At 38.1% G+C, this 72089-nt stretch overlaps 1 protein-coding gene across 1 annotated transcript; it reads left to right on the forward strand.

Annotated features, from left to right (window-relative positions):
* Positions 1–2286: 2286 nt before the first annotated feature.
* Positions 2287–38834, forward strand: GAS2L3 (growth arrest specific 2 like 3). Its single transcript, XM_032416793.1, has 9 exons — positions 2287–2375; positions 16226–16273; positions 21271–21439; positions 22525–22640; positions 24686–24827; positions 30301–30364; positions 31030–31168; positions 35832–35939; positions 37500–38834. The coding sequence occupies exons 2-9, from the start codon at positions 16250–16252 to the stop codon at positions 38799–38801; spliced, it is 2064 nt and encodes a 687-aa protein (XP_032272684.1). The 5' UTR covers positions 2287–2375; positions 16226–16249; the 3' UTR covers positions 38802–38834.
* Positions 38835–72089: the final 33255 nt, after the last annotated feature.

A 72089-nucleotide genomic window follows, 5' to 3' on the forward strand; every position in this document is an offset into this window, starting at 1 on the left:
TTCTGTAGAGAAGTGTACAGATTTTGATATTAGTACTCAATAAGTCCAATTTAAAGCTACTACTCCACTTGGAAATTTGGCTACATGAAGTAATATGACAAATTGTCCTTAGTTTTAAACAGAAACACTATAAAACATACATTTATTTGAACAATAGGTGACAATTGATCTATTGTAGTCAGGGACACCAAAGGGTTCTGGGATCAATTCAGTAAAAAGAAGGCCCACTATAGGGCATCAGGTTGAATTACCACTTACATGTCAAGTTTTGGATGACGATCTTACCCGCCCCACCCCAGAATGTAAGCTCTGTGAGAACAGGACCCTTTGTGCTAGGATAGAGTCTGGTGTGGGGCAAGTACTTGTTGAATTAACTTCTCAAATATCTATCTCCTGCACCAACCAATCAAATCCCTTCTGAGCACCTCTACCTGCATGTTCCTCTCACACTTCAACCTGAACACACACCAAACCAAAGTGCAGTTTTCTTTCCCCATGGTTGTTTTCCCTGTGTTTCTTAGATTGGCACCATTATGACATGATTACTAAGTCCAGATAAGTCAGCTTCTTAGGTATCTCCAGAGGCCTCTTCCTCTCCATCCCTTTTGAATTAGTTTAGGTAATTGTTAACTTTTAGTTTTCAGAATTGTCGCCAGTCTCACTCTGTTTTTCAAAAATCCTTGGAAATTGTTTTGTTTTTTTTTTCTAAAACATACCATCATATCATTCCCTTTTTATAACCAATCATTCCCTTTTATAAACCAAATGACTGCAAGGAAAATTTTAAACTCCTCAGCACCTACCAGACCTTTCATCTGTGCCTACTCTTCCAGTTTGATCTATCTCCCAATCCCTAATCTTTAGTCATTCAAAACTACTATTCCCAGAACATTCCAGGTGCTCTCACATGTCTGGAACCATGTGTTCTCTTTGCCTGGAAAGCACTCCTTATCCCCCATTATCCTTGCTCTTGTTAGATTCCTAATCATCCTTCAAAACTCAGCTCCTTTCAAACCTCTGACCATCACCTTCCAAGACTGTTAGGTGTTCTCTCCTTTTCGGACCTCCACTGAGCCTTTACCACGCTGAGCACTTTGAAGGCAGGGACTGTCTTCTTCATTTTAGTCCCTCAGCAAAGCAGCAGCAGGACCTCCTCATTGTTTTTGTTTTCTTTTTTTTTAAAGATTTTATTTATTTGACAGAGAGAGCAAGAACAAGCAGGGGGAGCAGCAGAGGGAGAGGGAGAAGGAGGTTCCCTGCTGAACAGGGGGTCCCACGCAGGGCTCCATCCCAGGACCCTAGGATCATGACCTGAGCTGAAGGCAGACACTTAAGGACTGAGCCACCCAGTTGCCCCGTTCCTGATTGTTTTTGATGAGTGAATGAAGGAATAAATTCTAGAGAGAGAACATCATTCCAGATCAACGCGCTCATTTTACAGATGGGAAACTGAGGACCAGAGAGGTGATATGATCTGATAAAATCGAACTGAGAGGAAAGGATCTGGACCTCCAGGCTTTTGGCCACTGATTCCCCACCCCCCCACTATTAACAAGTCACATTGCAGTTACAGTTATAAGAGACCTATTTATTGCTACCTTGAAGTCCAGTCTCTGCTCTATTTCAACCCTCCGAGCGAGTAAGCGTCCCTCATTGTGATGAGGTTAATTTTTTACCACCCCCCGCCCCCTTCTCGTGTGTTTCCTGAAGTAACAGTCAACATCCTCTGTTTGCTTCCAGTTGTGGTCCGCAGCTACAGGATACTCTCCATCTTTCAACACCAACCCTCACAGGAAGAGGGACCTCTGTCGGGAAGGTTTCTCCGTAGGACTCCTATTCCTACTAGGTGACAGTTTGTCTCCGGAAACCGTGGCGCCCTCACTACAGCCAGATCTCCAGTGGTTTACGGTTGGGAGGGGCTCTTAACAGATCTGGGTAAGACTCAGGGCAACACCCTTGAACTCTACCCTGCAACTCTCCAGGATGCTCACAGACGACGTTGATTCACCTCTTCTGCCTATCGGGACAAATATCGGGGCTGTTGAGGTCGCCGAGGGGCCAGATGGGGGGGACGTGCCCCGTGACCAAGCCACTTCGCTTTTCCGTGGAAAGCGGGGCTTGGGCACCAGACTTGGGAGACTCCAAGCGGTGGAAGGCGGGGCGCACCCGGCTGACTGAGACGCGCGCGCGGGTCGCGTGCTCCCGGCCACGCCCCCTCCGCCTTCTGATTGGTCCTTTCGAAACAGGCGGCGAACCGCGGCGAGCCCTGAGACCAGGCGGAGGCAGCGGCAGTTGGTCAGGGGCGTGCCAGCTTCGCACAGATTGAACCGAGATGTCACCCTGCAGGGAGAAGTGACCATCCCGCGCCAGGGCGGGTGAGTACTTCTCTGTTTGTCTTCTCTTTTCCTCGCGAGCCTTTCCTCGCCTTCTCGGGGCTGCCGCGCCTCAGTCTGCGGGCTCGAGGACCTCCGGCGCTCCGCCGAGTCGAAGCGCTGGTTTGGTCGGGTCTCGGAGCTGCGGGATCCAAGACACTGCGATTGGCCCGCCGCGAGAGCCGTGTCCTCTGATTGGTCCCTGGGGCTGTCAAGGTGAGGTTTTGCCTGCCCTCTCCAGCCCACCTTGGAGCGGTGCGAGGGGCAACAGGTGTGCAGGGGCGGGGGACGGCAGGTGCGGACCTAGTAGGTTGGGGAAGAGGTATCGAGCCGTTACTGGTCTGCTTTAGAAACGAGAGGGAGATCAGAGCCTGAAGCTAGTTGAAGGTCTCCAGGGGTACCCTTATCCCCAGGCGCCGAGCACATATAGGGTCACTTGATTACTCAACACCATCCTTTGGAAGAATTAATGAAGTCACTGACCTTGGAAAGAGAACGACACAGACGGTCATTTTGCACTCTAGCAAAGTTTACAGACTCTTCCCTGTTTGTTCTCTCCAGTCCAGGCAGGGCTCTGCTTTCCCAGCTACACCCCTTAGTTTGGAGGGCTGCCTTGGGGGGTGTATTGAAAAAGAAAAGGAAGGCTTGTAGATTGCCCTGGAAATCTGGGGAAACTTTTGGAAGGTGTCCTTCCTCACGCAGTCACTCCTGGTTCCTAACTAATCTTTTCAAGTTGAATTTTATGGATTTAAGAGTGCTTTGTGGTATGCATGGCGGAGTTGCTGATCCAGTTCTCAAGTGAAGAGATGTATTTTTGCAGGCCCAGTCCAAGTCACACTTTGGGTTTTGTTTTGCTCGTGTGAAGAGCGCTAATAACTACTTTATCAGAAGATAAGCAGTTGGTGAACTGCTATAAGATCACCTTTCTTGGCACTTAAATTATTAGGAATTGGAATTCTAGCCACCTCAGATTTTCTTTGGGAAGAGATTGGGTTGGATTTGAATGAAAAAGTGGAAACTGGTGAGAATCTTCTAGCATAGATTCTGATACAAGTTGTCTGATTCATGTGTTTCAAAAATTCTTTAACAGCTTTGGATAGTAGGTGACTGCTATTTTGACATTATTGAATTAAAAGTAATATTTCTTTTTAGCATAGCAAAATTGCTAAGTATGCAGGCTCTGAAATCAGGCTTTACCGTGGGTATGACCTTAGGCAAGTTATTTAATCTTTGTAAGCCTAAATTTTCTAATCTGTAAAAGAAGGTTAATAATAGTTCCTACCTTACCAATGGGAGGATTGCCGTGAGGATTAAATGAAATAATCCATGTAAATAGTTTAGTACAGTGCCTGACATATAGCTATTATTATTTCTATGCTGTTTAATTTGGATAAAAAGTTTCAAGCTACACTCAAGGGCCTGAGAGGCACAGGAGGTAAAGGTAGTGCCAGAGGCAGTGATGAGTTCTTATTCATTGATTAATTTAATATCTGTAAGCATAGTAACTGTTGCTATTTATCAAACACATTATTACCTAGACAGTGCAGGTACGTGTTTTAGGTGCTTTAGTTACATTAATGTTAAACCTTTTAGTAATCCTGTAATGTAGTTGGTGTTAATCTGAATGTTACAGGTGAGGAAACTGAAGCTCAGAGAAAGCAAATAACCTACTAAGTCCACTCGGAATTCAGTCCACCCCCTTTTTTGTGTGTCACACTGCCCTTCATTTATATTCCTGGCATTACGTAACTTCTCTGCGCAGAGTTGTTTGTATGGCCCAGATTCATTTCTGCCATGGATATAGTTTTATTTTTGAATACTTCATTAATAAAAAAAACAGTAAGAAATAATTTGTGATGGTAGATCAAAGTGTGTGATAAGAGAAGAATGTCAGCAACATACATGCTATTACTAAAAACTAAATGAGTCCAATGGTGTTTGGAGCATTGGCCAGTTCAGAAGTAATGTTTCCTAATTTGTATTTTCCCATTTAGCTTTGGTGTATTCACTATATTTTTACTATGCAGCACTCTTCTATTATTTTTTTCCCCCTGTATATCTCAAGTTTAGAGTTAAGAAAGTTCAGTTATTTCAATAATTTTTCTCAAGCCAACTGTTGAGGAGGAAAGTCAGGGGTTAAGGTTAATATGTATTGTTATAGTTTACTTTCAGTAACATGTCTGTGTATGTCTGTGTTCATGTGTTTTACTTTCTTCTTATTACCTATTGCTTTCTATACTTTGATATCAGATACACCTTTACATACCTAATGAACCATGTGATGTACATAGAATTTGAGAGAATAGGAAACTTGAGTCTGTCAGTAAGTTTATCTCAATTCCAGTTTCACAATTTTTAATTGAAATTTAAATGCCATAAAGAAATGCCTCAGGAGGCATGTTTACAAGATAAGGCAGTCATTGCATTTGTATTTCTTTAGTGTTTCTCCTTCTAAAAACACAAAACATTTTCTCATGTTATTACATTTTTACATAGTAGGTTGTTTTAACAGAAAGTTGCCATTTATTTTATCAATAAATTACTAATTTCCAAAGAACTAGGATGTAATAAAATGTAACATATGCACTAAACATTAATTTTGTCTTTGATGTTGAAAGCATCTTAGGAATTTATAGTACTATGACCATCAGTCATATGATAGATATTGCTGAAGTGCTGACTGATAGAGATTTCTGCATATTATCACACAACATATACTTTTCTGTAACAGTGTACAATTAACTATGTTTGAAGAGCTCACTCTATATAGTTTCAAACATAATGACTTTTCTTTTGATAGATGACTTGTTACTATTTTGGATTCTAAAAATAAAATTGGCTGTTGAAAAACTTGTTTGTGTTCAGAAGTTTTTTTTTTATACCCTCCCTCCCCCAGTTTAGAAAACATTGTGATTCCAGTAACATAATTATACATACTGTTCTGCAGATTGCTTTTGGTCACATAACATCTTTTCATATCAGTAGATATAGCTCTTATTTTTTCAAGTGGCTGAATGAATCCACTGAATGTATGACAACTTATTTGAGCAGTTTCCTGTTAATAGATGCTTTATGTTGTTTTTACATTTCTTTTTATTAGTGTTTGTGTATGGGTATGTTTTCCATAGAGTCTTTTAGTTTATCATATATAAAGGTAAACTGATTTTAAGTTCTTTAAAAATTTTATGATAAACGAATAGTTCTATTGAACATGAAATTAAGTTATTCAGGTTGAATCTCTACAAAACATTGCAAGAGGAAAATTTCAAATAGAAAAGCAAAGACTCCCAACAAATGAATAGTCTTTATAATTTTGCAAGTAACATGTGATGTTTTTATGAAGCTGTAAGAATCTTCTTTCTCTTGAAAATCTTTATCTGCTTTGGAAGCTGCTTTTTCCTTAAATGAGTATACCACAGATTTACTTCATTATTGTTTCATATTCCCTTTAGTGATAAATGCAACATTTATTGTATTTAGGAGTAATTCTGGTACTAATTTTAGCACTAATTTCTACCCAGTAGAAGAAATGGAGAATGTTACCTCCAGAAGGTTCTTATTTTAGAAAGTATAGAATAAAATAAAAGCATATATTGCTATGTAACCTGAATTAGGGAGGGAGTTTGGGAAGTGTTTTTTTAGAGGAATTGAATCTGAAGATAGGTAGGAATGAGTCTGGAAGAAAGGAGGAAGAAGATTGTTGCATGTAGATAGATCATCAGGTGCAAAGTCCCAGAGATGAGAGAGCATGCTCGAAGGGTCTAAAAGAAGTTCAGTATGGCTGGAGTGTGAGGGTCAAGAGAAGAGGCTAGAGGGGATCTATCAGGCTTTGCTAGCTTTGTTGAGGAGTTGGGGCTTTATCCTGAAGGAATTGGAGAGTCATTAAGGGTTTTAAGTAGGGAAGGAGAAAGGCGTCCTCAGATGAGGGTTTGTGAAGGCTCAATCTGGCTGCAGCACATGAAGAGCAGGTTGGAGGCTTGCAAAGCTGGAGAAAGGGTGACTGGTTGGAAGCTGTTTCAGTAAACCTAGAGAGAGGGGTGATGGTGGCTTGAACTAGAGGGGTGGCCATAGATATTGAAGAGAAAATTTAGAGTTAGAAGCAACAAGATGTGGTCACTGTTTTGACTGAGGGATGCAAGGAGGTGGTGGAGGCGTGGGAGAGGAGGGAATCAAGGATGACCTATTTAACTTGGTGAATGTTGGTGCTATTCCCTGAAATAGTAAACACAGGAAGCCTTTGTAAATATTTAAATGAGTGAGTAAATGAATAAATGATCTCAGTTATATAAAGGCAGGGCCATTTGATGATGGAGAACACATAGCACAATGGGTTTTACCTATAAATTTTGCATTTTTTGTTTGTTTGGTTTTATTTATGTTTTAGCATACTATATAAACTGGTGCCATTTTTCTCATTGCTTCAATCTGTTGGACTCACTATATCTTCCAATCATGTTCTGGATGCATATCGCTTTCTTGGGGCCAAATGTCTTGACCCTCTGGGCACAGCTTCCTGTGTATTACTTTCTTATTACTGCTGGAACAAATTGCCACAAACTTAGTGGTTGAAAACAACACAGATTTATTATCTTATGGTTTGGGAGGTCACAAATCTAAAATGAGCTAAAAAAAAAGATGGGGTTCCTTCTTTCTGGAGGCTCCAGAGGAAGTCCCTTTCTTTCCCTTTTCCAGCTTTGAAGGACCTGTGTTCCTTTGGGCTCCTTCCTCCATCTTCAAGGCTGGCAGTGAGGCAACTCAGATCTGTTTCTCTGCTTCTCACATTATTCTCTGACTTTTCTGCATCCCTCTTTTTAAAAAATGTATTTGTTTTTATTGAGATACAATTAACATATCACATTATATTAGTTTCAGATGTACAACATACATGATTTGATATTTGTATGTATTGTAAAATGATCACCATAATAAATCTAGCTAGCATCCATCCCCATACAGAGTTACAATTTTTTTCTTGTGATGAGGACCTTAAAGATCTACTCTCTTAGCAGCTTTCAAATATGCAATACAGTATTATTAACTATAGTCACCATACTATACATGACATCCCCATGACTTATAAACTATAGGTTTGTACCCTTTGAACCCCTTCACCCATTTTACCCACCCCCTAGTTCCCACCTCTGGCAGCTGCCAATCTGTTCTCTTTATCTATCAGCTTGGTTGGTTGGTTTGTTTAGATTCCACATAATTGAGATCATACAGTATTTGCCTTTCCTTATCTGACTTATTTCACTTAGCATAATGCCCTTAAGGTCTGTCTATGTTGTCACAAATGGCAAGATTTCATTCTTTTTTATGGCTGAGTAATATTCTGTTGTACTCATCTCTACCCATTCATCCATCAGTGGACACTTAGGTTGTTTCTGTATCTGGGCTATTATAAACAATGCTGTAGTGAACATGGGGATGCATATAGCTTTTCAAATTAGTGTTTCCATTTTTTTTGAATAAATACCCAGAAGTAGAATTGCTGGATCATATGGTAGTTCTGTTTTTCATTTTTTGAGGAACCTCCATACTGTTTTTTCATAGTGGCTGCACCAGTTTACATTCCCATCAATAGTGCATGAGGTTTCCCTTTTCTCTACATCCTCACCAACACTTGTTATTTCTTGTCTTTTTATCTGTTAAAGATTTTATTTATTTATTTGACAGAAAGAGACATAGCGAGAGAGGGAACACAAGCAGGGGGAGTGGGAGAGGGAGAAGCAGGCTTCCTTCCCAGCAGGGAGCCCGATGCGGGGCTTGATTCCAGGACCCTGGGATCATGACCTGAGCCTAAGGCAGACGCTTAACGACTGAGCCACCCAGGTGCCCCTATTTCTTGTCTTTTTGATAATAGTCATTCTGACTGGTGTAAGGTGATATCTCATTGTGGTTTTGATTTGCATTTCCTTGATGATTAGTGATTTTGAGTGTCTTTTCATGTGTCTGTTGGCCATCCGTATGCTTCTTTGGACAAATACCTATTCAGGTCCCCTATCCATTTTTTAATCAGATTGTTTGTTTGTTTTGCTATTGAGTTGAGTTGGATATTAACTCCTTATCAGGTATATGATATGCAAATATTTCCTCCCATTCTGTAGGTTGCCTTTTCATTTTGTTGATGGTTTACTTCGCTGTGCATCAGCTTTTTAGTTTGTGTAGTCCCACTTATTTATTTTGGCTTTTGTTGCCTTTGCCTTGGGAGTCAGATCCAAAAGTCATCTCCAAGACTGATGTTAAGGAGCTTACCTTTATGTTTTCTTCTAGGAGTTTTATGGTTTCAGGTCTTACATTCAAATTCAAGTCTTTAATCCATTTTGAGTTAATTTTTGTGTATGGTATAAGATAGTGGTCCAGTTTCATTCTTTTGCATGTGGTTGTCCAGTTTTCCCAACACCATTTATTGAAGAGACTGTCCATTCACTCTAACATATTTTAGGCTCCTTTGTTATAAATTGACCATAAATGTGTGGGTTTATTTCTGGGTTCTCTAATTTGTTCCATTGATTTATATATCTGTTTTCATGCCAGTACCATACTGTGTGTTTTTAAAGATTTTATTTATTTATTTTTTGAGAGAGAGAGAGAGAGTGAGAGAGCACCAGTGAGGGGGTGGGGCAGAGGGAGAGGGAGAAGCAGACTCCTTTCTGAGCAGGGAGCCTGACATGGGGCTCAATCCCAGGATCCTAGGATCATGACCTGAGCCGAAGGCAGATGCTTAACAGACTGAGCCACCCAGGCACCCCTGTTTGGTTTTTTTTTCTTTTAATGGAAGTATATGTAATACACAATGTTACTTTAGTTTCAAGTGTACGACATGGTGATTCCACAAATCTATACATTATGCTATCTTCACCACAAGTGTAGCTACCCCATACTGTTTTGATTATTCCAGTTTTGTAATACAGTTTGAAAACAGGGAGAGTGATGCCTCTAGATTTGTTCTTCTTCCTTAATTAAGATTGCTTTGGTTATTTGGGGTTTTATGGTTACATATAAATTTTAGGATTGTTCTGTTCTGTTTCTGTGAAAAATGCCATTGGACTCTTGAGAGGGATGGCATTGAATCTGTAGATGGCTTTGAGTAATATGGATATTTTAACAATATTGATTCTTCCAGTTTAAGAGCATGGAATATCTTTTCATATATTTGCATCTTCTTCAATTTCTTTCATCAATGTCTTATAATTTTCAGTTAGTATAGGTCTTTTACCTCCTTGGTTAAATTTATTCCCAGGTATTTTATTCTTTTTGATGCAACTCTAAATGGGATTATTTTCTTAATTTCTCTTTTTTTAGTGTCTAGAAACAGCAGATTTCTATGTATTGATTTTTAAATCCTGCAACTTTACTGAATTCATTTATTAGTTCTAAGAGTTTTTTGGTGGTCTTTAGGGTGTTTTATATATAATATCATGTAATATGCAAATAGTGTCAGTTTTACTTCTTCCTTTCCAATTTGGATACTTTTCTTTTTCTTGTCTAATTGTTTTGGCTATGGCTGCCCAATACTATGTTGCATAAAAGTGAGAGTAGGCATCCATGTCTTGTTCTTGATCTTAGAGGAAAGATATTCAGCTTTTGACCATATGATGTTAGCTGTGGGCTTGTCATATATGGCCTTTATTATGTTGAGTTATGTTCCCTCTATACCCACTCTGTTGAGAATTTGTCTCATATATTGATGTTGAATTTTGTTAAATGCTATTTCTATATCTATTGAGATGATCATATGATTTTTATTTTGTTAACATGGTATATCATGTTGATTGATTTGTGGGTGTTGAACCATCCTTGCATTTCTGAAGTAAATCCCACTTGATCATGGTATATGATCCCTTTAATGTATTGTTGAATTCAGTTTGCTAATATTTTGTTGACGATTTTTGCATCTATGTTCATCAGGGATTTTGGCTTCTGCATCCCTCTTATAGAGACTCTTGTGAATTCATTTGCCCTACCAAGATAATCTGTCATCCCAAAGTCTTTAATTTACTCAATCTGAAATGCCCATTTTGCCCACAAAGGTAGCATATTCACAGGTTCTGGGGATTAGGATGTAAACATTTTGGGGAACCATTATTCTGTCTACCACAAATAGAGTTTATTTAAGATGTGATAAAAACGTACTTGTCCACTGAGGCACACAAATTCCTGAGTAACACATTGCATCCAGAATCCATGCCCCTTGGCAAAGCTATTCTATCCTTTTCACTTGGACCCTCCGCCTATACACCATTCTTAGTCATTTTTTTTCTTTGTGATTCCTTTGGTTATCAGGCATCTCACTTGACCTGCTGGTAAAGGTACCACACAGTTCAGTAACCACTGTACATATTCCACCTTGGACATGCTGGGTGAGAGGCAAAATCATTTATCAATTCATGTCAATAATGAATAAAAATAATAAAGAATAGAAAAAAAAATGTCTCCCAGTAGATACTTGTCTACTATGTAGCTGCTTTCAAGCTCCTGTCACATTTTATTCCACAGCAGAAACACTGTGAAGAAGGGTGACAACCCAATTTTCCCTAGAGATTTTGATATTTCTCCTACCAAAAGTGTTTCCTAAACTTTAGGCTTGACTACTTCTTTTAATACTGCTTCCAGCAGCAGTCCAGGAACTTAAAATATAGTTGGCAAAGCAATGTACAGAATAACAGAAAATGGTATGAAGCAGTGTAACGGCAAGTGATTGGGGAAGTCACTATGTGAATTTAAGAGCTAAAGATAGAATCAGAAGTAATTCAGGCAAGTCAGGAAGGGCTACTGGGAGGAGGTACATCAAACAAATTATAAGCCTGGGTTAGTTGAGATAATGAAGAATCTTCTCAACTATTCTTTCTCTATTTCCTGTGCTAACTCCTTGTCTCATGTCTAAATTTTGGATTTTCTCAGGACTTGTTCTTAGGCCCTTATCACTGCTTTCTCCATTTCTTTCTCAGATGATCTCATTCTTCTCAATGGCTTTACCTTCCAAGTATTTGCCGACAATTTCTACCTCCTCTTGAACTTTCTTCTCAGCTCTAGATTGGTTTTACCAACTGCCAGACAGACACTTCCACTTGGATGTCTTTAAAGGTTTCTCAAATTAAACATGACCGAAACACAGCACTTTTGACCTATTGTGTTCCCTGCCTTGATTTGTTCATACTCATATCATCCTCAGCTCAGTAAATGCTCCCACTATGTATTTACTCAATTGCTTAAGCCAGAAACCTGGGAGTCATACTTGACATTTCACTCTGCCCTTACATCCCTCCCTTTCACCGCTCCTCTCTAACCATTATCAGGTCTTGGTTCTGACTGCAGTGGATATAAACTCCATCCACTTCTCTTGAGTGGAGACATTGTCTGTGTTCTAGCTCAGTCACCATCGTTTGTCACTGAGCTACTGCAGTCCTGCAGATTTCCTAACTCTTCCTCTGCCAGGCTCCTCTCCATCTCTTTTCCCGTGTGCTCCCATTTCCTATATGGTCCCACTGTTTCTACCCTTTCTGTGTCTCCTTTCATTGTTTCCCCTGGTTCTTTTCCCCACATCTCTATCCACTCCCCTTTCTGTTTCCCTCCCCCTTTCTCTGTTAAACCCATCACTATTTCACTGTTGTGTTCCTCTCTCCCCCTCAAAGAGCTCTTTTGAAACTCAGAATTACATTGTCTCTCCCTTGGTTAAAGTTCTCCCATGGCTTCTCACTGCACCTAGAATAAAACCTAATTTCTTCAGCAGGCCTAGTGTGATGGGGCTGCTGCCTAACTTTTCAATCCCCTCCTAAGCCCCACATTGTCCATGCTGCAGCCATACCTGCTTCTTTCAGTTCTAGGAATGTGCCGCATTCCTCAGAGTCTTCACAGAAATTATTCTCTGTACTTAGAACTCTTCCTCTCATTCCCTAATTCCTACCATTCTTCAAATTCATGTTTTCCCTCTAGTAAAACCATTTCTAATCATTAAATCTAAGTCTAAAATAGGCCCCTGCTGTTTCATTCCCTGTTCTTTCCTTCAAAGTAAAATTATCATGATTTAACACTGTGTATTCATTTGTGTGGCTGCTTTTTAAAATTTTCCCGACTGGTGTATTAGTTCCATAAGGGCAGTCACATGTCTTTTACATTCACTACTGTGTCTCTTGGCTGTGGTTCTAGTTCATTAAAGAGGAAGAGTAAATGCTTGTCGAATCAATGAATGAATGTACACCCCATGGAAAAGCATACAGCCTGAACAGTGATGTAGCCACAGAAATGAACAAAACTGAGTGAGGATAACGAGGAGACAGGCTGAATGGAGCAAAGGGCCAATGTTAGATAAGTTCCTGAAGACTTGTATTCTAGCAAAGAGAACTGTGAGTCACAAATTCATATCTGAGTATCCTCCCCATGATGACATGGCTATTTTAAAGCTTTTGCTTTCACTTATAACTATATTTATTTATCTGTTAGTAAAAGAAGCTTCCCATATTATGTTTAATGATTTCTGGGTATTATTAGCCTTATCACTTTTTAATTTGATAAGTTATATTAAATGAACTATAATTATGTCTCATCATAGTATTAATCATACCAACTCATTTGTTAAGTGGTAGTTATGTGTCAGGTACTTCATGTGTATCATCTCATTTAATCTTTATAATAACCATATGAAGGAGGTGGTGGTATCTCATTTTACAGATGAGAACACTGAAAACCAGAAAAGTTAAGCACCCCAAGGTCATATAGCTAATATGCTAGACCTGGAATTCAAACCAGATGTGTCTGCTACTTTCTACTACCATAGTTGGTACCTTTATGGTACCAACTATAAAGTACACATTTTAGTACACATTTAAAAAATGAAATATCTTTGGTATAGCTATAGCATTTCTATTTTCTCTATTAGGCAATTAGGAAATATTTAACTGAAGATTTTAAATCTAAGAAAGTACCGCCCCCACCCCGAACAAATCAGAGAGGATATCTTCTTCAGTTGTTTTTCTAAGTGAAGCATTAAAAAATGATGAAATGGTTTTTGACATGCAGAAAGGCGTACAGACTAGTATAATAACACCCGTGTTCTCACCATTTATCTTGAAATAAAATCTTACCAGTACAGTTGAAAGTCTTCTGTGCATTCCTTCCCAGTCTCATCTTCCTCCCTCTCCTCAGCAATAAGCATTATTCACTATCCCAATTTTGGCATGTATCGTATCCCTGCAGTTTATGTATTTTGGCAATAATCTGGTGTCTGAGTGCTAAATGTGGTATGGTGGCAGTTAATGTCATTATTTTTCTGAAAAAACTTACTGTGTTTCTTTGCCTTTTTGCCATTCTTTTCCAAACTCCCCCCCGATTTGCACTAGGAATGCTCTATGCCACCTTATGCTCTCCCATCATATCTTATAATGTGGGTGGGGGATAAAAATGTACTCAGTTTCAAAGCCTACAGCTATGGGAAAAAGGATCCGTTCAACAGGTTGGCATTTCCCCCCGTTCTGATCTGAAGTCAAACTGGTATGAAGAGGCTAACCATAAATGATCTTGAGGATCTCATGACTGAATCTGTTTCTAGGATGAGTGGGTTAGGTCAAAATCCTGTTCATCAGGTGGATGAGTGAGTGCCTTCTGTGTTTCTGTTTTCCTCAGATTTTAAAAGTTTAGTACTCTTCCTTTAAGATCTCCGTATAAACTCCTGGTCTTGTGAACGATTCCCAGCAGGGTTACAGTATAGTTTGGTCACGAGAGGTCTTTTTGCCCAAATCTAAGGGAAAAGACTTCCTCAAGTTGGCAAAGAATTGAAATATGCTCCTCCCAAAAGAGAGAGAGACAAAAGCAAAACAAAATAAAGGCAATGATTTGGTGATTGAGATGCAGCTCCAAAAATGAAGTGTTGCTGATTCAGCATAATTGGTTTATGTGAGAAAAATAGAAACTGAGACTTTTAGGGAAAGATAGAAAAGAGAAAAATAGGTAGTAACAAAATGAGTAAGAGGCAAGAATTGTGGTTGTGATGCAGACTCGGGGTAACTATAGAATAGATGCTACTCTTGGGATTAAATGCCCGAGGACACAAAAATCGTTTAGAAAAGAATAGTAAATGACTAGAAAATATCAATAACTGGCTCTCTGGGACATGATGAGTACTCATTAATTAATTGATTCACTGATACAATCTCATCAGTTTATAGAAGTTTCCCAATAAAAGCATATATTTGCATATGTGATAGTTTTTCATATATGAAGATACATTATAGCTTATCTGAGTATGATTTCATTAGAAAATTTCTTTTTAAAGGTAATTCAGATGGTTATATTTTTGTCATCTTAAAAGTAGTTCTTTGCATTACACAAGAAGAATGCTTTGAAAAATATGTATATAAAAGACTCTTCTGCTAAAGTTCAAGTGACTGAAGGTTGTGCACAAACTCTTCATTTCTTTCATAAAACTAGTTTTGTTGCATTTTCCATAAAAAGTGCAACTACTAAACATTCTTTTGATAGCTTCTTTGTGAATGTGTCACTGTTCTTGTTTTGCACACGCCTTATAATTTAGGCCCTCTTTTGTTTTGGGTTGGCAGTTCCAACTGTTAAAGCTCTTGTCTGATTGTGTGGGACTCCTTATTTTAATAGGAGCAGCTTCTTTGCTGCATTTTTAAAAAATGGTCTCGGAAGCTTCTTACTGTGGATCTTTGTTGAGGACAAAGGATTATTTATGCTAAAGGAAAATGTATTCCCCACTGAATTAGCTCGTGGGAAGCATAACAAGCTCATTAGTAATGCTCAATTGTACTTTGGCCTTTTGCTATGGTAGAGAGAAGGAAAAATGACATCAAAAAGGACATTCTGCTGTCCTTTGCCTTCCCGCAAAGAAAACGTGATGTAATATTAGACTTTTCAGTTAGATTTAGCTCAAGTTCAACTTTGGTACCAGAGGAAATGTTCCTGAAAGGAAAGTGGTGTGTGTAGTTGATACTGTGCATGAGGTATGTTTGGTATAACTTAGAGGAGAAAGTAACTTTTCCTTGGAAATTGACAGCATTATAGACCATTTTTATTTTTTTCTTATAATGTTTTAATGGTGGTTTATAATAAAAAATAGACTAGTGTATTATGCTGCTATAAGCAATCAAAAATCCTAGGTTTTATATAGTCTCTATTATCCTGAGTGTTTTTAAACTCTTCACCTTTTTCCCATCTAAAAATACATTAAATAATTGTATTAACCTAATTAATTAAAATTGTATTTTTTTCTATAGATTTCAAAAATAGTACTTTGGAGTTAAAATTGCTGTTTCTTTTTTTTTTTTTGTCTTTAGTACCTTATGGAGAAAATAGCTTATGAAAAATTATTATGGAAAGGCACTGAGTATTGTTTTATAGTTAAAGTTGATGTCTGTCTTTATTGTTGTCTGGCAGAAGAAGCTAATGGCTAAGCTTAGCTTAGTCCAGATGAACTTATATGATCTCTTTATAAAAATCAGATGAGAGATGCTTGACTTCAGTATCAGTTGTTGTGCTGTTGGTGTTTGCATTATTATGTTTACAGGGGAAAATTTGGGGAGCCTTTTATATGTGCTAAGTTTTATTGTCAGTTTTATTTTTCTAGCCAGATGCTTCAAGAATTACCTTGATATTCGTGCCAGAAACTATGTATTAAATGTGTTTCAGGTTTTCCTCTTTCAAATGAGGAGTACTTTCATAAGTGAGAAGCTAGGAGTGATTATTGAATTCTCCTACAGTCACACTATTCCAAATAGAAGAAAAAGTTTTAGGTTTTCAGTCAAATAGGAGACTAAAGCAGATTCCTTGTAATTTGGGGGCTTGGGGAGTAGGAAAACTACCATTATTTGCATATTAATGTTTTGTTCTATTTTCAGAAAAGCAATTTCATTTCAATATAGATGACCATGCAACCTGCAATTCAAGTAAGTGTTTTTCTTGGAAAAATATGTATCTAAATTATGAGATAATAATTATGTGAGATTATATAAAATTTTAATAATTAGTAGAATACTAAAATTATCCCAAAATGTTTTTACTGTACTAGTTCTTTTAAGCATCAAATTTTAATAACAGGAATTACTATATTTTAACTTTCTAGTCCTGCAAAGATTTTAATTTTAAGCTTTCATTTATACAAATTATTTATAAGAGTCAAAAATTCCTTAGAATTGGTGAGTCCATCTTACTTTTACTACCCTGGGAAGAGAATTGGAACATTTTATAGTTTTCCTCTCCTTTAGTATGTATTTGTAATTTAGTATGTATTTGTAATTAAAAGAACTCTCAATGAAAACAATTATAAATTATTTATTTTAGATAATTATGCCTGTGCCCAGTAATGCCTCTAAATGACCAGGCATCAAAACTTAAAATTTAAAGTGGTTTTTTTTTGTTGTTGTTGTGGTTTGTTTGTTTTTTGGTGAGGGGAGGCAAGATGGAGATAATTAGACAAACCAGAATAATCTTACATTTGAATGATTTCCAGAATTGGTATTTGCTATATTATTCTTATATTCTTTTAAAAGTTTTCTTTTGATATAACTAGAGTATGCTTGAATCTTAAAGATAAAAATCACATTGAAATTCTACCTATAAAGATACAAGCAGTTGATAATATAATTTGCCTTGCAAAGTGAGACCTTTAGAATCAATCATTTCTGGTTCTGGTTCTGCCACTCTGATTGTGAGATTCTGGCAATTTATTTTACCTCTGCTTCCTCACCTCCAAGGTGAGGTCATTGTTGAGGAAATCAATGGAATCAATGAGAGAATATGAGCAAAGTGCCTACTAGAATGTATGTTGCATAGTAGACACTTCAGAAGTTTGGTTGTATCATTGGTATAACAAAACTCTCCACATTATAAAACTGGAGATTATACCTGTGTCATGAAAGTCTTCCTTCCTTCCTTCCTTTCTTTGTTTCTTTTGAAAGAAGGCTTATTAAGATGACAGTGGGTGAAGACTAAAGATAATTTATTTATCAAATGTTAACAATTCTGAATATGATCCTGCTTATACTCCCTCCTATGTGTACTCTGCAGCTATATCCTCTACTCTATTAATAAAGAGTTCTATTATACTCTTTTCCTTTTGGGACTTGGGAGCCCATGGCAGTCTCCCAAGATGTCTTATTCTTGCTCTTTGGGTCCTCTCGAATCCACATTGAGTATGCTCAAAACTCCTTTATTACTCAAAACCATTTTTTATCTGATTATTTCTATTTATCCTCTTTTTATCTAAGTCTCAGAAATGTCATCAGTTTCATGTTAATTATATTTTCTTGATTCTTTATAGGGTGCCTTTTATAATTGCTGCATTGACCATTCTACCCTAATGCCATTAATATTTTAACTTGGTGTCTTTCTTCATAGTTTTGTTTTATAGTTCCATGAAACCTTCTCTGATCTAGAGTGTACAGATCCATCTTTTTTAATTCTTCTCCAAGAGTACTCTTGACATCGGATCATGGACGTTTTTGCTTCTCTCCCTGATGAGTGTGAAAACTTTGTAGGATTTTTACCTCTTTCTCTGCTAATTATATTAGACAATTATGTAGTTATTCATAAGTGCCTTGTAGAGAGGAGACATCCAATAGATAGCTTATCAATTGATTTCTTATTAATTTAATACATTAAGATCTTCCTTGCCCCTCTTTTTTTGTATCTTTCATTCTGATTAGTAAATAAACATACAGTCTAAAAATCAATGAACAATAGTTCCTGATCTCTTTTGGGTCATACATAGTCCCCTTTGAGAATCTGACAAAAAGCTATGAACTAAGAAAAGGCCCATTTGTATATAGGCATAAAATTTTGCCTAATTGTAAGTTAAGTTTATGTACATACTCAAGTTCATCTATAGACTGCCTATGGATTAAGAATCTTTGCAAATGACAGCTTTCACATGTTTGAGAACAACCTTTATACATGCAGTTTTTGCTATTAACATCTAACTTTTAACAACATTAATATGCTATTGACTAGCCCAGGTTATTATAGCCCAGGTTTTGTTGGCAAGAGTAGGAGAATCCAAGTACTCTTTCCCCTAATGTGACAAGAAATTAGAATGGCTTCTGTTAATGTTAGCTTCTCCATTTTCACACATGATTTTTTCCAAAACCACCCTTCTAACTATATCACATCTTTCCTTGACAAACATTTGCAACTGCTGTGCCTTTTTTCAACTCAGCCAAATGGTTAAAAGACAAATAACATTCTATTGGCTATAAAATACCTTCGACTGTAAGATGCATCTTGATTTTGATGGTGCAAAGGTCATTTGCTAATGTCCTCAATTATTCAACAAATATTTAACTGACTACCATGTGCTATGTCTTATACTGAGTTCTGGGGTTACAAACAGAAATAAGACATGCTTATGAAAGCAAGATTTAGATAGTAAATCTTTGCTATACTCCCTTTGAAATAATTTTAAGAGAATTCAGAGAAATAAGTAAAAAAGACATCTTGTCTTTTTCCTAAAACTTTATAAGATCTTTATATATTTAGGAGTTCATTCCCTAATCTCTACCCTTAGTTCCTGAAATAATGGCCCTCAAATAAGTTATTTATTTATTTTTTAATCTTTGGGTATTTTTATTGAGTTTCACTACTCCTGCTTGCCTCTCGTGGTATGTATTCATGTTCGTTCTTTGCCTTTGGGATTTTTTTAATCTGCTTGTTTCTCATCATAGAAACTTGGAAGCAGCTCTTTCTTTCTTTCTTTTTTTTTCCTCCAAAGTTTGTCTGGATTAACAATGGTGTTATGGATTCTGATTTCAGGTAGTAAGACTTGCCTTAAACACACCTCAATAAGTTTAATATATTTTAGAGGGAAAATGATCTACATTTAAAAATCAAGAAGGGAATAGATTCAGTTGGTATTACCTATACTCATACCTCTTTTTTTAAAAAAAATTAAAAAACCTTTATTTTAAAGTAATCACAAACCTGCAAAGTAGCTGTTAAGTGTAGAACAGAGATATTTGTTTGCTGAACCATTTGAGAATAAGTTGCCAGTCTAATGCCTCATTACCTCTGAATACTTTAGTATGTATTTCTCACAAATAAGGACATCGTCCTGCACAACTGCAATGGAATAATTAGAACCAGGATATTAACAAGGGTACAGTACTGCCATCTAATACTCAGAGCACATTCAAGTATTTTCAGTTGTTCCCATAATGTCCAATTCAGAATTACATGCCACATTTAGTTGTCATGTCCCTTCATCTGTCTAGAACAGTATCTTTGCTTTCTTTAATGACCTTGACATTTTTGAATTTCATAGACCAGTTATTTTGTAGGATGTCCCTCAGTTTGGATTTGCCTGTTGTATTCTCATGATTAGATTCAGTTTATGCATCTTTGGCAGGAATATCACAGAGGGATACTGTGTTTTCTCATTGCATCCTTTCAGGTGGAATATGATTTTGATTTGTCCCATTATTGATGGTGTTTACCTCTGTCACTTGGTTAAGTTGCTGTCTGTCAGGTTTCTCTACTGTAAAATTACTCTTTTTTCTCTTTGTAATAAGTATTTTGTGGGGAAGTACTTTGAAACTATATAAAAATCTCATTCCTCATCAAAATCCCAGTTTATTCATGTATTTATAGCTATATGAACTAATAGTTTTCTATTTTATTCAGTGTGTTATAATCCATTTATATTATTGTTTGATCCTCAAGTTGCTCTTGATTTAGCCAGTAGAAGTCCCTTCATGCTGACTTCTATGTCCTTTTGGTTTGTCCCTATCATTCTTTGAGCCCTTCTTTGCTTTCTAGTAAAAGATATTCCAGTCACCATAGGATTCATTCTAGTTTTCTCTCACTGCATAGAAGAGTTGTACCTCTCTTCTTTGGCAGTGAGAAACCTGGCTTCCATTTGATAAATCCGTGTGAATATAACAATCTCCCATTGTTGCTGCCATTCCCTCCCTGAGTTGATGGCTTTCTCAGCTCACTTGGGCTCTGACACCCTGCACTGGGATGTTCCCCCATCTTCCCCTGGGGACACCCTCCTCATCCTACTCAGGGTCTGATACTGTCCCCATGTGTGGACACTCTCTCATCTCACTCAAGCTCTGACCCTTCATTTCAAGCTTCCCTCCAGTGAGAATCCCTCATCACTTCCCTTGAGCTCAAATACCCCTTCCTGAATTGAGAAATGAAAGTCTTCTCTCTAAATAATCTTATATTAAAACATATCTAATTGTATTTCAAAATTTTGCAAGTGTTGGTTTGATAGTATGTTTATGTCAGTTTTTATTCTTAACCAGGGATTGGCCAGGTAGTAAATATTCTTGGCTTTGCGAGTCAGTTAGGCAAAATTGAGGCTATTCTGTAGGTACTTATATAACAACCATTTTAAAATGTAAAAACCATTCTTAGATTGTGGGTCATGAAAGAATCAGGTGACATACCAGATTATTTAGAATTTTTTTTAAGATGACACTGTTATTATGATCAGAAGTTATAAAATGCCATTTATGCATTTATTCATTCATTTATCCATTATACCACACATGTTGCTAGGCCCAGTGCTAGATGCTACAAAGATGTATCTTGTAAGGCAGGTTACATTGGCTGATTTTATAGCTGAGAGGCTGAAGCTGTGGTTCAAGTAACTTATTAAAAAACTAGTTAGCTAGCCAGTGAAGGAAAAATATTATTTGTTGACTTTTATCTTGTAGTTTGATAGTAGTAGAATCCATTCATTGATTTACCACAGTATTGAATACTGAAAATGTGTCGAGTTTCTAGATTAATAGTTTGCTTCTAGTTTATGAACTTTCAGTGAACTGCTATGATTTTACACATATGTATATTATATATGGTCTATAATTCATCATTTGAGTATAAGTGTGGGCTATACTAACTTTTAACAAGGTTGCATCCATTTGGTTGGTGTTTTCTCTAGGTGTGGTTTGGAGAAGACCTGCCTCTAAGTCCACGGAGTCCTCTGACCCCCAGACACGGGCCAGGTTTGGCTGATGTTTGTCAGTATGATGAGTGGATAGCTGTGAGGCATGAAGCCACCCTGTTGCCCATGCAAGAAGATCTGTCAATCTGGCTATCTGGTTTATTAGGTAAGGCTTGAAAAGATACTCAGAATTGTAGTTTTTTACTTACTAAATATTTATTGAGAATCTTACTCTTTGTCAAGGAGTGATCGTTCCAGAGGCTAGGAATACTCTAGTGAATGGAATATTTGATATCCTTGTTCTCACAAGCTTACATTCTAGTTGGGGAGATGTTCCAATTCACCCCGAACCTTAGGGCTTGGATAGTAAGGCAGTTTGAGGCTTAACAGAAGCGATCTGTAGTAATCTTTGAATAATCAACATTATCATTGTTAATGTTAAAACTTTTTTTTTTAAGTGTGTAGGTCTGATTTGGGGTCTCTATTACCAATGCACCACCCCCATCTCATATAAGACATGAGATTCTGAGGGGAATATATATTGTAGTTAAGATGATTGCTACTTCTGAGGCATTGAGGGGCAGAGGCATGTGAAACCTAGGAGGAAGTATCAGCTTGGAAAATATCTGGCTTCATATTTTCTTTACTCAGTTAGAGACTAGGGTGCTCTGAACTTTCTCCCCAGAAAAACGCTCTCTTTTAAATACAGAATTTCATCTATGGCCTTTCCAAGATAATTAAAAACACTGCACACTCTAATGTTCTCATATCAGTTTGATGATTTGGATAATTTTTAAAAAGCTTATTATGTAATAATAATGATTCTAAAGAAAGGATTTTAGAGGCAAAAAGTCGGTATTCTCTGGGTGTTTGTTAGCTATTATCTTTAATTTTAAAATCATAACAAAATCCATCTTATTTATGGAGAATCTTTTTCTTGTGCAAGCAGTAGTAATGTGCAGTGAATCAAAACTTTAACAGTTAATAGTGAAATATAAAACATTCTGGTTTTTAGGAAATGAGATAAAATGTCATTTTATTTTTTCTTCTACATCACAGATATTTTTGTTTTGGTTGTCTTAATTTTGCATTATCTGTTTTAACTATAGCTTCTAAGAGTGAATACTTGGAGTCTGATCTAGTATTTGTCTCATGTTTCAGCTATAATCTAATTACGTTTAATTAAATTTTAACCATATTGTTTGAATTTACTGTTTCTAGTAGAATCTTAACTTTGAAATATGTTTTTAGGTACTGAAGTTAAGGCAGAAAGATTATTGGAAGAACTTGATAATGGAGTACTATTATGCCAACTGATTGATGTTCTTCAAAACATGGTAAAAGCTTGTGACTCTGAAGAACCCAGGGTAAGAACATGTTTGACAGTAGGTGATTTTATTTGTTTATTTATTTATTTGAGAGAGCGAGCAGGGGGAGGGGCAGAAGGAGAGAGAGAGAGAGAATCTGAAGCAGACTCAACACTGAGTGCAGAGCCCAACGTGGGGCTCCATCTCATGACCGCGAGATCATGACCTGAGCCGAAACCAAGAATTGGACACTTAACCGACTGAGCCACTCAGGCACCCTGACAGTAGGTGATTTTATACCTTGGTACATATTAATTTGTTTATGTACATTTCTATCTGAAAGGTTGCAAACTTCCACCTAACTATGTATAAGACCTTAGGTAATTTATCTAATCTTGCAAAATGGGAGAATTAACATTTATGTTGTCAGATTTATTTGCAAGGATTTAATGAAATTAAATGAAGAAATGTATAGATGGTATTTAGGTTTGTGCCTAGTTTAAGTAAATATCCAGTAAGTAATTATCTCTCCTTGAGAACAATACTCTTACTTGTGAGAGTTAAATGAGAAAAGAGCTTGTGATGGTTCCTGGCACACAGTTATTATTTTTACTGCTATTATTACTACCATCATCATCACCATCTTTATATTCCCCATACTTTGTCTTGGTGGTAAATTCTATAATTTGATTGAATGAATAATAATTTTTTTAGGCAGTTTTCCTCCGGTGACCCTGAAATCATGATTTGAACTAGATAAGGTTTCCTCTCTTCATCAAACACGGGTCACCTATGAGATCTGGGGTCTCTTAGTGTGGCATCTGGATACTCACCTAGTGTTGGTAGAAATATAAATTGCTATCATCTTATATATATATAGAAAGTAAAGCACATCTTTTGATACATAACATAATTCCCTCAGGGATTTATTCTAAGAAAATAACTACAAATTCACAAATTAATTTTCAAAGAACTTGATTGTGCAGAAAAAGTTAAGAACAATTTAAATGCTCATCAATAAAGAAGTTGTTAAAAATTAATTATGGTACCTAAACTGAGTGGAATGCATTATCCATTCATTAGAAATGACTCTTTTAATAATCTGTTATTTTTTAATTATTTATTATTTTATTTATTTATTATTATTATTTTAATAATCTGTTATTTTTCACCTCAAAAGATGCCTACAGCCTGTTGTTAAGTGTGTGTGCACACATACACACACAGATCAGATTGTGGACTAGCATGTTTGTGTGGCATTCTGTAGGTGCAGATATGTGTATCCTCGTGCGTAGAGATGCTTACTAACGTGTGAGTGAGAAAATTTCACTTGACAATTAGAAAAACTCACAAGGCCATTTTAATTCTGGAAAATACAACAACAGGAAAGGTATAGAAGGAACTGGTAAAAGTGGTTATCTCTAGGAAGAGAGAGGAACTGAGTGGTAGAGGTAGGAGACAGACTTATACCCTATTGTGCCTATTGCATTTTAAAAAATCTTAGCATAAATTGCTTTTTCAACTAAAATTTAAAAGAGAACTAAAACCCCTCTGCCTCAGCAGGATTATTTAACTATTCTTAGTCCAGATAGTTAAAAAATTAGGATTCTATAAAACTTAGACTGTTAATTTTCAAAGAACTTGAATTAAGAATGGGCTACTACTTCCTTATTTGACAGTCTCCTCAAGAAACTCAGAACCATATTTATGAATGCAAATAAGGAAGTAAGCAAAAATGAGTGTGTCCATTAACCTTTAACATAGCAATAATTTTGTGTTTGTATTGAACTGTGTATGGAGAGACATTTAGAGATACGCTTTGGAATTATTAGACTGTCATTTTTTATTTTAATTAAGACCCCAGTGTCATTTTAAGAAGAAAGAGGTTAGAGATGCTTGATCATACTGCTAATTTTGAATAGATTGATTTCCTAGGAGTCATTTCCTGGAATATACTTAAAGTAAAATAAAATAATTTTTGAAGATACTTTTTCCTCCTAATGTTCTGAACTTTTTAGTCATATTTATTTAGTGATATTAAAATGGATATCTAATGAAAATATCCTTCATATGAGTTTTTGAAATTATTCTTTCATCTTTTCCAGAATTTTCCAATGAGAAAAGTGCCCTGTAAGAAGGATGCTGCCTCAGGTTCATTCTTTGCTAGAGACAATACTGCAAACTTCCTTCACTGGTGCAGGCACATTGGGGTTGATGAGACTTACCTCTTTGAATCTGAAGGTTTAGGTAAGTGTTGTTATCACTGTGTTTAATGTTTATTAGGGTATTTTTGTATGTCTCACATGTAATTTTTTTTCCAAATAAGGACTCAAATGCTGTATCTCATTTTCCTAGAAAAATTTATACTTTAAATATATGTAAAACAATTGGAGAATCAGATTCTAAACCATATATATTAAGCTTTTTATTTATAAAGATCTTTTATATTTAGAATGCCCTAGAAATATTTTACTTCCTAAATGAGTTGGTCAAGGAAAGGTTCTGGACTAATGCTTTGCTAATTAATGTTTTCATCAAGAATTACTCTACCAAAGTCTAAATTACTAGTAATTTCTTTTTAACTGGATAATTATAGAAATAACAGAAGGCCAAATGAGATATACTCATGGTATTTAGATTTACCTTGTAAACAGCAGCTGTCAAGTTGATTGTCTAAACGAGTCATGTTTTTGACAATTCATTTCAAAAAGTCATACTCTACTGAAGAATTATTGACATATTGTCTCATTTACTTTAAGTCAATAGAAGCATCTGTGCAGTGACTAACGTGGAAGCTAGCTAAGTTTTAGACTATTATATATATATTTCCTTAGAGCATTTATATATGTATATACATACACACATAGAATTTTTATTTTTTTTTATTTATTTATTTTTTAAAGATTTTATTTATTCATTTGAGACACAGAGATACAGAGAGAGAGAGAAAGCATGAGCAGGGAGAGAGGCAGAGGGAGAAGGAGAAGCAGGCTCCCTGCTGAGCATGGAGCCCGACGCGGGGCTCGATCCCAGGACCCTGGGATCATGACCTGAGCTGAAGGCAGACGCTCAACCATCTGAGCCACCCAGGCGCCCCCACACATAGAATTTTTAATGTTTTGATAGGAACAGTAGCATACCAAGGGTGGGTGGAGATCATGGGAGTAGTAGGGTTCCCTGGTAGAGAGAAGTATTTTATCACTGACATTGTTTAGAATTGCTGGTTCATGGTGATAATAAAAAACAAACAAATTTTTAGGTGGTTTTATTATAGTTTGAAAATTCTCTGAATTAAAAAAAAAAAGGAATAACTAGTTCACTGCCTTAAGCAAAGATTCAGGTTATTAGGTAACCATCTGTTCATAGTTCTATGCCAAACATAAACTGAGCAAATAAACTAAAAACAGAACAAAATAAAATAAAATTCTCTGACTGTGCACACCCTTGTTGCCTGCACACAGGGTAGGCTGCTCCCACTGCTACCCATTTGATATTCCTCTGGATATTCCTATCCGGTATACAATTAAAAAAATGTGACGGGTTACTATTTTACTTCCCATTTTGCACCCTGCTTTAATCCAGGTGTGCTGATTGTTATTGACAATGAGGTTCATTAATGGCATATGCAGGTTGTAGAGATCAAAGGAAAGAGGAAATGCTTTGAATTCTCTAATTTCCAGTTTATTGTTTCTGGAAGGATATAAAATTGTATATTTCTCATTGTTAGTAGAAGCCCTCTTCTGACTGTCCTGAAGGTCAGCATAGGACTAAATAAAGCACTGCCAGTAACAGTAATTCATTTCTAGGCATTGAACTGATGAGCTAGTATTTTTACTTTCTAAAGGTTTCAGAGATAAGCCTCTAAATTTTTACATTTTGCTAGGAAATCAAAGCAATTAAAAAAAAACAAATACGCTATGCTTAAAAGCTACTTTTAGAGAAACAAGTTTAATAAAAATTGCAGGACAAATTCCTTTTGGTATGGATTTTAAAGTCAAATATAGGCCTTTTTATTGCTCTGGAAGGGTATACTTTGTGCTTGGGGTATGTAATAGATGATATTAATGAATCAAAGAACTGCCATTTCCACTGGGGGAGTCAATGTGCATGTTATTCATCACACAAACCATTATTCTGTTAGGGTTCAGAAGTTTCCTAGAGCTTTTAACTCTAAGGACAGGAACAGAAAGGTAGATGATCCACAACTACCATATTGGTGCCTTTGGCTGAATTCTAATGATCAGGGTTTTTTGTTTGTCTGGCTTTGTTTTTTATTAAGGATCTTTGTTTGAAGGATTAGATTAGTATTTGGGTTCCTTTTAAAATATTAAACAAAATTTTCTAATGTGCTAGAGTATACAGAACATAATCTCCTGTCTTAACCATTTTAAGCATATTTGGTTTTATTTATAGCATTTAAAAAAATTGAGATACACTTTGGGGTACCTGGATGGCTCAGTCAGTTGAGCATCCAACTCTTGACTTTGGTTTGGGTTGTGATCTCAGAGTCATGGGATCAAGCCCCCATCGGGCTCCGCGCTCAGTGTGGAGTCTGCTTATTCCTCTCCCTCTGCTCCTTCTCCTGCTTGCGCATGTGTGCTCGCTCTCTGTCACGCTCTCAAATAAATACATAAATAAATAAAATCTTTAAAAAACAATTGAGATGCACTTCACATAACATAAAATTCATCATTTCAAAATGTACACTTAAGTGGTTTTTAGTATATTCACTGTGTTATGCAACCATCACCACTAATTAATTCCAGAACATTTTCATCATTCACAAAAGAAAACTCATAGCTATTAACAATTAGTCCTTCTGGCATCTTCAGGCATCTATGGATTTGCATATTCTGGACCCTTTAAATAAATAGAATCATACTATATGTGGCTTTTTGTGTCTGGCTTTTTTCATTTAGCATGTTTCATTTATGTCATAGCATTCAATAGTACTTCATTCCTTTATAGAGCTGAATGATTCCATGTATGGATATACTACATTTTTATTTATTTATTATTTTTTTTTTTTTTAAAGATTTTTTATTTATTTATTTGAGAGAGAGAGAATGAGAGAGAGCAAGCACATGAGAGGGGGAGGGTCAGAGGGAGAAGCAGACTCCCTGCCGAGCAGGGAGCCCGATGCGGGACTCGATCCAGGGACTCCAGGATCATGACCTGAGCCGAAGGCAGTCGCTTAACCAACTGAGCCACCCAGGCGCCCGGATATACTACATTTTTAAAAAACATTATCATCTGATGGACATTTTGATTGTTTTTTCTTTTTGGTCAATATGAATAATGCTGCTGTCTACATTTGTTTACAGGTTTTTGAGTGAACATATGTTTTTAATTCTCTCAGGGATATAGCTAGAAGTGGAATTGTTGAATCATATGGTAATTCTATATTTATCTTTTTAAGGAACTACCAAACTGCTTTCACAATGGCTTCACCATTTTACATTCCCACTGGCAACGAACAACTTCACATCTCCGCCAACACTTGTTACTGTTTTTTTTTTTTTTTAAATGACTCTCCTAGTGGATATGTGAAGTGGTGGCTCATTGTGGTTTTGATTTGCATTTCCTTAATGATTAATGATGTTGAGCATCTTTTCATGGCTTATTGGCCACTTGTGTGTCTTCTTTGAAGAAATCTGTATTCAAATCTTTTGCTCATTTTTGGGGGGTCATTGGTCTTTTTTTGGTTGACTTGTAAGAGTTTTTTATTTATTCTGAATACTAGGCCCTTATCAGATATATGATTTGCAAATATTTTCATCCAGGGCTTAGGTTGCCTTTTCACTTTCTTGATAGTGTCCTTTGATGCATGAAAATTTTTAATTTTGATTAAGTTCAATTTATCTTTTCTTTGATTGCTTGTGCTTTTGGTGTCATATTTAAAATACTATGGCCTAATCCAAGGTCACACAGATTTTCACCTCTTTTTTCTTCTAAGAGTTTTATAGTGTTAGCTCTTATGTTTAGGTCTTTGATCCATTTTGAGTTATTTTTTTGTATTTGTTGTGAAGTAAGGGTCTAAATTCATTCTTTTGCATGTAGATATCCAGTTGTTCTAACACCATCTGTTGAAAAGACTGCTGTTTTCCTTACTGAGTTGTCTTGCCACCCTTTTTGAAAATCAACTGAACACAAATGTCTGGGTTTATTTCTGGGCTTTCAGTTCCATTCCACTGGTCTCTATGTCTGTCCTTGTGCCACTAACACACTGTCTTGGTTACTGTAGCTTTGTTGTAAGTCTTGAAATTGGGAAGTGCGAGTCTTCCGACTTTGTTCTTGTTTTTGCTAGTCTGTCTTTTTACAATTCTATATGAATTTTATCAGCTTAACCATTTCTGTAAAAAAGGCTGTTGGAATTTTGATAGGGATTGCACTGAATCTGTAGGTCAGTTTGAAGAGTTTTGTCATCTTAACAATATTATGTCTCCCAATCCATGAACACAGGATGTCTTTCCATTTATTTGTATCTTCCTTAATTTCTTTCAAGAATATTTTGTAGTTTTCAGTAAACAAGTCATAAAATTCTTTGGTTAAATTTGTTCCTAAGTACTTTATTCTTCTTGAAGCATTGTAAATTGAATTGTTTTTTAAATTACATGTTCAGATTGTATAAAGTGAAATGATTTTTGTATATTGATCTTGTATCCTGCAACTTTGCTGAAATTGAGTTTGCTCTTATACTATTTTTTGTAGATTCCTTAGGGTTTTTTTATGCAAAGGACAGTGTCATCCAAATGGAGATAGTTTTCCTTCCTCCTTTCCAATCTGGATGCCCTTTATTTGTTTTTCTTGCCTAAATGCCCTGTCTAGAACCTCCCATACAATTTTGAATAGAAGAGGTAAGAGTGGACATCCTTGTCTTCTCCCTAGTCTTCAGAGGAAGATTCTCAGTCTTTTACCATTAAGAATGATGTTAACTCTGGGTTTTTCATAGATACCCATTTTCAGATTTATAACGTTTCCTTCCATTCCTAGTTTGTTGAATCTTCCTTTTTTTTTTTTTATCATGAAAAGGGTATTTGATTTTGTCAAATGCTTTTTCTGTGTCTACTGAGATAATTGTGTGTTTCTTTTCCTTTATTCTATTAATATAGTGGATTATATTGATTGATTTTCATACGTTGAACCAACCTTGCATTCCTGGGATATATCTCACTTGCTGCTGGATTCAGTTTGCCAGTATTGCATTGAAGATTTTTACATCTATATTCATAAAGGATATTAGTCTTTAGTTTTCTTGTGATATATTTGTCTGGCTTTGGTGTCAGGGTAATATTGACCTCATAGAATGAGTTAGGAAGTACTCCTTCTTTTCTGATTTTGAAAAAGTTTGAGAAGGCCATTAACACATAGTCCTAAGCTAAAGATAGTTTAGAATAAAATTGAGGTGATATATCTCTTCAAATAATATCTCGTGTTGAGAGACCTGAAATATAAACAATGTAATGTTACTAAGCCCTTAGTTTTTTAGACTTAAAGTGTTACAAATTAGGGTACATGCTAAGTTTTCATCCTCTTCTTATTAGCCAGTTTTTAAAAAAATTTATGGACGATGATAATATGTAGAGAAAAATGTCTTTTCTAAGTCTCCAAACAAGTAAACCTCCTGTCTTCATTATTATTATTTTTTTTACTTCTTCCATGCCAGAAATTTCCCTATTTAATTTTGCCCTTTAAAATATGTGGTCTTATTTTTTCACAGTTTTGCACAAAGATCCAAGACAGGTGTATCTTTGTCTTCTTGAAATTGGTCGAATTGTGTCGAGGTGTGTATTCCACATTATTTCAGAATTTCAATGTCATTAATCTTTTAAAAGCTACTTTTAGATAGAACACTATTTTCTAAAATAAAATAATTCTTGATTAAAATAAAATAACTTAATTTCCTATCTTTTATTTATTTATTTTATTATTAACTTTGTTCTGTTTGCATGAGCTGTGTCATGTGTCAACATATGCTCACCCATATACCTTGCCATCATTTAGTATTAAACTGTAAAAGTGGTTGCTTAAATTTTTTAGACTAAGAATATGGTAAAAGCATGTAAAACTCTTAGCAATTCAAGGCAAGGCAGATCATCTGGACACAAAGAGGATCTGATAAGAAGGCTGAGGCTTAGTGTCATCCATACCTGACTCAGCCCCATCTTTACTCTGAAGCTGACTTTAAAGGGGGCTAACTTTCAGGATCCCTGGTTGAATACTGGAGCATCCAGTAATCCCAATATATGCTGTAATGTGAAGATTATATCCTGAATTTTTGACAGCTCTTGGACATTAAAAAGCATTTCCAGATGTTCCAGTGAAACAATTGGTGGAAGAGAGTCATATAGACTTCACTTTAAAAATAAAACATAACCTATTGTGATATGCAGGGAAGTGAATGGGTCAGACTTTTCTTGAATGATGAGATCTCCTAACTGGTTTTCAGATATGGGGTTGAGCCACCAGTATTAGTAAAACTTGAGAAAGAAATTGAACTAGAAGAGACCTTACTTAATACTTCTGGGCCTGAAGATTCCATTAGCATTCCGAAATCGTGCTGTCAGCATGAAGAGCTGCATGAGGCTGTAAGTAATTGCTGTATTTTCTCTCAACTGTGATGTGTCAGAGTCTCATAGTTTGCCACAGGTGATGCTGTGTTTAAAAGAGAATGTTTCTTATTCAGAACATACGCCAGTACTAACTTCCACTCCCTGGTGAATTTAGGGCACCATATGTTAAAGGTGATGTGTTGTTTGTGTATGATGAGGAATGGATGTGTATTTGAGGAGTGGGGAGGCAAATAGGCTGGAATCCCTCATGAAGGGTACTGGAAGCCAAAGAATTCATTGATTCTTTTTTTAAACATAGTAGTGTTATAATCTGATTTGCAAATTATAAGGATTACTCTCATGGTCATGTAGAGGTTATATTGGTTTTATTGTAATAATCCAGGCCTATAATGATGAGAACCTGAACTCGGGCAGCAGTAGTGAAGGTGAAGCAAGAGGAACAATAATAGGACATATTTTGGAGGTAGAATTGAAGAATCCTAATTCTGATAGGGAGGGAGAAAACCTAGGGTGATTTTTAAGGTTTCTAAGTAAATGGTACACTGATACTTGGAATATATAGGAGGAGGAAAAGTTGTAAGAGCAAATTGATGGGGTTTTGGGGAATATTCCCCTGACAGAATGTATGCAGACTTTTAGATGACGGGTCTCAACTGGGAAGTCTTAGAGCTTTACCTGTCCATCATTATGCAGAGGTCACTAGCAGTTGCCCCAGCTGTGGGCTGTGTCTTCTGTAGTGACTATAGTCTAGTGAGTGATGGAGGTGAACTGAGTAGCAAACATTATTTTCTGCTTCCACTGTTGCTTAGAATTATGGTCTTTTTCAGACCGTTGTATTTGATGAAAGTGCTTAAAATACAAAATTATTTAAGAAATAACAAATAAGTCATTACTGATAAACATTTAGAAAGTATTGCTTTGATTGTTTTGTTTAACATAATAAAAGTCTATAGTAAAAGATTTGGATATCCTTGCAAGACAGATTAAGAAAATGTCAGCCTGATGGGGATGCGGAGAAAGGGGAACCCTCCTACACTGTGGGTGGGAATGCAAGCTGGTGCAGCCACTCTGGAAGACAGTATGGAGGTTCCTCAAAAAGTTGAAAATAGAGCTCACCATACGATCCAGCAATTGCACTACTGGGTATTTACCCCAAAGATACAAATGTAGGGATCTGAAGGGGAACGTGCACCCCGATGTTTATGGCAGCAATGTCCACAATAGCCAAACTGTAGAAAGAGCCAAGATGTCCATCGACAGATGAATGGATAAAGAAGGTGTGGTACATATATACAATGGAATATCATGCAGCCATTAAAGGAATGAAATCTTGCCATTTGCAACGACATGGATGGAACTGGAGGGTGTTATCCTGAGCGAAATAAGTCAATCAGAGAAAGACATGTATCATATGACCTCACTGATATGAGGAATTCTTAATCTCAGGAAACAAACTGAGGGTTGCTGGAGTGGTGGGGGATGGGAGGGATGGGGGGGCTGGGTGATAGACATTGGGGAGGGTATGTGCTATGGTGAGCGCTGTGAATTGTGTAAGACTGTTGAATCACAGACCTGTAACTCTGAAACAAATAATACATTATATGTTAAAAAAAAAAAAAAGAAGAAGATAGCAGGAGGGGAAGAATGAAGGGGGGGAAATCGGAGGGGGAGACAAACCATGAGAGACTATGGACTCTGAGAAACAAACTGAGGGTTATAGAGGGGAGGGGGGTGGGGGGATGGGTTAGCCTGGTGATGGGTATTAAAGAGGGCACGTTCTGCATGAAGTACTGGGTGTTATACGCAAACAATGAATCATGGAACACTACATCAAAAACTAATGATGTAATATATGGGGATTAACAAAAGAAAAAAAAAAAGAAAATGTCAGCCTGAATATTCTTTACCAGGCCAAAATATATTTTACCTATATTACTGATTTATATGATGACTGTCAATGTCAGTGTGTGACACAGTGGTAATGCAGTAGGTTAAAAAATAAAACTTATTTTAAATATTATAGAACCTAAAATAATAATTAAATAAAGAAGAAAACATTGGTAAAATATTTTTTATTGAATAGGAAAGACTATGTACAGTTTGATAAGAAAAGCATTTCCAGAAGTAAATGGGCAAGGACTGTTGTTTACACAAGAGGAAAATACAGTGTTGAATCTTGCTGAGAATCAAGGAATTAAGATACACAATTTGCGTCATTAGTAAAAATTTTTTAAAATTATGAAACCTGGTGCTGATAAATTCTGGTAAAAGTCTACTTAGGGATTGCTACTTGTGATGGAAAATGATGTAAACTTTTGCAAAACAAGTTGACAAATGGATATCAAGAACCACAAAAATGTTCCTCTTTCATTTTTATTGTAATTGAAGGGTAATCCCCCAGAACAAATGAAAGTATTTATTGTGCTATTTATAGTGGTGAAAATTAGAAGCAATGTGAATACTCTCAAATAGAGCAATGGCTAGGTGAATTAGGATTCATTATCTTAACAGAATAATCATTATATGTGATCATTATGAAGACTATGTAGCAATAAGAAAAATATTTTGTGAAAAGTATGTATATATAGACAAACTATAAGAAAAAGAATGAAAATAATCAATAGGTTAGTGCCTTTTTAGATGATTTTAATTTCTTTAGCTATTTCCTTTAGTGTTTTAATGTTAGTTATGCAGTAGATAAAACCATAAGAGAACACTTTTTATCCGTAGCTCTTATTTCTTTTAGGCCTACTCCTTTGTTTAGATTGTGGGTTAATGCTAATTTTTACTGCTGAATGTAAGTGGTATTTGGATATTTTAAACAAAGCAAATGACTTTTCATATTTACATTCTTGTTGTGAACACTAAAAAAGAACACATTTCTTTAAATATGCATGTGCTACATGAATACATTCAGTGTCCACCTATACATACATGATCTACAGAGATTTTAGAGTCGTGTTTAAAGTAAGGAACAATTATCATCTGATTCATTATTTAGAGTGCTGTATTTAGCTATAATTCTGTATGCTTATGAAACTTTTAGGGATAGAAAGTAGTGACCGAAAAAAACACCTCCTTTCAGATTACTTTGGTTAACTAATGTGTAAACGGTTATAATAATTGTGAATTCTTTACCCATGTTCAGTTTCTATTTAGCTCTTTTATGCAGGCGTCATGTGTGTGCATGAATGTGTGTGTACACAGACACACATACCAGGCTGTGAACGAGAGAAACTTAATTGAATGGCTTATGAAAATCAGTTCTATTTACGATCATATTATTTTGTTAGATGAATGATGTAGAGAGATAAATTCCGGACCCTTCTGATCATGCCCTGGTGAATCCACCTTTAGCTGTTCATTTTGGGTAGATAATGAAGACAATCATGCATTTCTTTTAGTGCTTAGCTAAATTGGGCATATCTGAAGAGACTTTGGTTTAACATCATACCCAAGTCCAATTAAATGAGTTTGTGTAGATATACACTGTGTGACAAATAATTGAGAAAAATATTTCATGGCCTTGCTTTTTCAAAAATGTGATTTTAGGAAAACAAAATATTTTCCATGGTGACTGATATGCAACTTTTTTCAATCAAACATCTCAACAAATATTTTTATTTTTTAATCAGTTTATTATAATTTCCATATTTTAAGTATAGAATTCCTGAATTTCTTTTTATATTCATTTTTATAATTTTTTAGATGTTTACTGCAGTTAAAAATTCTGTAAGCTCCTTGAGGGATAGAAGTAGGGATTTCTCCCCAATTCTCATCTCCTTAGCAGACTATTGAAACAAAGTGAGCACTTTTAGAAAAATGCCTCTTGAATTGAATTCTTTAGAATTTCACCCAATCTTGGGTGAATAGATATAAATACGCCTCTGGTTATTTTAACAGTAACTTTGGAACAATCTTGATATCCCCCTCCAAATGTTAATTTAGCATAGTGTTAAGGGACAAGTGCGAATTCCTACTTAAGCTTTATCTAACTGGCCTATCTTTGACTTGACACAGATATATTAATCCAGGGCATAAAACAATTCAAGCTTAACAATGAACTCAGGTGTTTCCTATGACTTAATGAATGTGTTTTGAATTGACTTCACTGTTGTACACATTCACAGACCTCCAGCGGTCAATGAGTGCATTGGGACCCTGATTGCGCTTAGGCAGAAAGAGGGAGAGAGAGGGCGAGAGGTGGGGTAGGGAGGGAGAGAGGGAGACCCAAGACTTCATCACTGGGGCTCCTGGCTGGCTCAGTCAGGAGAGCATGCAACTCTTGATCTCAGGTTTCTGAGTTTGAGCCCTACATTGGGTGTGGAGCCTACTTTAAAAAAGGAAAAAAAAAAAAAAAAGATTGTCACTGTCAGCTTTTATTAGATTAATGTCTAATCTCAGCATCTTTCAGGGAGCTGGCTGGCTCAGTCCGTGGAGCATGTGACTCTTGATCCTCAGGGTCATGAGTTCAAGCCCCATGTTTGGTCTAGAGATTACTTAAAAAAAAATCCTAATCTCAATATTTGTCAACAAGTAAAGGAGAGATAATAAATGGTTCAAGTGTCTTTAAATTTTTATCTTTGAATTTGATTTTCCCATCTATCAAATAACCTTGCATTTTAATGTTAAATATTTTTTGTCACAAGCACTAAATTTTGTTTATTTTTAATCTTAGGTTAAACATATTGCTGAGGACCCTCCTTGTAGTTGTTCCCATCGATTCTCTATTGAGTACTTATCTGAAGGACGGTACCGACTTGGGGATAAAATACTCTTTATAAGAGTAAGTCCATCATTTACATCCTATTTACATACAGGTCTTATTTTGAAATTGGATTTATTGTTTTACCAAATTCCTTTTGCTTTCCTTTTACTTTTTAAAAAATTGGAATAGGGAGTGTTATTAATGAAATAATTTTACTGTACAGGAAAAATATGGAATACTTGCTTTCATGAGTATATAATGAGTTTGGGTAGACACCTTTAACACAATAAACTACCAAGGGTAGCTAAGACTATTCAGACATTTAATATAATTGTTGGGAAAAAAATCTTTGTATACCTCAGCTAATTTATTCTTAAACTTTTCAAATTTTCTAAAAAGGAATTTCCCATCATAAGAAAAAACTAAAACAATACATGTAATAAGATTAAATATCAGTAATAAGAAAAGGAGGTAGAAACATTGCAGTTAATAATAATGTATAGATTGGGTCTTAAGTATAAAATCTTTTTTCATTGACACAGCATCAGTGTGTTTACCAGTATCCTGATGTGCATATTCATTTCCTTCCTTTGTCCCATCTGCGATCCGCAGTTGATTAACTGTCCCGTTTATTGGTAAAGAGATTGAAGTTTCACCTGTTCAGTATTCTGTCCACTTCTGATACAAGAGCTCTTTTATTCCCAATTTAGGAATATAATATAGAAGTATTTAAAAATATTTCACCATCCATATTTTTAAATTTCATGTATTATCATTACCTCCCCACACCCCGCCCAACTCACACAGAAACATTTCCAAGACTTTCTATTTTTTAATTAGCTTTCTTTTTTTAAGGCAGTCTGATACAATGATGGTGCACAGAGCATGGGATTTAGAGTTAAAATTTGCAGGGCAGTCTCCTACAATGGTGCAGAGCTGCCTGCTGAATGAACAGGGGCCTGAAAATCAGCTGGGACTGTGCTGGCCCACCCGAGGATGCATCTTGTCTGCACAAAAGCACCATTTGGGTTGGGCAGCCTGGTATGTTTGAGGCCAGGCCAGAGCTGTGTGATCTGAGACAATTTCCTCAACCTCGCAGAGCCATAATTTTCTTGCCTGCAAAGAAGAATTAATCATAAATTATATCAAGGTTTATGAAAGGTTAAATTGCTAAAATATATATGAAAGTAATTTATTGTAAAGTACAAATTTTAGTTGTTTTTATCTTCCTTCCATAATTTTTTTTCTTTATTATGAGGCATAGTTTCTGTAAGTACTCATTTCTCCTTCTCTTCATCTCCCTCCCTCTTTCCTCTCTCTTTTCTTCCTCTTTATTGAACAATATTGCCCTTGCAATTTTGTATATTTGTAATTTGGATTTTTAGGATGCAAGTTATGTGCAAAAGTTTTTCTTACAAATTAGAGGACCTGTATTTAGTTGCATGATTCAGTATGAATTAAATTGATTATTTTAATAATATAAGAAATAGGCTATCAATTTATGGTGAAGCTGCTGGCAAATACTCTGAATTTCATAGGTCATATACATCACAAATTATGACTGCTAATGAATTGTAACTGTGAACCTTACGTTTTTTTGTTTTTGTTTTTGTTTTTTACTTTCTTTTGGGGGAAAAGATGCTTCATGGAAAACATGTCATGGTCCGTGTTGGTGGAGGCTGGGATACTCTTCAAGGATTTTTGCTTAAATATGATCCCTGTCGAATATTACAGTTTGCTACATTAGAACAAAAAATTCTAGCCTTTCAAAAAGGAGTTTCCAATGAAAGTGTACCTGACTCGTCCGCCAGAACACCTCAGCCTCCTGAAATGAATCCTTTGTCAGCTGTTAGCAAGTTTCAGAAACAAAAATCAAAACCTGGCACGCCAGTTGGTATTCCAAGGAGCAAAGAAAAGCAGGTACGTCCACCGGGTGCATTGCTGCCTGCATCTTCCCTGAAAGGAGGGAATCTGGGCTCTGTGTTGGTCTGTTCCAAATTGCCAAATTCTCCGGCAGCGTCTTCTCATCTTAAGCTCAAATCTTCAAAAGGCATCGCAAAGAAACCACAGGCTCCTTCAAACAATGCAGTAGGTAAAAGCACTTCTTCACCCGCCTCATCAAGAACCGCACCTTGTGAATCTCAGTCAGTGAGAAAACGTATCTCATCACCCAGTACTCAGGCCAAGCTTGTTACATCCCAGAAGCCCAGAGATGTGCCCGAGTCTGCACTTTTGCCAAATAAGTCTTCTGGAAAAACTGAACCAAAGCATTTGAAACACATTCCTGTACCTTCCAGGGATACTGCAGAGTCTCACTCCGTGGCACATTCAAATTCATCATCAAAGCGTCCAAAGCCGCCTAAGGCAAATACACACGTAAGGCCTAAACCTTCCTCCTCTCTCCATTCCCCTGCAAAAATGACAAAATCCAGTTCCAAAACTATACCCACAAGTCTAGGAACACGATCTCAGCCCTCTGATGGAGCCCCCCAAGCCAGGGCAGTGCCAGCACAGAAACTTAAGTCAGCCTTAAATGTAAACCAGCCACTCTCCGTATCCTCAGTTGTACCCACAAAAGTTGCACAGGAATCAAAAGATAAGAATATGGGTTCAGTTGCCAAAAAGCAGCCCCAGAATAAAAGTCCATCCCAGAAGAAGGGACCCAGCTCCTCGAAGTCCCCTGGCCGTACTCCACTGTCCCTCGTGAGTCTTCCCCAGTCCTCTGTCAGGACACCACGTGTACCAAAGTCAGCACAGACTGCCACCAAGAGCCAGTATTCAGCTCAAGGGCCTCCGAAAAGTGGCAAAGCCCCGGCTTCAACCAGGAAACCACCCTCATCTGGTAAGGAAGCAGTTAGTGGAGATAAAAAACCTACCACAAAGAAGGAAGACGATGACCATTATTTTGTTATGACTGGAAGTAAGAAACCTAGGAAATAAATACAAATGTGTCGTTTTAAGAAAACGGGAAAGGAAGAGAGTGAATGTGTTAGCCTCACATCTTGAAAGTTTCTCCTGTTTGTGTTTGTCCGAACAGCTCAGATATTAGGCACAGTAAGGTGGGGGTTGGAGGTTGGGGATGGGGGTGAAGGGTGTATCAGAATTCACATTTCTGAATTTTCCAGAAGGTATCCTTTTGAGGTAGACAGTTGTAAACTTGCCATAAGGTTCTTATTAATAATAGACGTTGATATGATTTTCGATACATAGCATCTTTGTTAATGTCTGCCCTCTAAGGGAAGTGAGTTAAATAACACTACTAGAGTTACAACTATAATTGCTGTATTTTTGAATATGTATTAAATATGGAGGTTATATACTGGCTAATAGCAACCGTGGTGCTGTTAATATTAGTTATTGCATTTTGGTAAAATAGCAACGGTTTGGCACTTGTCTTACAAAAGGCACCTAATTTAATTTTTTGATCAGGATTATCTGATGGAACAATACTAAGTACCAGTGGCTGCTGCTGATTAGCTTGACGTCACTCGAGGGTTGGCAGAATCCTGGTACTTAAAATGTTTAAGCTTTCCAAATCAGAAGGAACTGATTTTTTTGACTGGCTTATATTAACATTGGTAATATTTTATTATATTTTTGGTACAAAAAAAAAACACAAGATATTGAAATATAAACTGAAATTTAGTAAAAAAAAAAAAACCCAAGACTTTTTATATATTATTTATAAGAATCTACACCTTATATTTTAGATGGATGTTGTGCAATGTGAAAGGGGAAACTGATTTAGTAACTTTTTGCATATTACAAATATTTTTAATATAGTTTCCTCTGAGTGCAGATATGAATTTTTACATTTAAAATAATGTTTTAACATCAGAACTATGTGTTAACAATCTTAAAATTAAGGTGTTATTAAAGAATCTTATGTTGGTGCTATATAAAAATTCTATCACGTGATTGTTATTTTTCTTTAGATAGCACAATGCCAGTTTTAATTAGATCCTTCCAATTACATTAATTTTCTTTAGTAAAGTCATGCTGCTTTCAGTTTTTCAATGGCAAGTGGACAGGATATAAGCAGCATTTTCTGCTCTCTAGGCAGATTCTCCAAGGAACATATCCACATCATGTAATGACTGCATAGGTTCCTTTGCTCTAAGATATTTGTAAATAATTTGTTTTTTTAAGGGATTGTGGCTATTTAAAAAATTATTAATGTACTTTCAGAAGTTTTAAGGGTGTGTTTAATAACTTTATAGTATTATCAGTTATCATAGGTTATTATATTCAATATTGAGGTTTGTGTTTCCCTATTTTAAGCTACAATGTGTTTTCTAAAGAAAAATAATGGTTTACACAAATGTGCAATTATAAGATAAGCATCTTAAGCTGACTACTAACATTCTATAGATTATAAAGCAAGAAAACTTTGTATAAAACAAAGTGATCTTTTGTCTGAGGAATACAGTTAAAATCAGAGATATATGCAGGCTAGTTTTTGGAATAATGGATACTTCTTAAAAGAGACAGTCTCTAAATTTTGGTTTAGTTCTGTTGCTCTGGGCATTGAGAAAATATTTACATTTTTGGAAAGTGAAATCAGTGTTCAAGAAGTGCTAGAAGCTTTACATTTTTAGTGATCAGAAATATTTAATGCATCTTTCAAAGAGAAGAATTTAACTTTCAAGAAGGAGTTTATTCCCACATAAAATCAAACAGTACTTCGGTATTGGTAACTTCTAGAACTTAAAAAACAATGATATTCTAACCAACCTATGAAATAAAGTAGATTTTACAATATTAAACAGTAACTTTTATATAGAGTAATCAGGAATAAAAGTATCCCATAGGCATCTGGCACAAATTCCAAGAATGTTTTGGAAAATTGGAAGTTAATTTGTAAATGACCCTATTCTTCATCAGTAGGGAATTTCTCCAATTGTGTTGATGTTGAATGATCCCTTTCAAGATACCCTTGAAGCTTACCCTTTCAAGATAAAGATTTTCAAAAATAAACAACAGCCGAAAGATACTTTCTTCAAATATATTTTGAAATGCTCTTGAAGAGCTAGTGTTTCTAATCATTTTCACAGTTTTTAAAATACATTGTTGAAGTTGGAAAGACATTTTCATTTCTTCTAAGAGTGCAAGGTTTTAAAAGATTTTTCATGTTTCATATTTAACAAAATGAATTAAGCTTAAATTACTAAAGCACCTGGTGGAAAAAAATAACATGTATTTTCAAAAAAGAATGGAATGAGTTTTTATTTTTCTTTGCTAAAATTTGTGAAAATGACTGGTATATCAAACTGATCTTCAGAGGAAAATGAAATGCTGGTTATTTTTAGATTGTTTGGGCTTACAGCGGGCATTTATGTCTTACATCTTCAAAATATCTTGATGAATTAGGTGACCTCTAACTTTCCTCGCCCCACGGAGTTTACAATTTTTAATGGATAAGGGAAATTTTTTGAGAAACAATTACTGTTCCTTCTGCAATCTATTAATCTCTACCTGATTTAAAAATCTGTTACTTCTTTAAAAGCCTTCAATAACAGGTTGTTTTGTTACATTTGTACATGCAGGTCCACATACTGACTCCATTGGAATCCAAATTTGTATATATTCTTTTCTTGTGCAGCAGTGTATGTATCAAATTTTAACTTCTATTTTCTCAAGTATTAAAACTTAAACATATGCATCAAATTCTCAGTGTGCTTTTTTTGTGTGTTGTGAATGCATTCTGATCACTCGGTTCATGTGAGAAATTGCATAAATTAAGCACTCATAATTTGAGAATAGTTTTGATTTTGCTACTTAAACTGCCCTTTTCATACTTGTGGAATTTACGTCGCTGCTCCCAGGAGATTGTAAGATTCTGCCATTAAAGAGCAGTATTTGTTCCCTAAGTTGCTGTATCTGTTAGAAGTTTGTCTCAGTAAGGCTCATATTTAATAATCACCAAGATAATGGAAATAATTTATCAGTTATTAAAGCACAGTTCTATGGCCTACACCAGTCTTGTGTTCATGGAAGTCTCCTGACAGTAGGAATTTCCAGTTCCTGCAATTCTGTCTTGATTTCACACTCAGTGGGAAGAGTCTTGAAATACTCATGTTTTTGTATATTCATGATCAGAGCAATTATAAAAAGCAGTTCAGTATGTATTCAATATGTATTTCCTGTGATGTTTTAAAAAAGAAAACAGGAAAACACCACGTAGGCCAAATTCTTATTATATTTTCCTAAATATTTGTGGGGAAAATTTGTGTATAAAGTTTTGAACTTAAATTCATGAGTTTATGAAATTTGGGGGAATATTAGGAAAACATTAAACAATTGCCAGTAAATATGAAAATACAAATATTTTATTAAATTTAAGCTGTTTTCCTATAAATGTACTGTTTTGTTCTTATAGGAAAACACAAGACTTGATCTTGAAGAAATAATACATGCAAAAATTTAGTGATGAGTTAACTTTGGCACATAGTAATATTGGTATAACTATAAAATAGAATATAATATAGCCATTAAAAATGATGTAGACATTGATTTAATCTTTTTTTTTAAGATTTTATTTATTTATTTGTCAGAGAGAGAGCACAAGCAGAGGGAGCAGCAGAGGGAGAAGCAGGCTCCTTGCCGAGCAAGCAGGGAGCCGGATTCGGAATTCCATCCCGGGACCCTGGGATCATGACCTAAGCCAAAGGCAGATGCTTAACTGACTGAGCCACCCAGGCATCCCTACGTTGATTTATCTTAAAAGAAGTATGTATGGTGGTGAAGTGGTTTGTTTTGCGAGACTGCTGTGATAAAACATTAATATAGAGTATTTTCTTAATTTTTGGTGTTCAGCCAGGGATAGCATAATTCTTATTGCATGGGATGTGATATCTCGGTTAATATAATTAATCTCTTGTGGAGAGTCCCTTAGGGTTTCATGTAATACATTTTATTTAATATGACCAACTTTCTTAAATTACTTTTGGTAAATTATACTGGAATGAATGAATATGATAAATAGAATGGATTAATGTTGGGTATGACTGTGGAGGACCTCTAGTGGTCAAATGTGATAGTGTTGATGCACTTGTATCTACTCAGATCACCACTTGTTGAAACCTACCGAGTTGTGGAGATAGAACGAAGAATAAAGCAGTTCTCACATTCAGGAGCCTTGGGTTTACAAAGCACTTGTCAACTCACAGAATGCTTAATTACATTAATAGCTAATCTTCCGAGCAATCCCATATTAGTATTATTATCTTCATGAGAATATTATTAGCACCATACAGACAGGAATTGTGTCTGTTTTGTTTACCACTGTGTTCCCAAAGCCTAAACCAGTGCCTGGCACATAGTAGGCGTTCAGTGTATGTTTGTTAATAAATTCACGAGTGAACTCTCTTCTCGTAGATGAGGAAACTAAGGCTCAAGAAAACTGAAAGTAAATATAAAAATACCTACTAAGATTGATTAGCTGAACTTAAAGGATAAATTTATTTTTACCTATTTACACTTCTCTACAAATTTGATTTGTTCTTTATGTTAATATGATAAAGAAAGTAGGACTTAGGTGGCATCTTTTTAAAAATCCACCGAAATATAACATCCTGCTTTTTTTTTTCTTCTGAGAAAAGTTTTCTTGATTTAATTGTTTTTGGATTACTCTTTAAGTATTCTAAGCTTGAATAGATTTAGAGATTAGTATATTTTTATGTCTTTAATATTTATAAAGCTATTAACTATGTTCAAAGCATTGGATGTAGAACAATGTGATGAAGTAGAGGTGCTCTGCAAATGTTTGCTGGGTGAATGAATAAAAGAAAAATAAATATACTACAAAATACTAAAATTAGCAATTAAAATCAAATTCCTGACAGTGCAATGGGGATAGATATTGGTAAAAATACCAAGTTGTAGATGGCCCTAGAACCTCCATTAAAAAAAAAAAAAAACTATTGAAAATAAGTGATTGTCCTCTGAATGAACAGGTTTCGTATGCTTCTTCCAAAATGAATAAATAGATCTCTCTTACGCAGCCCTGCAAATGTGATACAAAGTTGCACCATGTAGATCTCTCCAATAATTCATTGCCCTGTGCTGGGTGCTTTGGAACCCAATAAGTAGCTGTGGGAGAACAGGCCAGCCTGTGGTGTTCATTGGAAGAGGAGGGGAACGTGACATATTAAATTTTAATCCCAAGCACTGAGGTAAAATGAAGGCAAGTGCCTTTATTTATTTATTTATTTATTTATTTTAATTCCAGTGTAGTTAACAAAGTGTTATATTTGCTTCAGGTGTGCAATATGGTGATTCAACAATTCTATACATTACTCAGTGCTCATCGAGATAAGTGTACTCTTAGTCCCCTTCACGTAACCCCCCAACTCACCTCCCCTCTGGTAACCATCTGTTTATTCCTTATAGTTAAAAGTCCGATTTTTGGTTTGTCTCTTTTTTCCCCTTTGTTTGTTTTTACATTCCACAAATGAGTGAAATCATATGGTATTGTCTTTCTCCAACTGACTTACTTCACTTAGTATTATACTCTCTAGATCTACCCACATCATTGCAAATGGCAAGATTTCATTCTTTTTTATGGCTGAGTAGTATTCCAGTGTGTGTTTGTGTGTGTGTGTGTGTGTGTGTGTGTATGTGTATCACATCTTCTTTATCCATTCATCTATCAGTGGACACTTGGACTACCTCCATAATTTGGCTACTGTAAATAATGCTGCAGTAAACGTAGGGGTGCATGTATCCCTTTGAATTCGTTTGGGTAAATACTCAGTAGTGTGATTAGGGGATCACAGGATAGTTCTATTTTTTTTTTAAAGATTTTATTTATTTGACAGAGACACAGCGAGAGAGGGAACACAAGCAGGGGGAGTGGGAGAGGGAGAAGCAGGCTTCCCGCGGAGCAGGGAGCCCGATGTGGGGCTCAATCCCAGGACCCTGGGATCATGACCTGAGCCGAAGGCAGACGCTTAATGACTGAGCCACCCAGGCACCCCAGGATAGTTCTATTTTTAATTTTTTGAGGCCCCTCCATACTGTTTTCCCCAGTGGCTGCACCAGTTTGCATCCCCACCAATGACGCACCAGAGCTCCTATTTCTCTACATCCTTGGAAGGCAAGTGCCTTTAAACAGCAAAATGCAGTAGCTTCCATTTACCGTAGTAGGCATCAGCAAAGATGTTTTTGAAGTCCATGAAGTCCGAAGTCTCCTTAGAGGTTAAAAAAAGTCAATACTCCTGAAAATTACAGCCTTTGAGATCAGAGCAAGTTAAGAAGGGAGCAGAGTTCGGTGTCTTCAGAGAGGGGAGATGCTATTCCCTTGACTATCCACTCCTTCCCTCAACCCAGCCCCTCACCTGGCTCACAGTTAACCTTCATATCACAGCGTAAGCATCACTCACTCAGAAACCCAGACCCTCCAAGCCTGGGTTGGATGCCTCCAGCGTACTTTCTTCCCAACTCACATTCTTCCTGTCATTACATTGCACCAAACACCGATCTGCTTACTTATCTAAATCTCTGACCAAACCTAGGATGGGAACTCCACGTCTCACTTGTTCATAGTTGCATCTCCTGCATTTAGTGCCTGTATTTAATGCCTAAATGCTTGTGGAAGGAGGGAAGGAGAGAAGGAAGGAAGGAAATACCCTTTTACTGAGGGAGATAAGCATCAGTGTGTGTAAAGGGAACCTCTGGCTTAATGTTGTGGACCCACCTACTGTGAAAGGAGTGTCTTCCAGAGAAAATATCAGGGTAGAGTTTGAAGAAGTCTGCAGACGTGACCTGCTCATTTTGGGAGAGGAGAGGGGAAGAGGGCAGTAATAAGGGGCCTTGAAGGTATGGATTTCTCTCATTACATTAACAACAGATGGCTACAGTTTCACAGAAGAAAAATGTTAGAAACTTCCCAACTTACTAGACAGGCTTTTGTTTAAAAAATGCGTATTTTCAGGGATGTGAGAGACAGTCAGAGTGTAACAGAGATTAACAAGGGTCCTGCTGCTAACTACTTCAGTCCTCACACTGAACGGATGGGGAAACTCAGGCCAGGGAGTTTGTTGTTGGTTGAGCCCGTTATCTGCACAATTAAAGCCAAGCTCTGAGCAGCAGAGTGAAGTCAAAATGGCAGAGGTAGTTGTCCCTCGGGTCTATGAATTATAGTTCAATGGTCCCAGATGCATGGGTCAGCCCAGCAGATTCCTTGTATTACCTGTAATTGTGATTTTTTTTCTAAAGCAATCTATGCAACCACAATGCAGCAAAACACTCATTCGTTCATTTGTTCAGTGAGCAAACAGTTTTTCTGAGTGCCAACTCTGTGCCAGACACTAAGCTATATGCTGGGGACACAGTGACAAGACTGGCCACTGCTTTTCAGGAGATGACAATCTTCGTTCAAGTGGCTTAAAAAAAAAGTGTGATTTTTTTTTAATTTTAATTTTTTTTTTTTTACTATAGTTCACCCAATTCTTTCCTTGTGATTTATTTTACCCATGGGATAAAATACCTTGATGGGATGTACCTGAGCCTCAAGAACAAGGGTCATTCACCATCAATTGTTACTCAGAAAATAGAGCAGTAAGAATCAAGTCTAAACAAGGGATTGGAAACAGAAAGGGACCTGAGCTTTTTCTGGGTAAGCCATTACTTAAAATCAAGAAACACACTTCTTTAACACAAGGCTGCTTCTCTTCTATAGTATTTATAGGAAATACTATAGAGTATTTCCTGTGCTTGATTCTTCCTACCCCCTCCACTAAGCTCCACCTCGGTCTTAAGTGCTCCACAGAACCGAGATGAGCTCTCCACGCGGCTGCATGGAGAAGGTTGGTCACCCTCCAGCTGCCTGTCTCATGTCTGGGGAGTGCAGTTCTGAGATGCTTCCTGGGTTTGGACATCTCAGTGCCTTGCCCTAGCAGATGAGAGAGGACACCTGCTCTTGCTGTATATCACAGAACAACACCTTCTGAGCTTTTGCTGCATCTTCCCCACTGGCCTATAGCTCCACAGGACCCAGTGGCATCCTGGGAAGACCTGGTGTGTTGGCCACATAACCAGGAAAGCTGCACTGGTGTGCTGGTGTGCACGGGAATAACACAGCCCTTGACCCTCCCCCAGAGCCAAGACCAACCAACTCTACCCTCTCTTACATATTCAGTTTCTTTTGCCAGTTTCCCCCCTAATCCTGCAAACATGCTATGATCTCTGATTATGCTTTTTCTACCCATTCCCTCATCCCCAAGTGGCAACCATGTGTTGGTCAGGATGAGCTGGGCTTTGCTGCCGAAACAATAAAACACTCTTCTTGGCTTTTAGCAACAAAGGTTACTTCTCACTCAAGCTAGATGTCCATCCGGGTCATCTGGGGCTCTGCTCACTGTAGTTGCTCAGAGACCCAGGCTGATGGAAGCCTCATCTTGACAAACCCTTCAATTTTATTTTATTTTATTTTATAGAGAGGGAGAGAGGAAGAGAAGGGAGGAGGGGCAGAGGGAGAGGGAAAGGAAGAATCTCAAGCAGGCTCCAAGCCCAGCAAGTAGCCGGACATGGGGCTCGATCTTACAACCCTGCGATCATGATCTGAGCCCAAATCAAGAGTTGGACGCTTCACCGACTGAGCCACCCACGTGCCCCTTGACAAACACTTCAGCAATTACTGTAGAGGGAGAAGGGGGTGTGGGAATGGCCAGCCCGTCCCTTCTGAAACTCATCCTTGGTTCTCCTGACATGATTCTGTTTTCTCACGATTCTCTGATTCCTCCCTCATCAGTCCAGTTTTCTGACTCATGTTCCCTCTTTGCCCTTTTCATGTAGCTGCTCCCTAAGGAACATTCCTTGGCCCTCTCCTAACACATATATTCTCTCTTGGCAATTTCTTCCAAACTGTGCTTTCCAGTACCATCTCCGTGTGAATGATTTCCAGATCTGTATTCCCAGCCCTATTTCCCCGAGGCCCAGTTCCATTGTCAGCAGCCACCAGCCTCCTCCCATTACTGCCTTAAAATCTCTTGTCTGAAAAGGAACTTTCTGTCTCCACCAAATCTACTTTCCTCCCAGCTCCCATCCTTCTGTTGACACCTCTTCCTTTCCCCACATTGAAACTTTCCAATTATTTTAGAGTGTGTCTAAAATCCATCCCCTGCCTTCTATTACTGCCCAAGTTCCTGCACCTCTCTCCCGGAGGACAGAAACTCTTTGGCTATATTTTCAGCTTCTCTCCATGGCTCAAGGCTGCACATGGTACAACTCCAGGGAACACCATTCTAAGTGAATGGCACCCCCTGGAGTTGTGCAATGCAGTGGTTCTACAGGCCACACTGTGCCCATAGTAATCTGCCTACAGCTCAGCTTAAATCATGACATACCACTGTTCAAAACCCTTCCTTGGCTTCCCATTTCAACCTGAATGCCTTGGCTCCATCCACCCCCCCCACCCCCCACAGGTCATGATGGAAGTCACTCTCCCACTTCTGAAGTCACATCTTTCCTACACCAAGTAGTATTTTCTACCCTGCATCCTAGTGATTTAAGAATAGTTTTCCTCTCATGTACTTGATAAGTGAGAAGTTATTCTTACTTAGGGATTAAATTAATAAATACTATTTGCTCCTTATGGTGAAAAAAAAAAAAAAACCCAAGTCAAAATGGCTTAAGTTTTAAAAGAGAATGCATTGGCTCACATAAATGAGAATTGCAGGTTACATCCTACTGCTTCAGGCATAGCTGAATGCAGGGCTCAAGTGAGATCCTTGGGATTCCTTCCCTCTCTTTACCCCCAGGAAGCGGAAATCACAGCAGGCCTGTCTGGTGGTAGCTGGAGCCAAGGAGGAGATGCTGCTACTACTCGAGACAAGAAACACTCCAGCTTCTTCCTTTCCCTGTCCACTGGTGGTCCACTGGTGGTCCACTGGTGCCTCCATTTGGCTGACCCTGGGGTCCGGGAAACACAGCCTGTAGGGCTCAGAGGGGAGCAGGGGAAGGGAAAAGGGTGTGTCTAAGACCAAACAGGCGGACCACCAGCACAAGTAACTCACTCAAAGTCATACAACAGTAGGTGGTGGAGCCTGTCTTGAACCATAGCTGAAGCTCTGAATCCTGCTACCCTCTCCTGCAGCCAGCATGAAAGGGCATTCCAGTTGGAGCATCTGTGTGAGCAAAGGCACAGGTGGAAAATTCTAGAACATGTATGGAAATAGCAGAGAGTTCCCTTGGGCTGCAATGCAAGGTGCTTTCAGAGGAACAGTGGGGGAAGAGGATACCCACTGTAAGGCGTTGAGGCCTGGCTCAAGAATTTGGTCTTTGTTTGGAAGCAAAAGGGAAGTTACTGAAGGAAAAGAAAGAGTTAAGATAATTTATTTATTTACAGCTATAAAAATGTCAGGAACAGGAAGGAAATGCTTGGACTCTTTTCAAACAAGAACAAGGTACAAAGTGAAATAATCTTCAAGAGTAAAGATTACAAATATAGTAGAGTTGCTTTTTTCCTAATTTTTGTATGGTTGCCATCTTGATACTTATAAGAGAAATTAGGAATGAACACTCGTTCATTCAAGTGAGGACCTGCTGTGAGCTGGGCCTTGTGCTGGGGTTTTTCAGTATGCCAACCGGAGTCCTTTGTTGGGCGATTCTAGTATCTCCCTTCTGAAGTTGCAGGAGTGCCCTCCATGTAATGACATTTGGTCTGAAAAGAGATCTGTGGTCGTCCAGAAAGTACATAAAAATGGTTGTTCACTTTGTGCTCCTTTATGGTTTTAAATCTCAAGGTCATAGGCTCTGGCTGGCTTTGAAGTTAAATGGCTTGAGCTCATTTGCAATGATATTGGCGGACTGTGAATAAATAAAGTGTGGACTGAAAAGGAAAATGCCTCTTGGGAGAGGGAGATTGTGCATTTTTGTGGGGTGAGTTTGAGTTAGTCATTAAGCCCCTTGACATTTCCATTTCTTTAATCACAAACTGAAGATACTTGCTATTTAATAATAAGTTTATCATCGCCATCTTCAACAACACAGATGCACCACCTAAATGCCTGATTGTGAGCCACACAACATAAGGCATGTCACCAAGGTGACATCTTATCATATAAACTAAGTTTCTACAGATGGCTAGCTTTACAATTTTTAATCAACAGGCAATACGTAAAAAAGTATGAACCCCTAGGTGTTTGGAAAATTTAGTCCAATTACCCTCCCATGACATAACACTTGCAATTCATCCATTCAATGTTTATTAAGTACTTTCTATCTTCCGTGAATCCAACAAAGATTGATTAATTGTCTATATGCATTCATCCTTGGATAATGGTGAACAAAAGAGATATGGGTGGACTCTTCGTGGAGCTTGCATCTAATGGACATAAGCTGTGTCCATGGTTTGGCCCCGATTGTGCTGTCAAAAAGCTCCCTCTTTAGCAGAGAAGACAAACTTATAACTGCAAATGTGAGGAGTGTATGAAGGTGTTCATTGGGAATGAGTGTCTACAGAAGGCTCCTCTAAGAAACTAATGCAGCAGCTGGAACTTGGAGGAAGAACAAGTTTCCAGATCCTCGGGGAAACATGTTTTGAGTACAAAGAGTGGCAGGATGCCGAGTTATGGAAATGTGAAACATCATTCAGAGTTTGTAACGCAGAGCTCTGAGGGCATGGGAACAGGTGCACAAAGCTAGGTCATGCGGAGCCTTGTGGACCATGTTTTAGAGCTTGGATTTTATTGTAAGGGGTATGGAGGCAGTTGATGGATGCGAAACAGCAGTGACATGATTGGGTTTGCCTTTTAGGGAAACCATCCACCAGCATTGTGACTCCAGAAGCTACTAAAGAGACAGGATTGAAGGAACTTGGCTACTCCCTGGACGCAGGTGTGTGTGTGGGGGGCTGGGGCGGGGTGGAGAGTCTAGAAGTCTCCCAGGTTTCTGGCTTTTTGCATCAGCCTTATTCAATCCCCAGGTTTCAGACTTTTCACACTAAACAACCAGACCTATCTGCCCTGAACAGATCTTTTGCCATGTTGCTTCTTTGCTCCAAAACTTTGAGTCAGTGTTTTTTACTCCAGAAATATGAACTTAAAAATTGCCTTCCAGGGCCTTTGTTGGTTCCCACTTTGAATCCCTCCACTCACTTCTTTTCATGTTACACCACATTCCATTCCCTTCCACCTCAGTGCCTGGAGTTTTCCCTTGAGATCTTCAGTGCACCATCCTCTGAGGCTAGCTTAAGCTTCATCTCCTTCGTGCAGCCTTCTCTGGTCACTTTGTGCCTAACTGATCGCTGTCTCTTCATCTAATGCAGCTTGGGGTTAAGTACATGACACTAGAGTATGGTTTCACAAGGGCAAGGGTTTTTGTCTTTTTTGTTCACTGCTATATTCCCACACTTGGAACATGATAGGTAGTTGACAAACATTTGTTGAGTGAATTAATGACTACTAAGGTTCTCCATAGATATTTAAGAAATATAACATGATCAAGAAATAGAACACTCAATGAATTTGATTATTCATTAAGTCAACAAGTATGCACTGAGTGATTACTATGTGACAAGCATTGTGATGGTTTCTGGGTGTTCAAAACTTGATTGGACCTGGAGTATGTCCTCAAGTACAAAGTGAGAACAAAATCATTGTCCTACAGAATAAAAATCTGGTGAATATTTACATTTTAACATACCTAAAAATCAGTAGGGAACAATGCAGATTTTTTAAAAAGAAAACAAGAATCTTAGATCTCTTCGATTTCAATATTTTCAAAATAGGATAATAGCAAACTTTGGTAAAGACTGGCAGCATTAGCACCCCTCAAACTTGGCTAGTGGGGAGGAAGATTAGTACAATCACTTTGGAGAGCAATTTTCTGGTTAACTAGTAAGGTGAAGGTGTGCTTGCAAGACAGGCTAGTAGTTCTACCCCTACGTGGAAAAACTCAGACATGCGCATGGAGATACATACAATAATGCCACTTGCAACATGGTTTGAAGTGAACAGCCAGAAGCAACGGAAATGTCCCATCAACAGCAGAGTGGAGAAATAAATTGTGGTGTATCCAAGCAGCGGAATCTTCTGGAGCTGTGAAAATGAATGAACTTGAGCTATAATTATTCACATGACTCAATCTTACAAATATTATATTTAGCGTTTAAAAAACAAGTTGTAGAGTGATAAGGCAACATGATCCCATTTACATAAAGTTTAAACATGGAATATAATACATGATTTGTGAATTGATACATATGTAGAAAAAGTATAAAATAGGTCTGATAGGGTGACCAACCATCCTGGTTTGCCTGCAACTTTTACTGTTTTATTACTGAAAGTTTCATATTTTGGGACACTCCCCTACCCGCAGGCCCCCGGTCCCAGGCAAATCAAGACAATTGGTCACCTTACTTGAAAAAGAGAAACGTCAAGCTTAGAATGGTGATTACTTCTTGATGGAGGGAAGGAAATGGGATTGGGTAAAAAAGTACACTGGGTATAATTCAGCTGAATTTGTAATGTTCTCTTTTTTTTAAACCAGATTATGGGCATGCAGGTGTTTGTTATATTATTCTCCATTTGTATATCTGAAGTATTTCATAATTAAGAAAATCCCAAAAAATCTCCATGGATGCTGTGGTAAATGCCACCCAGATTCACCCGTGCCTTTTGGGACTGGAGCACTCACTCTACCAGCTGCCCAGAGTGCTGGCAGGTTCACCATCTGACTCCCAGTTGCGTTTTGAAGTTCCCCAATTCCCAACTGCCTTTGTTTGCGTAGATCCACTTCAGCTATGGGGGCAGCCCGCAGTCAGTGACCGACTGACACATGTGCAGAAGGGCTCATCCCTCTTTCCTTAATTTGGGACCTTTGTGAAGGACCATCCGGGCTCTAGAGCTCCCTGTGGGATCAGCTGGATGTCAGTTGTGACATCATCACAGTCCAACTACTACTTCTGCCCAATTGTGCTTCCTTCCCTTACAGGTGCTGACCCGAGAGCACCGCCCAGTAAACATGACGCAATCAAATCTCCACCTCAGGGTCGATTTCCCTGGGGAACTTGACCTGCAATACTGTCCTTCCAGAAAAAGACATAGATAGAAAAAGAGAGAGAGAGAGAGAGATAGACCGAGATCACAATTAAATTGTAAATATAACCCCCGCCTCTATTTTTTTCTTTATCACCTCCCCACCCCTCCTTGTATCCCATTTTATTTTAAAATCTCAAGCCGACATGCTACACAGAATTTGAGGTGAGGCTAAACAGAGTCTGGCTATAAAAAAGGAAAAAGAAACACTGATTAATTTTCAATGAACAATAATAAAATGATAAAATTTTTCTTTTCGATAGAGGGATTTTGTGGGTTAGAGAACATTCTGGCACATGATATTTTTGTTTTTGTTGTTGTTTTGTTTTTGTTTTTTGGGGGGTTTTTTTTGGCACATGGTTTTGTTGTTCCCACCAAATGAATCATTCAAGGAGGACAGGTGCTTTTCCATCTGAGCAGAGTTGGGTCACTGCGAATAAAATAAAACAGAGTCTAAAACAATATATAATGAATTACTAAAAAAAAAGATTCACTAACTTGTGTAATGTGGATAATAAATACTCTTAGGATAGAGAGAAGAAAATCAGTGAGATAATGCACATTGTCGGGCTTAGAACACAGACACAGAATACAAGTAAATGAGAAAAAGAAAGTGCATCTCAAAGCAGTCCTCTCTATAAGCTTAACAGTTCTTAAAGAAAGGTCAATCGTTTGATCTTGGACCACAACCTAAAAACTGCCAAGAGCACAGTCTACCTCATCTGTCAACACCGTCCCCCCGAGTCCTGGCCCCCATGATCCCTCATACTCCAGAAGGACACGCACACAGAAGGACACACACACACACACACACAGGACACACACACACACACAGAAGGACACACACACACAGGACACACACACACAGGACACACACACGCATACACAGAAGGACACACATACACACAGGACACACATATACACACAGAAGGACATGCACACACAGAAGGACACACACACAGAAGGACACACACACACAGAAGGACACACACACACACACACAAGGACGCACGCACACACACAAAGAAGGACACACACACACACACACACACAGGGCCAAAATTCCTACAGCAGTTCCTAAACTACCTGATACTATCTTAAGTCTTCCTAGCCAAGTTCCCTAGGGGCAGACACTGTTTGGTACTGCTTTCTAAATTTTGCTGGCAGGAAAGGGCCCTGGAAGCTAGATTTAAATCACAGCTCAACCAATTACCAGCTGTGTGAACTTGTTCACGTACCACACCTCAATTTCCTCAATTATAAAATGAGAATATAGGGCGCCTAGGTAGCTTAGTCAGTTAAACATCTGCCTTTGGCTCAGGTCATGATCCCAGGGTCCTGGGATCGAGCCCCATGTCCGGCTCCCTGTTCAGAGGGGCGTCTGCTTCTCCCTGTGCCCCCCTTGCCCCCGCTTGTGCTCATTCTCTCTCTCTCAAATAAATAAATAAAATCTTTTAAAAAAATAAAATGAGAATAACACTTATAAGGTAGATATGAGGATTAAGCCAGAAAATGTTTCCAAAGCATTGAGTGCAATGCTTGGAAAACATATATATATTAATAAATGGTCGATTAGTTGAATTTTAAAAACTAAAAAGTAACGACCCTGAAAAGGTGTAGGAACGAAATACATATTTCAATACTATGCAAATTATTTTAAACTGACTGTGATGTAGGATTAAAATAAATCTAGTGAGGAAAGAAGGGAGGAATAAACCTCACATTCTTACCAACCCATCTGTAGAAATGTTAAAATTAGAGCATTCTTATGACAGAGAATTGTCATGATAGTTGAACTAAATTGTGAGGGGAAAAAATGGTCAGGTTCTGTGTAATGTAACAATTCCTATGAGAGTAATTAAAATCTGAAGTTCTGTTTCTTTTTTTAGAAGTGATGTCTGCTTGAAATGAGCTCTAATGGTCCCTATTTACACACCGACTGCAGAGCGCCCATCCCGCTGCAGACATCTCTGTAATTAGCTCCATTCAAGAACAAAGCAGTGACCATCTTTCAGCTGCTTTCTGGCTTTTGAGCTTAGGAGGCAAAGGAGAGTTTTTGGCAGACTTACAAAATGGAATTTAAATCTGCCACAAAGCCGTCAGTTGCAAGGGTGATAATTGCACAGTTTGTTACAATTGATTTATACAGGCTCCAGGAAAGAATGATCGTCTGGCTAAAATTATCCGATGAATAACGGTAATATGTGAAATTTTCCCTCCTTGGAATTTTAATGGCTGTATTTAGAATAACGTGGTAATGTTGACCTATTTCTAATATGGTGAATAAACCAGCTGATATTTGGGGGTGTCTCTTAATCGTTCCCATAGACATCACCTTTTAGAAAATTCACTTTGATCTGCTTCACGTTTGGTATTCTGCACTTTTCAGATGAACTTTCAATGAAAACATGTAATTAACTGAATTACACCTTGTAAAAGAATATAGGCAAAAGTTAAAATTGTGCTACTGGGCCCACAGAACTTTGAAGTGCCACCAAAATCTTTTACAAAGAGCCCATAGACTGAATTAGTATCCTCTCTCCCCCCACAACACACACACACAGCACAGACACACACACATACACCCTTAGCTCAGAGGAAATGGAAAGTTTCCACTCAACTGTGTCATATGCAGATATCCTATTTTTCTTATTCCAGTCGATCTAGGAGTTTCTTTATGATGTGAATTTCATCCATCTACATTATTGTGATTGCTGATGTATTTGGAGTATCTCTGCTATTTTACTCTGAGTTTCTGTTTTTATACTTTCTCTTCTATTTCCTTTTTCTCCTTTCCTGCCTTCAGCTCTCTTTTCCCCTCCTGCTTTGTACCAGTTTGTGAACATTCTGGTTTTATTCTTTTAATGGTTACATTAAACATTTGAACACAAGGGCAAAATATAACTTTCAAAGAAAACAAGGAATTAGCTATGTTTATTTTCCCTCCTAGCCCCACCCATTGTTATTTTTCACATTATTATCTAGAATTTTAGGTTCCATCTTGTCTCTAAATAAGAAAAAAATAATTATTACTTCTATTTTTGCTGCCAATAACTATTTCTATTTTATAGCCAATAATTGTATTCCTCACCTTACTTGTGGATTTATTACTTGGGATTTTTCTTCTTTTTTTTTTATTGTTGTTGTTGATTTTTTCTTCTTTTTTAAATTTTGTCAGGGAAGGTCTTTGGATAATAAACTAGTCTTTGCCTGAAAATATCTATTTCATTTTCTCTTAAAAATTTTTTATTATACTTACTTTTGGGAATGAGGAATACTTTCACATGATACAAACTTCAAGTGAGCTAAATGTTGTTTTAGTTGGGTATAGAATTCTAGATTGAGTATTGCTTTTCCTTGGCACTCTGGAGACAGAGCTCCATTTATTCTTGCATGTTTCCACTGATTAGAAGTTTTGTATCGGTCCAATTGTCATTCTTTGTAGTTTTTCTACAGTGGTTTTTTTTGTTTTGTTTTGTTTTTTTTTTTTAAAGATTTTATTTATTTATTTGAGAGAGAGAGAACGAGAGACAGAGAGCATGAGAGGGAGGAGGGTCAGAGGGAGAAGCAGACTCCCCGCCGAGCAGGGAGCCTGATGTGGGACTCGATCCCGGGACTCCAGGACCATGACCTGAGCCGAAGGCAGTCGCTTAACCAACTGAGCCACCCAGGCGCCCTCTACAGTGGTTTTTAAGAATTTTCTTTTTTGACGTTCTGCAATTATGCTTCTACAAAGAGTGGAAGTTTTTAAAAAAGTTGTCCTGCTTGATATGCCTTGATATACATTTTTATTTACCTTTGATAGACCTTTTTATTCAGCAGACTTATGTCAGAGCCTTACAGTTTGTGCGTCAGGTCTCTTTATTTTACTTTTAATTTCCTGTCACTTCATCTCTCTGTGCTGTATTTTGAATGATGTCCTCACTTTTAATCACTGATTTTTTAACTGAATCCAGTGAACTATTTTACTTCTTATGTCAATGACTACCTTTATATTTTCCAGAATTTTTTTAATTGGTAGTTTTTCACAGTTCTTTGCTCTTGATTATAACCCCCATCCTTTATCTCTTTCAAGATTTTAAATATAATTAAAAGTCCCTTGAGGGTTGCTGTATATCTATTTCTTTGAGTATAGACTTTCTTATTTATTTGGTTTGTTGTCTATCTTTCATGGGTTTGGATCCCTGATTCATTTGTAAGTTTGTAGCCTCAGTTCTCACTCATTACTATGGATGACTCTGTTCCTGTTCCACAGAAACTTTATTTTTAATTGTGACTGTATTTTTAAATGTAAAAATATATAAGATATCATTTTGATGTATCTGGGCTGGAAAAGAGATTCCATGTGCTCTTACTTCTCCATTATGACTGGAAATAAATTAATTTGATTTTTAAAAATAAAAAAGTATAAGAAAAGATAAAGCTGAAAAATATATGAAATGTGTTTGGATAGAGTTAAATAGGACACAATGAAAAAAATTTATGAACAGATTATAGCTATAGTACATTTCTATATAAATCTGAAGATCTGTCTGTGTTGGAGTTATGTGTATTTAAGTGCAATATTTTTCCAAAGATAAATAATTGAGGATTATGAAGTCATTTATTTATATTTTGAATTCAACAATTATTGAATTCCTCCTCCCAGAAGTGTACCAAGTGTAGTTATACAGAGACCAGTAAGTCTTAGTTTTGCATCTGTAAAATGGGGATCATAGTATATACCATGCAAAGCAGTTGTAAAGAGTAGAGAGGAAGATTATAAAGTGCCTAGGGGAGTATCTGGTAACATGGTAAGCATCTAATAAATCGGAGCTTCCCGTATTACTATTATCATCAATTGACATCGTCATCATGGAGATCATGTTGATTTGGGAAGACAAACAGGTAAAGAAATATTTAAATACACAAAGACTTATAAAATGTAAAGAAGGGATTGGTCAACTGTGCTTGGGATGGCTGAGAAGCCTTTGAAGAGAAGACACATGAACTGGGTCTTGAAGATTGAACAGGTGTTTGCCAAGTAGAAATATTGGAAAAAGTGGCAAACCATGCAAACTTGAAACAACACATTATATTCTGGGAACTGAAGACACTCGGGACAAGTGGAGGACACAGGTAAGCAGAGTTGGAGGAGATACATTTGAAGAGGTGGGCAGGGGCCATCGAGAGAGGGAAGGGCATCTCAGTTACAAGCTGCAACAATCTGGAAAATAGATGATGAGGACCCCAATTTAACAAAGATGGTAGGATAGAAAAGATGGCAACAGATTTTGAAAAACAGGAGAACGCATATGCAGGACGTGGCAACTGATAGGATACGGAAGTTCAAATGCCAGGAAGACCACTTACCAGCTGTGGGACCCCCATAAGTTGTTTTACCCCTCTGGGCCTTAACTTCCTCACCTGTGAAATGGGGAGAAAATTTGGGGCCTACCTCACAAGACCGTACTGAGCATTAAAAGAGACAAGACACATAAAGCATTTAAAAGGGCACCTAATTCATAGAGAGTATCAAGACAGGATAACGATTATTTTCATGTGGGAAGTGTAGGGTGCTGTAGGAGCCAGGAATGAAGCCCAGATTTTTCTGGCTTGGCAACTGAAGAGTTGCTGCGGAGGCTTCCGGAGCCTGTGACATTGGGGAAGGAGCAGATTCACCTTGGAGTCCCTGACCATCAATGACAAAGAGTCAAGCTATTGTGAAGCATCAGGTATACCAGGCCTCGGAGGAGTGAGCCGTTTGTTTCACTTAGAGAACTGGGGCAGAGCTTTCTCCTGTACCCTGTGGGAAAGCAGGGTGCTAACATAGCTCAGGGAGTGAGCTGGGGGGTCCAAGTATAGAAAGGTCCTGGAGGCCCCTGGGGGAATCTCTTGTCACCTTAGAATTACAATGAGAAACACACAGGAGGAAGGGGAAGGAACTTGGGAGCATTTTAAGAAACAAGTCTACAAATAGTGGCATGTTGTCTAAAAGTTGAGAGAAAGAAACCATCCGCTAAGAGATCAAACTCTTGATCCTGTGATTTTTCAGTTAGGAGTTTGTATAAGTTTTTCTCTGCTAATATCATACCGTCATGCTGAGTCTCTTATGTTGCATTACTTTATGTCAGCTTACAAACACTTTGAAGGATAAGAAGAGCAGATATTATCTCCATTTTCCAGGTGAAAAAACAGGCTCAGGGAGATGCTATTTACTCAGGTCTCCATGGCTGGAAAACAGGCAAAATATGCCAAATATTTTTATTTCCAGTCCCTCTTACTGTTTCTCAATATGCATCTTTTTAGTGGGGACCTCTTTTTTCTCATCTCCTGATGTTTCTTTCCCATGAAAGGCGCTCAGTCACTTAACACCTGGCCTCTCTCCCTTTCCCCACTCCACACTGGGGAGGCAGCAACTTACCTGATTGGTAAACTTAGGAAGAATTCCCCCCCTCATTCCTCTTGGGAGGGAGCTTGCCTCCCAGAGCAAAGTTCTACTCTGCACTGCAATGCGGGAGCTATGGGGTAGGCAGGGGGTGGGTCAAAGTGGAGGTTTTTTCTGGTTCATTTCTGCCTGGAATTTGGTGCTTGAAATCATTTAATCCAGGCTGCAGGCCCACTAGATATCATAAATATTACCCTCCCATCGAGCTTCTATTATGAATAAGGTCAATATTTTGGTTTCTATCTTTACTCATTGTTTTATTTCCCAACTTGCTCAGAGCCTGAATAAAGAATAAGGTTACTATTTATTGGGGACCTTCTACATATCTGCAACATTCTAGAGAGTCTGGAAATAAGAATGAAATCATCATGACCAAGCACTACAATAACCACAGGAATATTGCGTGACTCAGAAAATACATTAGATATCAACAGAAGTCAGCTTGGAGAATCCACTGATGGTACAAGTAGCAATTAATAGATGGAAATGCTGAAAATGAAATCCATTCCCTTAGGACAAAAATCAATGGACCAGATAACAAATTAACCTCTATTCACTGCTTAAATTTCTAGGAGCAAAAATAAAATCAATATGTACCAAGTATGCAGTGGTTCTAAGAAATAGCATCAGAAATGAAAACTAAGGTGAAGCATTAGGCTTATTGGGAAAAACCAATTTGTATAAAATAGGCTTATATATGACCTTCTTTACTTAAAAATCAACTTAAATTCCACTTCTTCGGTGCAGCTTGCCCAGAATAACCATACACAACTTTTTTTTTAGTGCTTACTATATGCTAGATACCTCCTGACACATAAAAATGTACACAAATACATAGGTAAAGGCAGAATGTGGTTCCGTACTAAAGGAAGAAGTTTAGCAAACTTCTCAATTGGGAATGAAGAATAATTTACAAGAGAAAGAAGACACTGTACTTTGGACCAGGGCTGGTGAGACCTTGACTGTGTATTTGCAGACCCCGGTTCTTGTAGATTCAAATGTTAGTAGCACATTCCTGCTCAGGCCAGAATAGATAACCCCATAGTAAATCCCAGAAGGAGCAGCTTGATGTGTCTCTGGATCTTTCCACCTCTCCAACTGGAACTGTTGGAACTGTCAAGAGTGTTTTGTCAATGGCTCATCCTTTGCTCACTATATCTGAGCCTCTGAGAAGAATGTTCACCTCAGGATGCTTATTTACAAAGATTCTCTCCTGAGTTTCTATTGCATTTTCATTTACTAGTGAAGTAATAGGAGACCAGTACCATATCATTCTAGAAACTTGCTTTGAAAATGGTGTGATGAGCATATACAGTAGATATTTTAAAATAAAGTGTTACATTTGGATACTTTTTTTCTTTTTAAAGATTTTATTTATTTATTTGACAGAGCGAGACATAGCGAGAGAGGGAACACAAGCAGGGGGAGTGGGAGAGGGAGAAGCAGGCCTCCCGTGAAGCAGGGAGCCCGATGCGGGGCTCGATCCCAGGACCCTGGGATCATGACCTGAGCCGAAGGCAGATGCCCAACTGACTGAGCCACCCAGGTGCCCCACATTTGGTACTTCTAATAGTGATTTCTTGTTTTCTACTTTGGAATTTTGCTTGGATGCTCCTAAACATGACTTACACACTCTTCTACTAGGCTCTAAACTTCCTGGGGACAAGGATTGGGTCATATCAATCTATGTAGCCCTCCTAGTGGTGTGTGGACAGATTGTGCTCAATAAATATTTGCTAGATGAAAGACCGGTCACATTATAAGAGAACAAAGAACTCTAAGCCACCCTGAGGTTTACTTGTTACTTTAACTTCCCATCAGGCTTACAATACTTCTGAGAATGCATTCATATGGAGAATACAAATGTCTTGCCGTGGGCAACAGAAGTACAGGCAGCAGGAATTTTTTTCTAGATATCTAAAAAGTTTGCACATCAACTTTAAAGTATATACTAGTGGCTGTAGACAAATGAGGAATTTTTTTTTTTTAAAGATTTTATTTATTTATTTGACAGAGAGAGACATAGTGAGAGCAGGAACACAAGCAGGGGAAGTGGGAGAGGGAGAAACAGGCTTCCCGCGGAGCAGGGAGCCCGATGCGGGGCTCGATCTCAGGACCCTGGGATCATGACCTGAGCCGAAGGCAGACGCTTAACGACTGAGCCACCCAGGCGCCCCAAATGAGGAATTCTTTAGTGCAACTAATCTAAAAAGGTTTTTACTTGTCAGAAACACCTTAATTTTTTTAGGATTACTGGTCAATATTAAAAAAATGATCTTATACTTCTTGATAAATATCACCAGCTGTTTTTGAAACAAGTTTTCTTGGTTTCTAACGCCATTAGAGGGATAAGAACATACCTTTCACGGCACTCTCTCCCTTCCCCAACTCTAGGTAGTGATCTTCTTTTCCTTAAAGTTTTACTCACTTAATAAGTGAAAAATACAAAGTTTATTGTTCTTTTCATTCTCATTTCTTTTGAGGCTGAGCAATTTCTCCTATTTTTTTTTTAAAGATTTTTAAAATTTATTTTGAGAGAGAGAGATCGTGAGTGCTCACGAGCGGGGGGAGGTGCAGAAGGAGTGGGAGAGAGAGAGGGAGATTCCCAGAGTCCGCCAGAGCAGGGAGCCTGACGTGGGGCTTGATCTCACCACCTTGAGATCATGACCTGAGTTGAAATCAAGAGTCAGATGCTTAACAGACTGAACCACCAGGTGCCCCAGGAATTTCTCCTATTAATGTCCTCTGCTCATTTTTATCCTTAGCAGTCTTAGTGGTCTTCTTGCTAATTTGTTTAAATTTTATTACATAAAGGTGAAAAATATTAACCCCTGCCTTTTTGCTTGTTGTATATATAGTTTTTCCGGTCTATTTGTCTTATATTTTTTTATGTGAAGAAGTTTTAAATTGTGCGCAGTGAAATCTCTCACTCTTGTGATTCTTTCAATCGCTCCCAAGTTTGGACTGCCCCCCAGAAGTTTGATAAATATTTGTTTGATTTTCTTCTGCTTTTAAAAAAATGGTCTGAGTTTTATATTTTAAGACTGAATCCATTTGAAATGTATTGGGATGCATGTGTGAGATAAAGGTCTAAATAATTTTCCTGCCAAATTGCTATTTCAATACCATTAATTGAATTATTGTTCTCTTCTGCATTATTTGGTAATGCCTTTGTGAAAAATCACATATTAAATTCTTCTATGCAATTGGGTCTACATCTTTTAATTTCATTCCAGTCCAATGATCTGTCTGATCTTGAAAGAGTACCACACTATTTCAAATATTGTTTTAGAATCTTCTACTTTGTAGGACTCTTCACTCCATGCCACCAGCATTACTACTGCTTTTTGGAAGTTATTTTATATTTTATATTCACCTTTGTCTATTGCTTCACATGAACTTGAAAATATTTTTGTCTTCTCCCCCTAAAAACAGTCCTGTTGGATTTTTGTCATTGATCTATAAATTAATTTGTGAAGAATTGACATCCATTTATTTTGCTCACCTGGGAGTGAGCAGCCAAACTACACCCTGGTGAGGATCCAGGAGCAATGGCCCATTTTGTTTCCTTTTGTTACCCAAGAAACCCAAAGCTAAACTTGTGACTGTTTAACTTACCTCATGCGCATCTCTCCTCTTGATGGTTTTTCAACCTTATAATTTTTTTTGTCTTGCTTTATATAGGATTCAGCATCATAAAGCACATCAAAACTTTTTTTTAAAATAGGCAAGATATAAATCATTAACAAATAGAACTATTAAATAAATTGCACCATATACACTGTTTGTACTAACAATGAAAAAAAAAGAAGATGAAGTAGTGGGGATATGGCACATAAAAGTGTTACCGTGTGACTAATTTTCCATTCAGAAAACAAGCTAGAATACCTTTTGTGTGTGTGTGTTGTGAGTGTGTGTACCCATATATACGCATGTGTACAGGTCGGTATTCCGACATACATGTGTGCACAGCTGATGAAAACATTTTAAATGAAATTGAAAAATATTTTAAAACAACATGGTCCTTAAAACCTGAAACTGCATCGTTCTGTTGATTTCCCTTAAAAACGGTTTTTAAAACATTCCAGCAACTCTATTTTAACAACATAATTTTTGTTCTAGAATGAAGACCACTATTTAATGCATCAAACTCTTCCAAATACTTCCCCATTGAACTGACGGACATTAGGTTCCTGAACCCAGGGACTCTGTCACAGAGAGCAGCTAAGCCTGCCACTCACTGTCACAGAAGGCAGCCTCCGGATGCCAGGGCTCCCCATGTGGACTAGACCCAGCGCACCTTCACCTCAACCCGTAATTCTGCTCGGGAAGTAGGAAAAGGAAGGGTGGGTCTCCTTGTTCCCAGAATACACCTGGCCGAACCCCCAAATCGGGTCAAGGAAGTAAAATAATCGACTACCTGGAGCTTCCTGGAATCACTGCTGATAGGACCCAGAACACCAGCATCCTTATTTAAGCCGAAGCAGACAACTACCGCCAGGTGGCGCCAACCGCAGCGTCCCAGACTTGAACAGGTTTGGATCTTGCAGCTCTGTTAAAACTGTTAAAACTCGCCTCATTTAATTAACATGGCAATAATGACCCCTTATTTACACGACAGAGGTTTTTTTTTTTTTTTTAATTTCTCATTCTGTATTATGGGTGGTAGAGTTGAATTTTAGATTATTATGAGACTGTACCTTAATTTTTCCCCCTTCCCATCAATATTTTATTTGGAAAAATTTGAAACCTAGAGAAAAATTACAGGAACAGTACAATATGTAATGAACACCCATATACCCTCCTCCTAGATTCACTAGTTCTTAACATTTGGCCTCATTTTCTCTCTCTTCAGATCTATGGGTACATTTATATTTCTGAACCATTTGAAAATTAGTTTCATCATCTTGACTTTCATCAACTAAATACTTTGGCAAATTGTCTCCTTAGAACAAGGATATTCTTCTACACAACAGGCACACTCAGAAAATGTAATGTTAGTACAATATTATTATCTAATATATAGATCTTAGTATTGAATTTCCTAAATCGTCCTGGTAATGCCACTTAGAATTTTTTTTTTAAAATCCAGGATCTAATCAAAGATCACACTCTATATTTAGTTGTCATGACTCTTGGGTCTCCTTAATCTGATCTGGCATGGCTCCTCAGCCTTCTTTTTTTGGGGGGCGGTCTTTTATGAAAATGACATTTTTAGAGAGCCCAAGCCATTTTTTTTTTGGGTTAAACATTTTTGGCAAGAACACTGCAAGATGATGCTATATTGTTTAAAAAACAGTTTTTAAAAGATTCCAGCAACTCTATTTTAACAACAAACTTTTTGTTCTAGAAAGAAAACCACTAATTATTGGCTCTTACATTAATTTTTAAACACACACAAACTTCATTGGTATTTCCAAGTTTGTCATTGCATCCCATTTCCATACATAGATCACAGATTATGGAGAGCATGTAAAACAAAAGGATATTAACACCATAAAAATTGGTAGACCCAAGTTCATAAGGGATTGCATCTAAATTAAGTCCCAACTAGTTCTATTAAGTTCTGTTTCTGTTGGATACCTGCCTTGTTTGGCCAGGAACCTTCCTTTCGAAGAGCTACCACTTCCCTCTCTGCATGGCCCTGGTTGGCTGTCAATCATGGGATTCAACCACCCTACTGTGGTGATTGGTTCAAGGATAAGTGAGAGATGACCTGAAGAGAGCCAGTGTCTTTCCTGAGAAATTATGGATTCTGGAAAAGACAGTCTCTTTCTTCTCCTGGGATCATGAAATAAAATATAACGCTGGCTAGACCCATTTGATCTTACGGGGCAGATTCTACAGAAGAAGAGAATAAAATTTACACACACAAAATGAAGCAGTGGCAGGCTGCTGGGATAAACAGATCAATGGAGAGATGGAGTTAGTCCATGTGACATTTTTTTAGTCCATGCATCTAGCCATGTCTGAAATTAGTTAGATCATCTAAAAGTTCCTCCCTCTTACCGCCAAGCTAGTTTGAGCTGGGTTTCTGTCTTTCGCAATTGAGTTTTGACTAATGCACTCATGATTAAAGGACTTGGCCAGAATCTCAGGGATATTTTTCTTTGTGATTGTGGAAGCCATGTCGAGTCACTGAGGAACCCCGGGTTCCTGGGCTATACATAGGGATGATAATACCCACATCAGGATTGGGGGGATTAAGGAGGGAACTAAGTAAGTACTTCACAGTGCCTGCCTCATATTAGGGAACTGATGAGCTCTAGACATGTGTACAAAAGTCTAGGGCATCTGCCAGCCTTCTGCCATTTGCTCTGTGCCCTTGAATTTTCTCTCACTCTGCCCAGACTAAGTCAAACTTTGCTGAGAACAGTGCTTGGTCAGGTAGTATTAATTTCTCACTGTCATCATATTGGTCATATTCTCTCCATTTGTCCTATAAATGCAGAAACACGAACAGAGCATTGAATATGTCTTGAGGGTATTCAGCGTTTGTTAGGTTATTATTGTTCCAGGTGAGGGAGAAGCCATGGGTGAGGCTAAGTGGAACTTAACTGCACTGACATTTTTGGCAGTAGGTACTTCCAGCAGAAGCTAAACCTGAGGCTGGGTGGAGGGGTGGCGGCGTGGAAGGGGGAGGGGCAGGGAGAAAAAAATGTTGGGGTTGGCTTTTGGGGTTTTTTTTTTTTTTTGGCTCCCATTTGTATTTGTTTTGGTCTCATTTGTCCTCTTTCTGCAACAGTTTCCAGAAGGAAGTTTGTTCTTTCAGAGCCCACAATAGCCTTGTGTTTGTTGCTATCGAAGGGACAAGTGTCAAATAGTCTTTCAGAAAAGTAAAGTTCCCAGAGAAGAAATCATGATGTTTCTGTAAGCACCTTCCTGACTCAGGCATATCACAGGGATTCTAGAATTGCAAAGATTCTCACAATTGCTACATTTTTCTTGGCTCTTGTTCTAAGTACCTTAGCAACCGCTAAGAAGGGGCCACCCCAAACAGGAACAAACAGGTGTCCTTGCTTACTTCAGACCTGGAAGATTAGTGGAGGTGACACAGAATTGCTGGCTGGGGCAGGCTGTGTCATGGCACGAATTTCTGCACATTCTATGGTGTGTCTGGAGTAGGGAGCAGGGGTGCAGCAGGGACCACTCATGCCTGAACAATCTACCTCATGTGGAGAGAATCTGCTGGGTGTGCTTTGTGGAAGTCAACCAATCCAGTTTGCCAACAACTTCCTGTATGTTTTGGGGTTGAGTGATGGTAAACTCAGGGTTGGAAGCAGATGATTTGACCATACCTCGGTTTCAAGGGTCCTGATTGAAGAGTAATCTTTTTTTTTTTTTTTGCTACTTGGATTTACTCACATAGAAAAAGTACCGGTGGCATGAGCCTGGCAGAACCTCTTTGCTCGAGGGGCTGTTAGATCCTCCTGGGAGGGAGTTGGTGCTAAGGACAGAGGTCCAGCACACAAATTCTGCCTGAGAAAAATGTCTCATTGGTCTGAGGCAGGAGTGGTTTGAGAATAGTGCATTTCACCTTCCAAGTGCTCCCAAGAGAGTCCTAGAGGAGAAGCTACAAGTAAAAACTCAAGAGCTGCTCTCACACATCCCTATGAGTGTCTGGAACACTGGTCAGCAAGGCTTTGGGCCATGCTTGGGGAAGGACCCACATGCACAGAAAGAGCATTTCCTCTTTCTAGCAGAGTAGCTGTGAGCATCACAGTGAGACTTCAGGGTCAATGCAGGGAGCATGAAGAATGGTGGTAGCCTTGGTGGCCACCTGAAGGGACCTGAGTGCAGGTCTTGTGGGTCCCAATGCCTCCATGAGCCAAGGCAGTCCGTGGCGTGATGGAGACAGTGCTCCAGGCAGATGCCAGAGGGAGTACTGCACTGGTTTTGGTGGCTGAGACCTGGACAAAGACCTCTGTGAGGGGGGCTGAGATGGTGGGGGACAGGAGGAAGCGAAGAATCCTTTATTGATGAGCTCAGGAGTGTCCTTCCCCCAGTAATAAGGGAGACAGGGGAGTGGGACAGATGTAGAGAAATATGGTTTGTTAACAGTAAATGTAACCCGATTGTTACCCTTTTTCTCCCAGGAAGTGCTCTGGGATGGAGGAGAGAGGGGGACGTGGGTTCTATCTGTAATTTCAAGTTGACTTATTCCAATGATAAACAGCTGGTGCCACAGAAGAGGAGAAATGATGCAGGGTTGTTGTACTTAATTGGCTGGGAAGCAGAATTTGGAGGAAGCCTGATTTGGTCTTGTGAAGATCAACTTGTGGCCTTCCCTTAATTCCCCCTGAGGACCCAGAGTCTAGGGGTAGATTTAGAAACGTCCAGGGATTTGTAAGCAAAGCTTCTTGGGAGATTTGAGCCGAAGTACTAATAAGAGGAATGAGCACATCTAAATCAATGTCCGATTTTGGGGCAGCATCTACCCATTAGTCTCAATAGTGGAACAATTCCATAACTGACAATAAAAGGAATCAAAGGGGAGGAAATAATACTCAGATGGCTCTAATACAGACTTTTTGGAAATACCATTTGGAAATACTATCTTGGATTGACTGTGTATCATCTATTATTCTCTAGTGAGACTACTTTGTACACAGAAGTGTAAATCCAGAGCATGATTGCTGAAGCCATCAAACCTAGTTTTCTGAGGGTTTTTTTTTTTTATTTAGTTCTTAGGAAATTCAGTGTGGCAGAGTACAAAGGACATTTACATTGTAATCATAACCTGGTTTGCTCTACTCCTACCAGCTTGTGTGCCCTTGAGGAGATCACGTGACACCACTCAGATTCAGTTCTGTAGGACTGGAAAAATGTGGATAATAACTGGCTGAGTTCCTGTTAGTGTATCAGACACAAACAATTCTAAGTTTCAGCAGGAGTTATTAATACAGTATTACATTTATTGTGATCTGATTTTAACAAAGGGTGTATAAGCAAAAATAGCTCTAATGAGCGCACGTTGCAGACTGAGCTGGCCCCTGAAATGAGGATGACAGGTGTTGACATCTGGAGCCTCAGGTTAGGTCTGCACTGCTTGCCCTTGCTTTTCTATCGATGGCAACTTTGGGGGATGCCGAAGACAAAGCCCAGCAACTCCCGAATCACAGCAGTTATGGTTTTAAATCGTTTGAACCTTGGTTTATCTACTGAGGTGAGATGGTTCAATATCTTAGAGAAAGGCCACTCTAAAACTCAGATTAGACATTAAGCTATAGAGGATTGTGATTATGTCACATCAAGCATCCAGAAAATACCAAACCTGACGGGGAAATAGAGTTGAGCTCTAGTTGCGCTGTTTCATTCCAGTTTCTACCCTTGATCACCCTTAAGGTCATCCTCCATGGCTGCACCTTGTAGCTGAGGCCCCACAAAATCTGGATCCACCCCTGAGTAAGATATGCAGCACATCATGAGGAGGAGGTGAAATTTATAAATGAGGATTAAAGGTTGAGAAGGGGGTTAGCTCCACAATACAGGGAGAGCAGAGCAACATTCCAGGCAAAGGGAAGAGTCAGTGTGAGCAAATGGATGGATGGATGGAGGGAGGGATACATACCCTTTGCTTAGAAATAAAGGTATCGGGCGCCTGGGTGGCTCAGTTGGTTAAGCGACTGCCTTCGGCTCAGGTCATGATCCTGGAGTCCCGGGATCGAGTCCCGCATCGGGCTCCCTGCTCAGCAGGGAGTCTGCTTCTCCCTCTCCCGCTCCCCCCTCTTGTGCTCTCTCTCTCTCTCACTCTCTCTCTCAAATAAATAAATAAAATCTTTAAAAAAAAAAAAAGAAATAAAGGTATCTCCTAAATATGGCTGGAGCTTATGCTACAAAATAGCTAATACCGACTCTTCTCCCACTGGAAGTATCATAGTGGCTAAAGGCACATCTATCATATGATTGGCAAGGCCCCAATCTGAATCCTGGCTGTGCTGATTACTCGTTACCTGTGGAGTCTAGAACTAGTTATTTCCTGCAACTTCCTAGGCCTCAAGTGTCGCAGTTAAAAAAACGAGGACATTAATATCTACCTCAAAGATTGTCCTAAGAATTAAACGAAATTTTGTAAGGCTGTTAGTGCAGTCCTTGGCATGTAGTAAGTTTTGGATAAATGTTAGCTTTAACCATCATCATCATCAACAGGTAATTTCCATCCAAGAAAAAGCAGTGACTGATGGCAATAGCCACCTGAACAACATGTAGCAAAGAGTAGAGTGAGCGAGGTCATCTTAAAACTAGAGATTTCCAAAAGAAATACACAGGGATGTTATCTGAAGATCTTCACTGGCCCAACCATAGACTCAGCCTGAGAGATCAGGCCTGGTTTGGGATGCTGGTTCCTGAACAGGGCACAGTGAATCAGACACCATGCACGGTATGATAAACGCTGGGGTCTGTCCGGGCGGTACAGACAAGCAGAATGGATCATCTGGAAAGAGGTTCTAGGGATTGTGGTCCTTTGTAAGAGCTGTCACTCTGGACTATAATTTTTGCCCTCCACAGAGAGTAGCAGCATGTTCAAAAGAGATCAGTTGGATTACTGACTCCTGAGCTTACTGGCTCTGTAACCTTATTTACTGTTTTTTGTGTTTCTTCATCTTTAAAACGGTGATGCTCTACTTAACTCCCAAGGTTGCTCTGCTCATTGGACAAATGACCGAAAGCAATGGATACAGAGTTGCTATGATTAGTGCTGGTGGCGTTGTTACCCAAAGGCATCCAATTCTTTGACAACTTGCTTTTCTCAGAGAGCAGAAATGCCACCTGCCCGTAATAAATATTTCAGGGAAGCTGAATTATTTATTTATTATATACTTGGGTTTATACGGAAGGAAATTGGTTTCTTTAAAACAATAACATTGATTGGCTTAAATGGCAGAAACAGCACTCTCCCATCCTTATTTACAGACCCTGGACTGAGTTCAAGCACACAGTGGCACATTATAGATGTACCTTCTGACCTGCAGACAAATATGACGGTCAAAAGATCAATTAAGTAATCTTAACTCGTGAGTGGCAGGGAAAATATTTCAGCTAAAACATTGATCTTGGTTCTGAAATGTAAGCCAGTGGAACTGAATAAGTTCATGTATTCATAGGCCCTGGCATCACTTTCTGGCTTATATCCCAGCCTTGGGGACCTATGACTGACGGAAGGCAAAGAGAACCCAAGGATGGGAAAAGAGAGTAAATGGATATTTATTCAGCACCTATTCCGGCCAGGCACCCCACCTGGCTGTTTCATGAAGGTAGCTCACCTAATGTCTTTTAATCCCTGGGAGGTTAATTTCCTTATTTCTTGTCTTCAGGTAATACAACTGGTCAGTGGCCAAGGTCGCGAAGACCAGAATGTGACTCAAAGACCAGTGTTCTTTGTCACCCCCAGCCTGACCATTCATTTAGTCAGTCAACAAACATCCATTGAGCTGCTTCTATATACTGGGCAATCGAGAAGCAAAGACACGCCAGGTAAGTTCTCTGCCCCCAAAGAGCTTACAGTCTAAGAGAGACAGACAAGTAAATCTACAATTACCATGCAGGGTGGAAAGGACGGGGTCAGAGGGAAATTTACGGTGAATCTTAATCTTTAGGACTTCTCATTTTTATGTGTCCCTTCTAAATAAATAACACACTTTTATGCCTACATCTGTATTTGTAATTTTGTATTATTTTTCTTAAAGAGGGCCCCTCAAATTGTATAAGCTTCAGAACCCACTAAGCCTGGATTCAGCCCTTGGCAGGATAGAATGAGCACCACGGACATGGAGATTAAACATGTGTGTCAGCCAGGAAGGATCCCAGGAGCCGGCACATGAAATGAGACGAGTGAGAGAGGAATTTTAGCTACACCAAGAAGTGGAGGTCAGGTGTGGGATGGGCAAAGAGAATAGTTGACAGTATGTTAACTTATTCAGGAAGCCATGAGATGGATGGTTGTTGAGAAAGGTGTGTTGGCTGTGGGGGTGGCCAGCAGGGGATGGGGTGCTGGTGAGGGAGGGGCAGGTGAGATATTGGGCTAGTGTAGAAAAGGACTTTTATGCTAAATTCTATAGAACTTTAACTTTTATCCTTCAAGCTGGAAGGAACTATTGAAGGATTTTTAGGACTCCTTTTTTAGGATAATAATTTACAAGCATCCCCCTGGCATGTAGGATGACCTGGAATTACGGTGACCAACTGTTACTCAGGACTTTGTTGGTTTTAGAACCGAGAGTTCTGCATCCTGGAAAACCCCTCAGTCCCAGGGAAACCAGGACAGTTGGTCACCCTACCTGGAGGAGGGTGGGCCCAAAGCAAGAGAAGGTGCTTTCAGTGATCTCCCCTGAACTCTAGAGTCTTCATGCATGCAGCTACCCACTTGGCAGCTCCACTTCTACGTCAAGTTGGCATCTCAAAATCAATGTGTTTAAAACCTCATGGCCTTTGAACTTGTTGTTCCCTCTGCCAGAAATGCTGTTCCCCAGACACCTCATGGTTCACCCCTTCACCTCCTTCAGGCCCTTACTCAGTCTTACTCTCCCAGTGAGGCTGTCCCTGAACCCTTACCCTTGCTGTTCCCTATCCCTATCCTTGCTTTGAATGTCACTCTTTGAGAGAGCATAGAAACTCTACATCGCCTTGCCCATATCTGGCTGTTTCTGAGTTACATCCTCTGAAAAACCAGTGATCTAGTAAGATGTTTCTCTGAGTTCTGCGAGCAAATTAACTGAACTGAGGAGGGGGTTGTGGAAACCTCTGATTCATAGCCAGTTGATC

The sequence above is a fragment of the Phoca vitulina genome, unplaced genomic scaffold, assembly GCF_004348235.1.
Source record: "Phoca vitulina isolate PV1807 unplaced genomic scaffold, GSC_HSeal_1.0 scaffold19, whole genome shotgun sequence".
Classification (NCBI taxonomy): domain Eukaryota; kingdom Metazoa; phylum Chordata; class Mammalia; order Carnivora; family Phocidae; genus Phoca; species Phoca vitulina.

Bases quoted from the DNA above. Each gene is read 5' to 3' on its own strand.
- GAS2L3 (XM_032416793.1), top strand. From the start codon at position 16,250: ATGACCATGCAACCTGCAATTCAA. The intron at 16,274-21,270 runs GTAAGTGTTTTT...TGTTTTCTCTAG, and splicing joins CCATGCAACCTGCAATTCAA to GTGTGGTTTGGAGAAGACCT. The intron at 30,365-31,029 runs GTGTGTATTCCA...ACTGGTTTTCAG, and splicing joins ATTGGTCGAATTGTGTCGAG to ATATGGGGTTGAGCCACCAG.